The sequence below is a fragment of the Mesoplodon bidens genome (assembly GCF_964165515.1).
Source record: "Mesoplodon bidens genome assembly, chromosome: 18".
Taxonomy (NCBI): Eukaryota; Metazoa; Chordata; class Mammalia; order Artiodactyla; family Ziphiidae; genus Mesoplodon; species Mesoplodon bidens.
Window position 1 is genome coordinate 53,502,207 of NC_138175.1, and position 62,381 is coordinate 53,564,587.

Consider the following 62,381-nt stretch of genomic DNA (forward strand, 5'->3'; position numbering starts at 1 on the left):
TCTATCAGTAAAAATGAAACATCCCACTCTTGCCTGTAGGATCGAAGTCATTTGATACATAGTAGCAGCCTTGATTTCCAACCCAGGTGCAGAGTAAAGGGTCTCTTGACCCAACACTACACATCTACATCATCTTGTAGTTTGCAAGGATACAGGACCCTGGTTCCTTTTGCAGTCCACACACTGCTTGGCTTTGAGCCTAACATACAGTCATCATCTAAACTCCACTCTTCCTCCAAATCCTATAATAACTCTACCTTTTCCTTTGTCAAGATGCTCCATGCTTTCTCTGTTGTGTGGTCTCCATCATCTCAGTGGGTCAATAAACTTTAATTTGTCAGACTATATTCCTGGTGTTGTCAGGCTGATGGATTAAGACACCTATAATCTTCAATTGCCGTGGCTCCCAGCCACGCTTGGGACATAGATTCCCTTCTCTTATATGCCCAAACCATTCATCATCTGACCCCAGCCTATTTTTCTAATCTCAGTTCTTTTTTCTTCTTACTATTTTCTTTTGAAAGGGAGATATAATCATTTCCATACAGTAAACTGCACGTCTTATGTGTACAACTCAGTGAATTTTTAAATATGTGTATGCCCAAGTAATCACCACCCAGATAAATATATAGCACATTTCGGACCCCAGGAGCCTCTCTGTCCTCACCCTGCCAATCTATCACCAATCTATTACTTTTTGAACTTCAGATTCCTTTTATTTTCACAGAAACACATATAAACATTCATAGACTTTGGTCATCTGGAACGTCCTGCCTCAAAGAATGCTATCTTTGGCCTCTGATATTCCTTCTGTCCTGGCAAGGGCTCAAGTCCCACCCGAAACTTTTGAAAATATTGCAGTAATGAATGAAAGAATAAAACTTATAGCTGCGATTGAATGCGTGCCTGGTGGAATGGCGCCACGACCAGTTCCTAAGGGGAAGTGCTGATTGGGCAGTCACGTGATAGGGGCCGAGCCTTCCCGGAGCAGGTGAGGCAGGTGCGGTCTTGTGTCCTGCTAGCCCTGCGGGGCAGCGGCTCGCGGCGGCCATTTTGCGGGGCGATCACGTGAGAGTACGCACGCTCAGCGGGGCGCTCACGTGACCAGGGGCGTGCTGAGGCCGCCCGGGCGGACCCGGCGAGAGGCGGCGGCGGGAGCGGCGGTGATGGACGGGTCCGGGGATCAACCCAGAGGCGGGGGTGAGGCGGGAGGCGGACGGGCGGGAGGAGGGCGAGCCCCTCGCCGGCCGACCCCAGGATCCCTCCTGCCGGTATGGGGCCGTGCGATCGCCAAGCACTCCGGGGCAGAAACTCCGGGATCCGGCGCTGCCAGCTTCCACCCACTCCCGGGGTCCCGGGCTCTCTGGCCTCTGCGTCCGGATCCCTTCCTGTCTGGCGCTCTCGGACCCCCGAGAAGCTGGGGAACCCCATAATCCAAGCCCCCGGGGCAGGCCCGGGCTTGTTGCCGGCACCACTTCCTGGTGGGAGGGGCGGGTCTCCCCCTCAGTCCCCTCAGGCCAGGGGTCTGGTTGCATGAAGTGTTCCCTCAGCCTCCTCCCCCGGAAGAATGAAGGATACAGGCCCAGGACTCCTGCCTCTTTCTCCATCAGGGACTCAGTTGCCTGGGCCCCCAGTCACTTTATCTACCAGGGACCCAGAAATGCAGGGTCCCCTAGCGTTGTCCTCCCTCAGGGATCATGAGCCACTCCAGTTCCCTGGATCCCCCTAGGACCCAAGAGTCCAGGCACCTCTTCCCTCCTTTCTCCTCTAGGGCCCACCAGCTCTGAGCAGATCATGAAGACAGGGGCCCTTTTGCTTCAGGGGTGAGTTTGAGGTCTGATTATTGCGGAGCAGATTTGAGGAGTGAGGCCCCATTCTGATTCTGCATTCCCTGCAACTCCATTCCCACTCTAGTTTCATCCAGGATCGAGCAGGGCGAATGGGGGGAGAGACACCCGAGCTGGGCCTGGAGCAGGCGCCCCAGGATGCATCCACGAAGAAGCTGAGCGAGTGTCTCAAGCGCATTGGAGATGAACTGGACAGTAACATGGAGCTGCAGAGGTGTGGTCCCTGGGACCCAGGAGTCCAGCCAGTGAGCCCCTTCTCCGTCAGAACCCAGGAGTCCCAGCTCCCAGCCCCCATTTTCCCTGGGAGCCTGGAGTCCAGGCCCACAGCCCCCTTTTCCGTCAGACCCAGGGGTCCAGGGCCCCACCACTCAACTCAGCACTCTGGACTCCCAGCCCTCCCCTGCCCTAGGATCTTGAAACTCTCCTTCAGGGAGTCATTTTCCCCAATTTCCTCAATGTCCACCTTGTGGCTCTCCCTCATGATGGCTTCCTGGCTCAGGCCTCAGTTTCCTTATCTTTGGTACGGGGTGGACACCAGAGTTTCCACACTCCGCCTGATCCTCCCTCCCCAGCACTGGCTCTCTTCTCTCCTGCAGGATGATCGCGGCCGTGGACACAGACTCCCCCCGAGAAGTCTTTTTCCGAGTGGCGGCCGAAATGTTTTCTGACGGCAACTTCAACTGGGGCCGGGTTGTCGCCCTTTTCTACTTTGCCAGCAAACTGGTGCTCAAGGTGGGCAGCTGCAGGGCTGTGAGCCCAGGCAGGCTCCCCTATGAGGACCTGGGAGTTGTGAGGTCAACCCCTGTGGCAGCCCAGGAACCACAGAGGGAATGGAGAGAGACAGCTATGGACCGCTTGTCTGCTTTTTCATTCATTTATTCATTCAACAAACATTTATGGGCCCTATGGTGTGTGTGACCTGTACTCGGCACCCAGGACACAGAACAGAAAAGGCTAGGTCCCTGCTCTCAGGGAGCCCACGTCGTATGATGAGTGCTGAGCGAAGTAAACTAGGGTGACGTGATTGGGCAAAGTGGTCAGGAAAGACTTCTAAGAGGAGGTGACGTGAAAGCCGAAGTTGGAATGACAAGAAAGATGCAGTGATATATTGTATAAAGATGGGGGAAAAGGCATCCCGTAGAGGGGCAGAACATGCAAAGGCCCTGAGGTAGGACCAAGCCTGGTGTGTTGTGGGCAATGAGGAGGCCCATGTGGTTAGAACAGAGTGAGGAGGGGGAGAAGGTGAGAGGTGAGGGCAGACTGCGAGGGTCTTGTGGGCCGCTGTAAAGATTAGCTTTACTCCGAGTGCGGCAGGAGCGATTGGCTGGTTTTAAACGAGAGTGAGGTGACCTGATTTATAAATAGAAAAGACTTTTCAAGCAAGGAGAGCAAAATGTTAACTGTAGAATCTAGGTTGTGTGTATATGCCTGTACACTTCAGAAATTGTTTTAACTTTTCTCTCTGAAGATTCTCATTATAAAATATTGGGGGAGGGGAAGCCCAGCAAATTATTTTGGCCCTTGTGGGTAGAAAAATGGATTATGGGGCACAAGGGCAAAAACTGGGAAGCTGACGAAGGAGTACCTGTAATAGTCCTGGCTAATGGAAGACTGACCTGGAGTCAGGGGGCAGCATTGGAGGTGGAGAAGTAGATTTTTTGATGTGTTTGCAAGAGTGAGCTAATGGGGCTTGAATGTTAGAGGTGAGGGGAACAGCAGTCAGAGTGATGGTAGGGCTGCGTGTGGAGCTGGGGACAGCAGGTGAGAAGCAGTGAGATAAAGGCTGAGTAGGGAAGCTTAGGGAGTTGAAGAGCAGGGGTCAGGCCTTACCTGGTCTGAAGGTCAGAAAGCCCTCTCTGGGGAAGTGACATTAGACCTGAGCTTTGAGGGATGAGTGAAAACTCCCTTGGTTGAGGCCCATTGAGGCAGCAGAATCAGCATGTGCAAAGGTCCTGAAGCAGGTTAAGAATGTGGTGGGAATGAAGATACGGAAGAAGGGTGGGAATTCCCTGGCCGTCTAGTGGTTAGGACTCTGCTTCCACTGCAGGGGGCACGGGTTCGATCCCGGGTCGGGGAACTAAGATCCCACAAGCTGTGTGGAGTGGCCAAAGAAAAAATAAAAATTAAAGTTTAAAATTTAAAAAAAAAAAGATATGGAAGGGCAATGAGGCACAGAAAAGAAGAGGAAAATTGGAATGTGATCAGGTCAGAGGCTTCACACAGAGCCTTGTGGGCCAAGATGTGCTTTTGATTTTTTATCCCAGAGGTACTAGGGAGCCTTAGATGGTTTGTGAGCAGGGCAGTTGACAGTGACCAGTTCCACTTTACAATTTATGAAGCTCATTCTGACTGTGAGTGGAAAAGAGATTGCAGAAGGGCAGGAGGGGAGGCAGAGAGTTGAGAAAGGAGGCTGGGGGCCACGGCCCCAGGCAGTGGGGACAAGGCTCACTCCCTAAGGCCCAGCCCACTCCCCGCAGGCCCTGTGCACCAAGGTGCCCCAGCTGATCAGGACCATCATGGGCTGGACACTGGACTTCCTTCGAGAGCGGCTGCTGGGCTGGATCCAGGACCAGGGTGGTTGGGTGAGGCCCCTAACCCCACCCAATCCCCCACTCCTCTGGGACCCCTGGGCCTTCCTGAGCCCACCACAGTGGTGCCCCCCTCCCCATTTTCGGATCATCAGATGTACTCTGTAATGCGTTTTCTTACATGTCTGATCAACCCCTGATTCATATGGCACCCACTGACCTCTCCATGACTCTTGACCTCCTGGTGACCTCTGACCTGACTAGTGCCTTCTGCCCTCCCTGGTGCCTCTACTTCCTTCGGAATCCCTCAAGTTCTATGATAATTCTTTGGCCCCCAACTCTTTAGTACCATTAATCTTAGGCCCTTGCCCCCACTCATGCCCTCTGACCTCTCTGTGACCCCTCACGTGCTGGCCCAGGGCCTGCCCCTCGGCTGAGCTGCTGAAGTGCCTCATGTCCCTATCCCCAGGACGGCCTCCTCTCCTACTTTGGGACACCCACGTGGCAGACAGTGACCATCTTCGTGGCCGGAGTACTCACTGCCTCGCTTACCATCTGGAAGAAGATGGGCTGAGGCCACCAGCGGCCTTGGACTGTGTCTTTTCTGCATAAATTATGGCATTTTTTTGGGAGGGGTGGGGACTGGGAGCCATGGGCATTTTTCTTACTTTTGTAATTATTGGGGTGGGGTGGGGAGGAGTGGCCTCGGGGGGCAATAAACCTCTTTCGGGCCACACTTGCAGAGTCTGAGTCACTGGGCCCACTTCCTGGCTGTCGCAGGAGACCAGGCTTCACGCGCTGACACACCTTTTTCTGAGGTTGCCTGGCGCCCTCTATGGGTAGGTGGTGAGTTAAGTCTTGGCCCTGCCCTTAAGGAGCCCACAGTCCTGAGGGGAACCGAGGTGACTTGAGATCACATGAGTCCTGTGTCACAGCCTAGGGTATTGTGTTAGAGGCAGTACTGTGCCAGGCCCAAGCCCGGCAGAGGGGGCTGGGGCTGGGGCGGGGGTGGGGGGTGGATATCAGGGTAGCAGGGTGCAAAGCAGCCTCCTGGACCCTGGGAACTAGGGCCTGGAAGCTTCCACCAAATGGGACCACAGGAATTTGCACATTTACTGAGGTGGAGAAATGGGGAAGAAGCTGGAGGGGGGCAGACCTCGGGAGGGCTCTGGAGCCTTTTGGGGAAGCCCTTGGAGGCTGGAAGGCTGAGGAGGCTGGAGAGAGGGTCCAAGGTGGGGACTCCAGGGGAGGCCTGAGCTTGAGCTGTGTGGCTGCAGAGGAGACACACAGGCTGGAGACTGACAGGTTGTGGAGGGAGGGGCTGGAGGAGGAGGAGGAGGCTAGGATCTGGCCCCGTAAATGGGAAGGGCCCTCCAGGAGAGGGGCGGCCCCCTGGGAAGATGCTGCGCTCACAAAGAGGCACAGTAGATTGAGCCACAGAAGGAGAATCAGAAAAGGGAATTACAGAGAATAAGGTCACTCGGAGAGTCACAGTTGGTTGTCACCTCTCTGGCTCTCTTTCTTTGGCCGAGTTGGGTCTTCGTTGCTAGGCGCAGGTTTTTTCCTCTCTAGTAGTGGTGAGCAGGGGCTACTCTTCATTGCAGTGCCTGGGCTTCTCCTGTTGCGGAGCATGGGCTCTAGGCGCGCAGGCTTCAGTAGTTGAGGCACGCAGGCCCAAGAGCAGGCGGGCTCAGTAGTTGTGGCTCGTGGGCTTAGTTGCCCCGCAGCATGTGGGATATTCCCGGACCAGGGCTCAAACCCATGTCCCCTGCACTGGCAGGCAGATTCTTAACCACTGCGCCACCAGGGAAGTCCCACCCCTCTGGCTCTCCGTCCCCCTCTCTCTGGGTCCTTCTGTCCCCTTCTCTGTCCCTGTTCCTGTTTCTTTGTCCCTCTCTGGGTCTTTCTGTCCCCCTGTCTCTCTGTCCCTGTTCTCCTGGGTCACTTGTCTTCTCCCATCCCCCCTGATTCCCCCCACCTTCTTCAGATCATCTTTATCTCACCGCTTCCTCTCCCTCCACCTGTGAGCACTTTCCAGGTCACCTCTCCTTTCCCAGGCTAAAGGTCTTTGGGCTGAGGTATGAAATTTGGTGAATGAGTAACTCAGACCCCACTGTGACTGTGTGCCTGGGGCAACTGCCCCTCCCCCAGAGGCTTGCCCCAGAGACTGCAAGTCAGGGGAGAGATGTCAGATAAGACAGAAGTGAGGGGAGACTGAGTCACCACCCAGAGAGGGGGGACAATATGGCCACAGGCGGGAGCCCAGGGAAACCATCAAGGGAACTAAAAAGACAGTGCCTTGAGACAAAGCACTCAAGGTGGCACCTTGGGGGAGGGGGCCAGACTTGGGCCCCAGCCACGCCTAGTTCCCCCGGGGCCCAGCCAGACTGCTGTCCACCCAAAGTAGCTGAGGTCAGCGAGCGGGCTCCACCCCGCCCCTCTGCGGGAGCCCCTTCCAGAGCTGAGTTCAGCATGACTCAGCACAGCTGCTCTCCTGGCCACTGGCCCAGACACCCCTTGAGGACCCCAGACACCAGCCTGACTGGCGTCCCCTTGATCAGGGAGTACCCTGCCCGGGCTGCTTGGAGAGGCTTCTCTGCAAGGTGAGCCCTGACCTCTAACCCCCAACGCCCCAGCGGCTTCAGCTTTCCTGCCCCAGCCGGACAGCTTCCTCCATTGGGGCACTGAAATAGGGTCAAAGTCCTGTCTTTGTTTCTCCTTCCCCCCAAACAACCACAATGGGAGCTCCTGGAGGGCTCCTTCAGCCAGCTCTGCTACCCAGGCACCAGCCTGGACCAGACACACTTTTAAAATGTCCATTGGTTAAAGACAGACATCCCATCCATAGGTCCCCAGACCCTCCTTGTTTCACCAGGACCCAGTACTTCTCCGTGATCTTGAAGGAGCACGTGTCAGGCAAGACAGGGACAATTTCAGCGAGGCTGCTTCAGAGTCAGAAAGAATTCCCAGTCTCTGGCTGCCTTCAAAGTCATCTCCACGAAGTGCAGCCTCAGAGGGACCCCCAAAACTCAGTGTCATTTCACCCCTCCCCATCTCAGCTTCCAGAAAAAGTGAGCCCCTAAAATAGCCCCTAGGTATTCCAAGGGGCTCAATCTTTCGAGGGCTCCAAAAGGCTCTCCAAGACCCCTGACCTCTTTAAAAAGCCCCTACTAGGCTTCTGGAAACATCCTTCTCCCCGACTCCTGGGCTGAACACCAGGGCTCTACAACTGGCCTTTTAATCTCGCAGATCACTTCAAGGGTCTAAAGACCGCCCTACCCCCCCGGGGAAGTTTCCAGAAAAATATGGACTTCTGTGAACTCTAAAGCTACAGAAACTCCCCCCACCTTCGAACCCCAAGGCTCCAGGTCCTCCCAGAGAGAGACCCAAGGTTCCAGAAATATCATCTCACAGCCTTCCAAACTTCTCAATGATCCGGGTACCCCCTTATCTGCAAGCGCAAACCCCAGTCATCTGGAGGTTTCCGCACTTCTGAGGAACCCCCCCCCCGCCAGGGTTCCAGTAAAGTCCGTGCCCTGACACAGCACCAGAATCCGATCTACTTTCCTGAGACACCCCCAGGACCCAGGGATCATTATTTTCCAGGGTTCCCAGTGTCCTCATTAATCTTTCACCTACCAGAGAGTCTCCCTCCCCACCCCCACCCCCAGAATCCCTTGACTTCCCAGAATTAGCCCCAGAGCCGTGGCATCCCGCGAAAACCCCCAACCCCCCATTCCCCATTTCACAACAGCCCTCGCCTACAGGCGCGTGACTTCCCCACCTCCGGGGCGGTGGGGTGGGGGGGGTGTCTAGGAGTCCTATATGCTCCTGATTGGTCACGCGTGGGCTCCAGGCCCCGCCTCCCGCCACCGCAGATTGGCCGATTGCTCTCCCTGACCGTCCCACTTCCGAGGGCCCGCGCGCTATAAAAGAAGCCGCCTTGGCCACACCCGCCTCATTGCGCTCGGCGGTTCCCCGGATCTGTCTCTTGCTTCAACAGTGTTTGGACGGAACAGACCCAGGGTCGCCCTTTCTTCCAGCCTCCGACCACCCTCCAACCTTCGGAGTCAGCCACTCATCTATCCACCGTCCAACCTTCGGAGTCAGCCACTCAGCTGTCCTCGGTCACCAGGACCAGCCAACACCATTTTTTGAGCCGAACTCCTTATTACCGATCAACCATGAGCTCCCAGATTCGTCAGAATTATTCCACCGAGGTGGAGGCCGCCGTCAACCGCCTGGTCAACATGCATCTGCGGGCCTCCTACACCTACCTCTCTCTGGTGAGGGTCCCCAGGACGCCCCCAGCCCAAGTTTCCCTCAGCTGCGCACCTCCGGCCCTCTGCGCACGCGCTGGCCTTCTTTGTCCTGTTGGATAGTCAGAAGGCGGAGTCCGCATGACTGGTCTCGCCTCCTGCTAACCGTTATTCCCGCCATCTCTTCCCGCAGGGCTTCTATTTCGACCGCGACGATGTGGCTCTGGCGGGCGTGGGCCATTTTTTCCGCGAATTGGCCGAAGAAAAGCACGAGAGCGCCGAGCGTCTCTTGAAAATGCAAAACCAACGTGGCGGCCGCGCCCTCTTCCAGGACGTGCAGGTAAATAGTGTGTGGGTAGCGGACTACATCTCCCAACAGTCCCTGCACTAGAGGCCCCTTGACTGTAGCGGTTTAGGCACCGCGTAGGCTTCTCGGAGATTGAGTTCAGTCTTTTGCGGGTTATTACAGCTGGAGATCGAGGCGCACCCAGTTCTCCCAAGACGTGGCGGTCCAGAGCGCAGCGTGTAGTATCCTGGGACGTGTAGTTATAGGACACTAGGGAATGACAGATACAAACTCTTAGACGTTTTTTTCCGGTTAAGCCCTATACTCTCGCAACTACTGGAAAATTAGTGTTTAGTCTTTTCCAGAGTATGTGGCTAGTACTGAGCCGTTTCTGTTTTCGGTATAGAAGCCAGCTCAAGATGAGTGGGGTAAAACTCAGGACGCTATGGAAGCTGCCATTAACATGGAGAAGAACCTGAACCAGGCCCTTCTGGATCTGCATGCCCTGGCTTGTGCCCGCGCAGACCCCCACGTAAGTATCTCCAGTCACGTCTGTAAGACCTTCCCTGGAACGATGCTTACATACTAAGCATTGGCCTCATTTGATTGGGCAGATTTCCTTCTGAGCCTCCTTCCCCCATCAGTCACATTGTTAGATCTGTACGTGGCAACATTTTCTTCTCTTTTATCACTCAGCTCTGCGACTTCCTGGAGAGCCACTTCCTAGATGAGGAGGTGAAACTCATCAAGAAGATGGGTGACCATCTGACCAACCTCCGCAGGCTGGCTGGTCCCCAGGCTGGGCTGGGCGAGTATCTCTTCGAAAGGCTCACCCTCAAGCACGACTAGGAGCCTCCGGAGCCCAGTGGCCTTTGAGGAGCCCCTCTGGTGTCAGGGCTTCTGCCTGAAGCCCCTCTCTGCAGCCAGTAAACCATACTGGAGCCCTCTCCCAAGCCTTGGACCAAATGGAAACAATAAAGCTTTTTGCAGCAGCTAGTGGTTTTGTGTGTGTATCCTGGGAAAAAAGGTGGGATCTGTTTTCACAAAGCTTCTGGCTGCACTGGGCTGGCAGGGAGAGAGGAGTTTGGCGCTCTAATTCTAAGACATAACACCTGTGGGGTGTTGCTGTAGTGGGTTTTCTGCTTTGCCAGGCTGTTAACTGCCCCCCCTAAGATGGTAGAGCCCAGACTCCAGGGAGTCTAGTAAAACCTGGGGTTGCTAGCTGGAAGCAGACAGCTGTTAAGGAGATCAGTAAGGAGAAGCCGGTTCACATGCGTTACGTTGCTGGGCACTTGCCAAGCTCTGAAGGTACTCTGCCTCAGTTCTGGGAGGCGAAGTAGAAATGTGAGCTCCTTTATATGGGTAAGTTGAGACAAACTGTAAATTACCCATGGTAACCAGGAGGCACACCCAGGTCTGACCTCCAAAGGCTGTTTGTTACAGGGGTGGAATTCAAGGCACATAATAGGTAGAACCTGGCTAGTGGGTCTGAGCACCTGAGGGCACGTGGTGTGAAAGAGGTGCTGAGCTAGGGGTTCAGGGCTCAGCACAGACAGAAATGGGATGTGAAATTATCCAAATGGGAACTGAAGAAGCTTGAAGATGACTTAAGCAGCTGCTGGGTCCAAGCAATAAAACGATGTCAACTCTGACCCCCTACCCCATCCTATTTTTGCTAGATGAATCTAAGAGGAAATGGCTGCTAGACAGCTGTTCTTTTGTCTGCTCAGCACCATGCCCTTCCTGCTGGTAATTCTGGTGGGGGAGGGGACACTCGGATGTCACAAACACTGCGGCTAACAGAAAGATGATCACACATCCAAATTCAAACAAATTCAAACAATCAGAGCTTTCTACTACCCTGAAGAGCGACTGATTCAGAGATGCACGTGTAGCCTAGGGACGATTAGAACTAAAAGGAGAAAGATTTTTTTCCAAAAGTAGAGTCATCCAGGGGACAGTAGGGCCAAAGCCCAGAGGCCAGAGTCCTAGAAACATGCTCTAAGCCAGTGCTGTCCAATAGCACTTTTTGCAGTGATGGAAATGTTCTGTACCTGCGCTGTCCAATAGGGTAGCCATGGGCCACATGTGGCCACAGTGGCTATTGAGCCCTTGCAAGTGGCTAGTGCTACTGAGGAATTTAAGAGCCTGAGCCAACTTTGCCACTTGCAAGTCGAGTCAAAAACAAGAGAGTTGCCTTCCTTTGAAATAACACGAACCCAGTGGCAATCCAAGTCTCTAAGACAGTAGAATGAGACAAGAGAACCGGGACCCGGCAGTGGGCAAGGGGAGGAATCAAGAGGTGAAGAGGAGGGAAGGAAGAGGAGGGCAGGGCCGGGATTGAGGCCCACCAAGCCCTCCGGTCAGACTAGACCTGAGATTCTTAAATATAGATGTATTTTTTCATCTCTGGACACACTTCAATCACACTGCTTCTGCCCTCCCCCCTCCCAATTGCAAACCAAGGGCAGCAGACACAGCACAGCACACGTGAGGGGTCCCTCCCTTTCACCAAAGCTGGGGGCAGGGCACAGTTTAGGGATGGAAGAGCCTCGAGGTAAATATGGAAGTTCTAGAATCCAGTGGGCTGAGTTCTAGACCAGAGGGAAGGGACCAGGATGCAGCAGTGGCGAGGTTCTAGATTTGGCAGCTGGGACCTAGAACCCAGTGGTTTCATGGTGGGTCTAGCGGTTGGGGGTTATGTGTGCAGGTACTGGGGAAGACAGCCAGTTGTCCTCAGCAGAGGGATTCCCTGTAGGGCGCAGGAGTTTAGAGATATGGGGAAGAGTTCAGACTCAGGGAAGGAGGAGTAGGGTCTGGTCCAGAAAAGGCCAGAAAGGCATCTAGACCAAGACAGCTTGTTCTCCAGTAGGAATGAGAAGCCAAGTGGTTCTGCCCCCACTTGCTTGGCCAAAGTGCAGAGGAAGAAGGGAGCAGGGGTGGAGGGATCCTCCAGGCAGAGCCGGACACCCCAGGGAGGGCTAAATCAGAGTAAACACGAGTGCACTGGCCTGGAGCCCAAGTTCTGGAGTTAAACCTGCATTAAGTCCCTGAAAGTGCCCAGCTCTGGACTTGATTGTCTCATTAGCAGGGACTCCACGTGGTTTCCAGTGCTTGGTGGCCCCGGGCCAGGGCTGAGCATGGCAGGCTCTGTATGCTGTAAAATTAGCCAGCTGCAAGGGGCTCAAGGAGCCCCAGCATAGAAGGCAACAGAGCAGGTTTCTGAAAACCTCTGGCACCACGGCAGGATAATGGCAGATTCCTGGCCTCTGGGATGGACTGGGGGACTCCAGGGCACAGATTATGCATTCTGGAACCCAAGAAAGGCACGGCGTTGTGGATTCTGGAGTGTTTGGGATTCCGAGAGTGGATCTAGAGGGGCTGGAGTGTATGGCGGAGCGGGTAGGGCTGTGGACCCCACAGAGGGCTGGGGATCTGGAGTGGAGTTTAGGGACAGCGCCATTCTGCATCCACCCTCCAGATAAGGGAGGCAGGGCTGGCAGGGGAGTGCGGGGCAGGGGACTTAGTTGCGCTCCTCGCCCAGGGAGCTGGCGGGGCTGAGGGGCTCGCTGGGGGTGCTGACTGAGCTGGAGGGAGCTGTGTCCACCGAGCCGCGCTTGCTCCCGCCGGTTGAAGACGTGTAGGAGGCGCGGCGCGGCCACTCCGGGGCGCGGATATTGCGCCGGTCCTTGGCAGCCTCCTCGTCCTCGTCGTAGCGCTCGCCATCTTCATCGGGTGGTCCGTCCCGGGGCTCCTCCTCATCCTCGCTCTGGTGCGGGCTGGAGTGTCTCGACAGTGAGGGCGATGGTGGCACTGAGGCTGGCCGCGGGTAGCGGTAGCCCTGGGTCTGGGTACGGAGGTGTGGGCACAAACCGCATAGTGAGCAGAGGCCTCTACAGCCTGCCTGGGAGTCCAGCGTCCTGGAGGCCTTGCAACTCCAGGAGGGACACCCCACTTCACCCCACCCTTCTAGCCCCTGGCCCCCTAGAGAGACCCCGGATCCACTTACCGCCTCAGCCTCGTGGGGCTCGTAGGTGAACTGTTCTGGAAAGGCCTTGGCCAGCGCCATGTGACGCGCGGACATGTAGTACTTGTTGGGGGGAAAGAAGAGGAGTGGGCATCAGGGGGCAGGAGCCTGACCCCGCCCCCAGCAGGTTTGGAGGTGGGGTGAACCCTGGTTACACGTTTTATGCAGATGAGCACACCCTGCGGTGGTTTCCAGTTGGCCCCTCTGCCAATCCGTCTTTCAGGCTCCACCCCTTATGTAGATAAGTAGAGCTGTGACTGGACAGTCTCTGAGTCACACCCCTTTAACAGGGGCGGAATTCTCCAGTGAGGTACCTCTTTGGCCGCACCCTTATGCAAATAGAGAACTTCCCACCTCGGTGGTCTTCCAGTCTGAAAGTTGATTCTTTTCTTAAAGGGACAGCAAGCGTCACAAATAGGAAGAGACCATGCCCTTTGCGCCAGCTTTCGAGGCACGGGGGATCAGAGACCCAGAGCCGTAAGTGACTGATTCACCAGCAAAGGACAGGGAGGGGAATTATACCCGGCCTAGGTATTTCCAGTCCAGAAGGTCGGAGAGGCGCTCCGTGCGGTTCCGCTGGATAATGCGCTGCCGCCGGCTCTGCTGGCAGAAACTGTAGAGGAAGGAGGTGAGCTGCGAGCAAGAATCATCCAGGCCTCGGAAACGCCGGTCCAGAATGTAGATGCCTGTCGGGGCCAGGACGAGTCTCAGAAAACAGATTGGGGAAACCTTCATTGTCTCTGGGACTCTGCGGACACCAGGACGCCTCCTCCCACTGGGACTCAGGAGTCCACCCCCTCCTCTCTTAGTGACCCAAGAGACCACGCCCCTCCTTCCCAGGATCCAAGAGTCCCAGCTCTCATTTCGGGCGCTCACCGTAAGCTGAGGGGTCTGCGATGTGTTCCTCCATGAAGCAGCCGAAACCAGAAAGGTTGGTGGAGACACTGGGGATACCCATAACCGTGCACTCAGCTGCGGGAAGGCGTGAGAAAGGTCCGCTTAGCTTGCCCCTCTTTATTGCCTTAAATCCCAGTGAAGGCCCCAATGGCGCCCTCTATTGGCGCCTTTAATAAGAGCCGGGCGCTGTGCCGCGCAAGTCAGGAACCAGACAAATAAGGCTGTGCATTAAAGTATGATAGTCCCTATTCCTTAGAAGGGAAGCTACTAGGCCCAGAAAAGGGAATTCATTTGCCCCAAGGCCTCAGGGTAAGGAAGAGTCCATAACTGGGTAATAAGGATGCTAATTTATTGAGCACGGTACTCTGGGCCAACGTTTACCGTTTTAATTTATCCTCATGACCTGTAAGACAACTTTTTGTGCCAGACTGCACTGTTTTGGTTGTCATAGCTTTATAGTCTGTTTTGACAAGAGGTAAGACAAGGTCTCTCATTACTATCACTGTGCACAGAGCACCTACTACACCTTGCTTACTCCCTTAAATAACGCTGAGAAATGCTTCAAGGAGTTTACTATAATTTTTATATAAGTGTTTCTAAAAACCTCTGTAAGCTGCAAAAGTAGGCACTACATATAACAAGGCTTATGGGAAAAATAGGGTTGGAGCTGGTCACAAAACCTATGCACCATTTTAACCGTGGATGAAACTGGCAAATTTCCTAATCATCACACAAGCACAGTTTAAAAGACTTGTCAAATTACTCATCATTTAAGAAATATTACAGCAAATGTGGTATTTATTTTGCCTTAAAAACATATGAAAGTAGCTTGATTGTTAGAGAACCGTGCATTTAGCTGTTGTTGTTTTGGGGAACCAAACAGTAGCAAATTGGGAGAAATCATGTGTGAACTCTGACATCAGCCCTCTAGTTACTTACATGAGCTACTGTGTCACAAAAACACATGAACAGATTGTTTTCATTGTTCCTGTTTTGCAAAGGAGGAGTCTGGAGCTCAGGGAGGGCCAGTCCCTTGTCCTGGGATCACGCCAGACGCTGAACTCACCTGGTGTGTAGCCCCAAGGCTCATAGTAGGAGGGGAAGACGCCCAGGTGGCAGCCGCGGACAAACTCCTCATAGTCCACAGGGAGCAGGGGGCTCGTGGAGGAGAGGAACTCCGGATGAAAAATCACCTGGCAGTGGAAAACAAGGGCTCAGCCCGAGCACCTTATTTAGCTACTCCATGGGGATCCCAGAGAGGATGAAAAAGTTGTCTAAAGCCACACAAGACAGTGTCAGGACAAAGAATGGAATCCAAGTCTGTCTGCCTCAGAAGCAAAGGTTCTTTCTAAACATTGCAATCCTTTAATATACCAGGGGAGATGGGGAATGTGAGGCTCAGGCTCCAGCCCCCATATCACCCCCCTCCCCAGCACCACCACCCCCACCCATGCCCAACCCACCCTGGCCAGTGCCCTCACCTTGACCCTGTCGGCACTACTATTGAAGAGGCCAATTCGGCGGATGGTGGTCAAAATAGGATCTGAGGAGTCGTCCAGCATATTGTGGGTGCACACAGGAGGGAAAGACTGCCGCTGTAGGGGCCACAAGTGGGGTGGGGGGGTCAGCAAGGGACAGAGGGCTTCCTACTTCCCCATGAGCCATGCTCATCCTGGGGATCTAAGGAGACAATTCCCATCAGGTTGTGGAGCAACAAACCCAAGAGCTTACCAGGAGTTGTAGATTTCCTACTTGGCTCTATCGGTAAAGGTTCTCTTTTCCCTTTAACCACCATAAGCCGAAAAGAAACTACAATTCCAGCTGTCTTAGAGGCAGAGCCAGTGTTAACATGCCTCACAGACTAGAGGGAGTTGTAGCTATCCTGTTCTGTACTCTGGGCTCTCAACAAAGAAACCCGAAGGGACTGTAACTCCCAGCAGTTGATGGGGGCTGTGCCTTTAAGGGGCTGCTTGCTGGAAGTTATAGTTTTCTTATGAAAATCCTGGATCTCTTTCTCTCCAAGTTCCTTTTACTCTCCATCCTGTATTCTCTCCACCTCCATCCTCAGAAGAGGCCCAAAGAAACCACAATTCCCAAGAGCCACTGGAGGAAGACAGAGCTAGTGCGATAGCAGTCCCAGGGGCTGCTGGGATATATAGTTCTCTGCAGCTGTCCCATCATTCCTCTCATTAAAAGATCTACTCATCTTCAGTTTACTGATTCCAGGAGCCCAGGAAACTACAACTCCCAGCAGCCCCATGGCAGAAACATCCTCAGTGAGGCCGACTGCCTTAGAAACTACTGGAAATTATAGTTTGACCAAAAACAATTCACACCTTGTTGTGCAACTTGGCTGTCTTGGTTTCCATTCCCCAGGACTGGGGGAAATCACCAACCCTGACCACAGGTACCAAAAACCCTTGACTCCAGAGAATAAAAGAACTCTAATTCCCAGAAGTTTCTGGGGCAAGGGAAGAGTCAAGGTAGCAGAAAGCCCTGGGGGCTGCTGGGAGTTATGGTTCTCATTTTGTGACTGCCAATTTTCTCTAAGGTTTCCCACCCATCTAATTAACGCCAGGTATCTAAAGAAGCTACAACTCCCAGGCGTTTTTGGAGACAAGACACAACCAGTGGGATAAGAAACAGTAGCTGCTGAAAGTTTTCAATGTTCTTCAGTGAATAACTGTTGTTTTTTGTTGTTTTTATTGTTGTTTTTTCTTCTTCTTTGATCGCACCATGCAGCACGTGGGATCTTAGTCCCCAACCAGGGATCGAACCCACACCCCCTGTGTTTAAAGTAGAGAGTCTTAACCCCTGGACTGCCAGGGAAGTCCCGAAATAATTTTTTTAGCTGACCTGGCTCTATCCCTAGAGGCCCAACAAAACTACCACTCCCAGCGGTCTCTGGGGGAAGAGGTGGAGGTAGCTTGCAGCAAGGCCCAGGGTTAGCTGGGAGTTGCAGTTCTCCTTTTGTGGCTCTCTTGACTTTAGTTTAAGGTCCCTTCCACCTTTTGTTCATGGATCCCCAAGGACTCAAAGAAACTACAACTCCCAGCAGCCTCTGTGGCAGAATAAGCTGTGGGAAAGCAGGCTGCCCTAAAGCCTTCTGGGAATTGAAGTTCTACCAGTCAACTCACACACACCCTTCTGACTTCAGAATTGATTCCTTGAATAAGGGCTGCCAACAAAGCAGAACTCCCAGCCATCTCTGGGGTCAGAGCTAACACGGCAAGCTGCCTCCAGGGCTGCTGGGAATCGCCATCTTTCGACTCAGAAGTCCAAACCATACCTGCGTGGCAAAGATGGCTCTCTTCATCATAGTGAAGTCCTCCTTGTCCAGCATCTTGTTCATGTCTGGGAGGCTCCCCCTGTAAGGCGAGCAGGGGGATGCATCTGGGAATGGGTGATGAGAGGGTTTAGAGCCCAGGAGGATGCAGGGCTGAGGGCGGGACACTCACACCAGCAAGGATTCATAAAGCTTCCTCCCAAACTTCTCCTTCACTGTGTTGGCCGTATCCCTGGAAGGAGCAGAGTGACAACATCACTTATAGACCAGCTGCCGTTTCTTGTTAGGCTTCTGGGGCAGCTGGGAAGTTGAGGTCTGAGCAGAGAAGCTCTGGGAATTTCTGGCTGGAGGATGGGGACTCAGGGAATAGGCCCTGGAAGGCTCGGATCCCTTGTGCTTTGCATCAGCTCTGTGGCCAGGGACAGGTGGCCTTCCCTCTCTGACTTCAATGCCTCATCTGTCAGATGGGGATAAAAATAGAAGCAACCTCAAAGGTTTGCAGTAGAATTCGATGAGGTCATGACAAAAAGTGCACAGTGCCCATCATACAGTGAGCCTTCCAAAAATGTCAGCTATTATTAGGACTTGGGCTAGTCCTGGTAGTAGTGATGCTAAGCCCCATTTTATAAAAAGGGAAAAAAAAATTCTGAGAGAGAAAAATGTATGGACACAAGTAAAGCTAGCAAAGAGTGCCACCCTACAACTTCATTGACATTCCTCTGTTCGTGGTCCTCTCCTAGCTGGCCTCATTTTCTACCCCATCTCCCTAGGGTACTCTGCTTCAGCCCCGCTGGCTTCCTTGCTGTTTCTCAAACATGCCTCAGGGCCTTTGCACTTGCCATTCCCTCTGCCTGAAATGCTGTTCCCCAGATACACACAGGGCTTCCTCCCTTGTTTCCACTCTTGGTCTCTACTTGCTGGCACTTACTCAGTGTGGCCTGTCCCGACAGCCCTGCCTCATATTCCAGTCCTGCTTTTTTTTGCCAGAGCACTTTCTATAGAACTTTCTAGAATGTGAACACAATGAGGGCAGGAATTTTGTCTTCTCTGCCTCACAGCTGTGTTCCCAGTGCCTAGAACAGCACCTGGCACACAGTAGGAGCTCAAGAAATAGCTGATGGCTAATGGGTGTTTTTTACAGATGAGGAAACTGAGGCTTGAAGATGGGGAGTCGTCTGCCTAAAGTCACAAAGCCAGAGCAGGACAGGGGCATGAGTGGGATCTCGCCAGCTTGATACCAGAGCCCTGGTCATGCTGTCACACTTGTCCTGCCTGCGACTGCGACTTCGTACTGCCCCCAAGTTGCAGGCATCTGGAGCAAGTAACTTTGCTGGGAATCAGGTGGGGGATGGGCTGATCATGTCACAGATGACAAAACTGAGACTCCAGGAGAAACAGGGGACCCAAAGCACACAGCTGGGAGTGGGAGCGGCAGGGATGCCAGGCCAAGGGCTGCTGACCAAAGCTGCTTGCGCACGGCTTGGCCCTTAAGGGTTTCCACGTTGAAATTGTTGGTCCGAGCTGGCATGATGAAGAAGGCAACCACTGTCTGCTCGCTGCCATTCACCTGGGGCAGAGGAAAGGGAGGGTGTGTGTGTGTGTGTGTGCATGTGAGTGTGTGAGGATCACATGGGAGAAGGCTGAGACCACCCACCCTTTTCCAGCCCCCAAGACCACGAGGACCCTGCCATGCCCCTTACTGTCAAGGAGAATTATAGGACAGAGCTACCATTCCCACAGGGACTCTGATCTTCTTTCTGGGTCCCTACACTCCTGTTTTACACATGGGTTTCCCTGCCCCCACCTCCCCAGGTCTCTGTTCTCCCCAGTCATGTACTGATTTTCTCATCCTCCTTGTCCCCTTGCAGACCAGGCCTTACTCTGAGCAGATAGTTGAGCCGGGCCAAGGCCTCTAGGAAGACATCGGCCCCCTTGTTGGAGAATTCGTAGCGGCCAGCGATAAAGAAGTACAAGGTTTTGTCCAAGTTGAAGTCCAGGTGCCTAAAGAAGCCACAAGACAGGGTGAAGCCAAGACCCTCACCCACTGGCCCCAGCCTTGAAACTACAAACCCCAGAAGCCACAGGGGCAAAGAACATCTTAGGACAGAGGCATCATGGGAACTCCTGGGAATTGTTCTTTTCTCCTTAGATGGGGATTTCCTTAAATACTCAGCCATTGTTCTGGTGCTCAAGAACTCAAAAGGCTGAGTCCTCAGCTGTCCCCTCTGTTGGCCCCAGGAGTCTAGGTTCCCAACCTCCCTCTCTCTCAAGACCTAGGTATCTGGCCTACATACCCATAAAAATGGCCCCGCACAAACTCCTGGATTCGAGCCTTGCTCTGAGCATGGAGGTTCTGGAACTCATGCATGGCAGAGAATTTCTTCACATTCAGTCCATTGGGGGTCACGATATCTGGGATTGGGGGAGAAGGTCCCACATTTCATTTCTTCATTTCTTCGTTCAGATCAATGTGGCTGAATGAGTAAATGAAGGAAAGACCCCTTTCCTTTCACAATGTCTTTGTTTCGACAGCTCCCCAGTGAGCTCCTGTGGTGACCCAGCTGCTCTGCCACTCAGATACCTTCTTGCCCAATATTGCATGCTTATATTCACAAGCCTGACTACAAGTCCCATCGGCCCCTGTGAATGGCTAACCAGACAGGGAACAGAGCAACATCAGGGCTTCTGGGAGTTGTAGCTCTTTTGTTTCCCCTATGCCACCCTGAGCTGGGGGAATGAGTCAATGTCCCCATCCTGCCTCTCTATCTTCAAGCCTCTTTTAGGGCCCCAACCATTTCCTATTCTCATAGAAATTAAAGCATATCAGTGAAAAACTATAACCTCCATCAGCTCCTGGGGCAAAATTCCAGGAATATAAGGAGTTGGACAGCCAAAGGTCTTCTGGGAGTTTTAGTTCTCACCTTATACCCATTGAGAATGGATGCTATAGTTTGGGAAGAATAACTGGTTCCAACACTGCTTTTCTCAAAAACAAAATCCAAGGAACCTCCTTCCTCTTTCAGAAGACCAATATCTACATTAGCCAGTAAAAGAATTTTACCATTTCTGAAATTAAAGAAACTACACTTCCCATTAGCCTCTAGGGCATGCAGCCAGGCAGCCTCATATTCAGGTCACCAACCTAGGGCATTCTAGGAGTTGTAGTTCTCTGCTCTTTACAGCAAAAACATTGGAACAGGCCTTGGCATAGACTACCTTGTTTATGTCTACGGACCCAGGCCTATTTCCTACCTGGTTTCCTTTTGAGTAGGTGCTGAGCCTCAATGGCGGTAATCTGGGACACGGTAGTGAAGACATGAGCACAGTGGGCTGCCGCCCGCTCCATGCAGTAGCGGTGATAGATTTGCCTCTCACCTGCTTCCTTGTCCACGTTGAACTGGGTAGGGAGGGAGGGCAATCAGGTTAGAAATGGGGAGAAGACAGGCGGTCCAGACTCCAGGGTCTTAGGGGAGATTGGGCCTTGAAGCTGGACTCCTGGGCCTGAGGGTGGAGGGGGTTGGGGACTTGGATTCCTGGGTCCTGGGGGAAGAAGGAACTTGATCCCCTTGGGCTTTGCAGACAGCCTTGGGCTGTCCTGAAATATTGGCAACCCCCATCTGCCACGCTCCCAGCTCACATTCTCCAGGTTGTTGTAGAAGTCCACGGCACCGGCACACAGGTATCGCCCCAGCAGCGTGGCATGGGTCGTGAAGATGGTAGCCACGGGCAGCCGCCGGGCACGGCATAGGCAGAGCCCGATGCCCGCCAACCATTCATGGAAGTGTGCAACCACATATGGTTTCTCCTCGCTCTGGGCCAGGAACTGTGGGACAATAGGGATAGGGCCACTGTGTCTCCATGTGTGTTGTGAAGACAACCAGCAATCCCCAACGTGGATGAGGAAGCAGGGGAGAGGTCAATCTATCCCCACAACCGCACGGTGGGTGGTGACCCATTGCAATCCCCATGGGACAAGGAGCTCTAAATCCTTAAGGCAGCCAGACTAGCTGACCTCATTCCCAGAGGTTGATGGGAGCTGTGTTTTTTTGACCAACCTTCTAAGTCCCAAAAGGGCCGAATTGGAAAGACCAAAGTTTTAGTGTCCCCAAGTCCTGAACACAATTCCTGGACACCTTTTATGTCAATCAAGAGTAGACCCGGGCTTCCCTGGTGGCGCAGTGGTTGAGAGTCCACCTGCCGATGCAGGGGACACGGATTCGTGCCCTGGTCCGGGAAGATCCCACATGCCGCGGAGCGGCTGGGCCCGTGAGCCATGGCCGCTGAGCCTGCGCGTCCAGAGCCTGTGCTCCGCAACGGGAGAGGCCACAACAGTGACAGGCCCGCGTACCGCAAAATAAATAAATAAATAAAATTAAAAAAAATAAAGAGTAGACCTGTACCGGATACTGGTTGAAGGACTACAACTCCCAGAATGCCCCAGGAGCAGCCAATTCATAAACTGTCCCAGGATATGGGAAACAGTTCCTTGAGCCTTTTAAAATCTAAGAGAGGGTCCGAATTGGGGTTCCTGGTTCTCAGATAGGCTGGGGATTCCCAAACATCCGGGGACCCATCTGAGAGCCAAGTCCCGCCCATATTAGAGAACTACAACTCCCAGAACTCCTTGGGGGTAAGCCCTCCCGTCAAGCCAGCCTCCCCGAGAGCAATTGGCTTAGAATTCCTATATTTGGAAGACTGGAGTGAATGAAGCTGGGGTTGGGAGACTGGGTCTTTGAGGAAAGAAGAGTCTGGGCCCCTGGATGTCCATATTGCCAGAGATCAGAGCTAATCCTCGGTTTAAAGGACTACAACTCCCAGAATGCTCTGGGAGACACTAGCCACCCTCTGGCCTCGGATGGCCACTGTAATTTGGGGCCTGGGGTCGAAAGGAGTGACACGGGGATTGGCAGTGGGGCCTACCTCACCCAGGAACCAGGTGGTGAGGAAGCCAAAAAGGACGGCGTCGTTGCCTTCCCGGTCATACCAGGGCACCCCGATGTTGCACGTGTCCCATAGCTCCCCCTTCCAGCGCTCCAGGGCCCAGGCTGAGGCCCCCACGTCGAGGAGCACCACCAGGGGGCCCCCCTCGATCAGCCAGCGCCCGAAATACACCTGCAGGGGGACACAGGGAGGCTTAGGGTTTTGGCCACCTGTCTCTGGGCACAACAACTGCGTTTCTCCCATCCCCAGGGAGACGTCTGGGCTCATGGCCTCAGTGCTTCTACCTTCTGTTTCTGTATCTGCTGCTAATTTCTCACCTGCTGCCTTATTTCTCTATTTGCCATTAGTTATTCCCTCCACAATATTTTCCCATCTCGGCTGCAGCATCTCCCTCTCCCTTGCTTAGTTTCTCTAACAGTTGCCTCTCTTCTCTACTTATAAACCCACATTGCACATGTCCTGTCTCTGTGCCCCCACTGCGTTATTTTTCCACCCTGCTAATCATTTCTCCAGCCCGCTGCCTTGCTTCTGTGTTCGCTACCACATTTCTCTCACCAACCATAATGCTGCTTTCTCCCATTATCTTTCCTTTCTGCCGCTCACTCCTTGTACTGGATCCTTCTTCTTCCACTCGCTCCCTTGTTTCTGATCCTTTCGCCATATATTTGTCACCTGCTTCCTCTTTTCTCTGCCCATAGGCCCATCTTGTACTTCGCAGCCTCATTTCTAACACTGCCCACCCACTTTCCATGCACGGGGGCTACATTTTTCTACCCACCGCCGTGTTTCTAAGCCTCTCGGTCCCATTTCCGGCCCTGCCACGTTTCATTGAGCTGTTGCTTTCCTCCTGAGACCGTGGCCCGGATTCTGGGCCTGCTGCCACGGCTCTATGCGGCCGACAAGCCGTCCTACTCCTCCCCAACCTGGCTTTTCCCGGCTTTGGGCGCCTGACCCCCTATGCTCCTCCCCCTCCCAGCTGTTGTCTGCCCTTTTGCTGGGGGGGCTATTCTTAGGCCCCCAGCACATGGACAGCAGCTGCCATGGGGGAGGAAATGGGCTGCCCTAGGGTTCCTTAGGGACACAGTCCCATCTAACTGGACTCCAGACCCCACCCCAAATCAGAGGCTGTGAACGAATGAAGGCAGCATTGTACTTCTCCCTCCCAGACCCCAATGTCTGTACCTCAGCCCTGCTGCCTGATGACCCTCTCCCTGGGGGACAGCCACTTCTCTGTCCTCATCCTTCAATTCTCATTGGGTGCCTGGGACTCTCCCTTCCTCTTTTTTATTTTTCCCCTCCTCCTTTTAATTCCTGGCTGCGCATCCAAAACTGTCCCCTGGGTTTGCCTGCCTACCTCTCCTCTCTTCCTCAATACTCCATCTTCCTCTCTCCTTCGAGATCCTTCTCTCTAAAACATCAGGCTACCTCTTTTCTGTATCTGGACTCTGTCTATTTCCCTATTGCTCTAACCACTGGGGCCACCATCACTTTTTGGAACACTCAGCCTCTCTCCATCTGGCTTTCTCCTTTGCCTGCCTGTCCACCTCACTCTGCAAGTGTGGCTGCTTTCAGTAATCATGATGATGATAATAACCGCGACGATAACAGCTCACAGACAGTACTAACTGCATGCCAGGGCCTGGGCTGAAGGCTTTTTATGACCTAGTTCATCCTCCCAGGAAACCTATAAAGAGGAAGCTATCAGCATGTTCATTCGCCAAGGTCACAAGGCAGGAAGCAGAGAAGGCGAATTTGAACTTCAGGCTCCAGAACTCCTGCTCTGGCCTCCTGCCTCACCCCCAAGTCCACCTCCCCTGGCTTTTGTCTGGCTGTCCATCTAGCTCTTTTCCTCTCTCTGGATCTGAGGATCTTGGCCTCTTGGGACCATCTTTCAGTCTGTCTCATACCTGCTGTCTGTCTGTCCATTCACCAATGTCTTCGAGCTGGGGGTGCACCCACTCACTTCACGGGCTCCTGCATCTGTCTGAGTGTCTGTCCGATGTCTGCCCGGGAAAGTGCTGGGCCATCCTGAGTTTCTGTCCACGCCTCCCTCTCTCCCTGGGGCTGTCCATCCCCTGCTCCTTCTCTTTCTGCTGCCCCCACCCTGCCCTCGGCCAGGCCATGTCCCACCTTGCAGCCCTTGCTGTTCATGGAGTCCAGCGTCCTCTTCAGGGCTGGGGTCGGGGGCTCGAGCAGTTCCACCTGGGTCCTCACGCCCTGCTCCGTGTACGGTCCCACCAGGTAGTAGTTGTCGCCCCACTCATCCCCTGTCACCTTCGCCTTCGTCTGCAGCACCGTGTAGATGCCACCCACTGTGGGCAGAGGTCCACAGATCTGGGGCCTGGGGCAGGGTTGGGGGGGGGGGTGTGCCGCGGGAGTCCCAGACCTCTGGCTCAGAGGGAAAAGGGGCCTGGGAGCCCACACTTCAGAGTCAGAGCAAGGAGGGAGAGGGCGGTGATGGACAGTACTCCTGGGTCTATGGGAGAAGGGGGCTGGGGTCGGGACTTGAAGGGTGGAGGGTGCTGAGTCTGAGAGAAGGGGCTGGGGGCCTAGGCTTCTAGGTGTGAGGGAATTAGGGGCTGGGGCTGAGGAGGACAGAAGCTGACAAGGGTTATTAGGGCCTAGCTTCTTGAGTTCCCAGCTTACAGGAGCTGGATTTAATTCCCAGTCAGGCTCCAGGACACAGTAAGGGAGAATCCCTCTTTGTGGCCTCATTTAGGTTCTCGGAGTTGCCCAAAAGAAGCCAGAGCTGTTATTCCTCACCCCCCAGGGACTCTGCCGACCTGTGCCTCAGTTCCCTCTCCCCACATGGGGACACAGGCATGCAGGGCCCTGCCCCTCCCATGACTCCATTCCAGACCCAGGAGTCTGGGCCTCCAGCCTCCTTACCTCCTGAAGCCTGGGCCCTGGAGATCCCTGTCTCCATGTTCACAGACCTCCCCTTTCTCTCCCAGGACTCAGCAAAGCAAAATCCCAGCTCCCTTTCTTCTAGATTGCCTAGCTCTTGGGATTCCAGCCTCAGCCTTCTCCACACCCAGAACCTCAGAACCTTTGGAGCCCAGAACCCAGAAATCCAGGCCCCCAGCCACCCCCATCCCAGGGCCCAGCCCTTGACCAGCTTAGGACTTTCCAGCCTTTCCCCATTTCTGCGCGCATGTGTCTGAGGCTACAGGCTCCTCTATTCCTAAGAACCCAGAGCTCAGGCCCTCAGAACCCAGGCATCCAGGTCCTAACTCTCTCTCACCCTAGGACCTAAGCATTAGGGTCTCCAGCCCCTTCATATCTTTACTCTCAAATGACCAGTTTCCCAAATTCTCCCACCACGATTCATGCATCGTATCTCCAAGTGGGCTCTCTCCCAAATCCGGAGTTACATCCCAAGACCCTTCCGCCTAGGGCCACAGTTCTGAAGTGCAAAACCCCTCCCCCCATCTCCTTCCCTACTGAGGACCCAGGTCTCTGGTCTTTTTTCATGTTAGCCCCCTCACCCCTAGGACCCAGGACCTGGGTTTCCAACCTCCTTTCATCTTAGGCGACTCATCCCCTCCCTCCAGGGCCCAGGGGACAAACTCCAGTCCCTCCCCAAGGACACAGGAGTCACAGGCTCCTTGCCCAGGACCGAAGAGTCGTGCCATGCAGACTCGTTCCTCCGTTACTCTACAGTTCCGGGCCCCCATGCCCGACTGCCCTTCTCGTCCGGGTCCCTCCGCCCGGCATGCTCACCCTTGTTGGCCACCTCCCAGGCCACCTCAAAGAGCACTGTGTTCTCCAGGTCGAATTCATCCTCCCAGTCCTCCAGTCCTGGCAGTGAGGACATGGACAAAGTGCGGTTTAGAGGCATGGCCGACGCGGTTAGAGGGCTCCGGGGGCCACAGGTGGGGGCCCCAGAGGTGTCTGAGGAATGTACTGGGCAGGGCGCTGGGCCAGGTAGCTGGTGCCCGACGGGAAGCTTGCACCACCCTCGGCTTCCTATTGCACGACCGCACTACCGCCGGGAGCGCTCGGACCGGGGCCCGAGGCGGCCGCAGCGTCACTGAGCCCAGTGGGGGTTCCTGCAGTGAAACCTTGCGGCCACCAGGAGGCGGTGCCCGCCCCCCGGCCAGCGCCATTGGTCTGCGCCCGGGGGCGGGGCTCCCGCGTCTCTCATTGGTGAACAGTGCAGGGTTCGCTCAGCCCCGCCCCCGCCTTGGCTGTTCGTGCGAGCTCCAGTGGGCGGGGCTCGTCGCTGCGCTAGATGATTGGCCTTCAGCTCTGTCAATCCGAAGCTAGAGGCCCCAAAATTGGCGGGGGAGGGAAGACGGTGGATAAGGAGGAAAGGAAGCGTGAGGGACGTGTGGTTTCGCGAAGGAGTGTTCAGAATTTTGCAATCGGCCTTAGTAAGGAGGCCTGGGTAAAAGGAGGAGGAGCCACGAGGCGTGGGGAATGGACTCAGGAGCTCTGGGAACTCATCTTCCTGAGCAGCCTGGAGGGGCGGGGCCTGAAAAGTGACGTCGCGCCCCACCAGGAGAACCACCGAGATATTTGGAGGACCTGGCAGCCTAGAGGGGCCAGAACGCCTCGTTCCTAGCGCGTTTCCGTTTCCGCTAGGATATTGGCGGTTGGTGAGCATCATGGCAACCGTGGTGAGTGTCGGCGTGCGGAGGGCTAAGGAGTCTCAAGGAGGAGGGGGCTGGACGGGGACTCTTGGATCTTAGCGGAGAGGAGGCTGGCGCCCTGGACTCCTGGTTCTGAGGAAGGAGGGAGCTGGGGGCCCAGGCTTCTGGATCTGAGGGAGGAAAAAAGAAGGGACTAGTATACCGGCATCCTGGGTTCAAGTGAATATTTACGGTCTCAGTGGTCAAATCTGACTCCATCATCTTACTACAACTTCCAATCCTCTGGGCGCAACTAGTGGCCAGTTCTCCAGTCCTTTGCCTTAAAGTCTGATGAGGGTTGTAGTGTCTTGGGCTCCAAGCCATCCAGCAGTCTTGGGTTGTTGATGGTGTGAATAGTACCTGAGTACAAGGGAGAAACACAGGCGGGGACCTGCCCTATGCGCTTCAGATCGTGGAGTTGCTTATTGAGTCTTGAGCCAAAAGAGAGAGTGTTGAGAACCCAGAGGGTGTCAGTAGAGAGCGGAAAGGGCCGGGAGCACAGAGGCTTAGGAACTTGTCATGGGATTGTTTTAGCCATTTTCATATTCCCAGCATTTCATCAGGACATGCCCAAAGTGGGTGCTCACTTGAATGTATGCATGTGAACTCCATAAAGGAGAGACCAGGTACACTGGGCCAGGCACCTAGTACTTTTCTGAGAAAAATCTGAATGAAGAAGGGATGTAGCCTTAGCTTGGGGGTTGGACATGGCTTCCAGATGCCTCGGTTCCCATGGTGACCCCAGTCAAGATGGGGCTAGGATCGGGATGAGAGTTAACTGGTGCCTGAGGGGCGACATGTGAGTCTGTTTCTGTTGTCATGGCAAAGGGGGTGGATGGGGAAGCGGAAGAGGAAAGGGCAGTGGCCACACTCCTGAGACCCAGTTTGCATGGGTGTGGATGAAGTATTGGGAGTATGAGGGGATGGTAGGAGCTGAGTTTTGTTTCCATGGGATCAGGAGGCAGCACGGGGTTGGAAAGGCTTATGGTGAAGGGAAAGGTTTTGTAGGACGCAGGTCTGTTTATGTTGGGATTGCTGAGGGTTGGGATTCCTGGACCAATGTCTATTTTTTGTCTCGAGTAGAGTCTGATAGGCTGTATAGGGGTGGGTGAGAGTATGTTCCCAATCTTCTGATAGGGGTTTTGGGGCAGTGACCAACCTCCTATGAGGAAGAGTAAGTGGGAGAGGTCACAAACAGCAAGGGAGGGGGCTTGTGACCATGCCATGGTCAGGAAGTCTGAACTCTTGGTTCCAGAGAGAGGAGGGTTTTCCTGGATTTGGATGCCTGCATCTCCTCTCATTCTGGTTAGGAGACCTGTGAGGAGGAAGAGGGTTGAGGGCAGGTGGCCAAGGAGCTGGGTCAGCGTGCTGGCTTCTTAGGCCTCCCTTTCTTTATTCACCCCAGGCAACCTCTAATCTACTTTGTGTCTCTAGATATATCTACTCTGGACATTTCATGTAAACGGAATCATACAACATGTGACCTTTTGTGTCTGGCTTCTTTCACTCAGCATAATGTTTTCAAGGTTCATCCATGTTGTAGCGTGGATCAGAACTTCATCCCTTTTTTTTAAAAAAATTATTTACTTATTTATATAAATTTATTTATTTATTTTTGGCTGCGTTGGGTCTTTTTTTTTTTTTTAAGAATTGTATGCTGCATTGGGTCTTCATTGCTGTGCGTGGGCTTTCTTTAGTTGCGGTGAGCGGGGGCTACTCTTCGTTGCGGTCCATGGGCTTCTCATTGCGGTGGCTTCTCTTGTTGCAGAGCACGGGCTCTAGGCGCACGGGCTTCAGTAGTTGTGGCACGCGGGCTCAGTAGTTGTGGCTCGCAGGCTCTAGAGCACAGGCTCAGTAGTTGTGGCGCACAGGCTTAGTTGCTCCGCGACATGTGGGATCTTCCTGGACCATGGCTCGAACGTATGTCTCCTGCATTGGCGGGCATATCCTTAACCACTGCGCCACCAGGGAAGGCCCTTCATCCCTTTTTATGGCTAAATAATATTCCTTCTTATGGCTACCCCATATTTTGTTTATCTATCCATTGATGGATGTTTTGGGTTTTTTCCACCTCTTGGTTATATATAGCACTGCCATGAATATCTGAGTGGATCTCCATTCGGTTCTTGAATTGTCCCAGGCGGTGTTTACTCATCTCTCTTCCCCACGTGAGAAGGGATAATGTCTGACTTTGCTCTTTGGAAAGCTGGGGACACAGGAGACCTCAGTACCTGCTTGTTGAGTAGCTCAGCACTTCAGGGCATCATTCATTCAAACTCCAAACATTGAGCCCCAAGGGAGACCAGTGAGATGTGGGCTGTGCCCTTCATGGGACTCACATCCACTGGAGCCAAGAACATTGATCCAACAGTCTACCTTGTGAATTTGAGATCAGACTCCCAAAAGAGGCCCTTCCTTCTGTCTGGACATCCAGAGACCCTAGAACTAGCCGGGCAGGGGCTGAGGTCAGGGAGGGCCTCCCTTTTTTTTTATTTTTTAATTTTTTTTACTACTTTTTTTTTTTGCGGTACGCGGGCCTCTCACTGTTGTGGCCTCTCCCGTTGCGGAGCACAGGCTCCGGACGTGCAGGCTCAGCGGCCATGGCTCACGTGACCAGCTGCTCCGCAGCACGTGGGATCTTCCCGGACCGGGGCACGAACCCATGTCCCCTGCATCGGCAGGCGGACTCTCAACCACTGCGCCACCAGGGAAGCCCTGGGGAGGGCCTCCCTTAATGAGTAACGCTTGATCTGATTCAGTGAGGTGGGTGGGGAGAGCAGGCCAGACCAGGGACCTGCACATGCAAAGGCCTAGTGACAGAGAGCTGGGGCAGCGAGGCGCAAGGGGGGCTGGGAGATCAGCAGGGGCCAGAAGACGTCCAAGTTAATGCCCACTCTGCATCTGTCCTCGCAGCTCTGGGGGACGGGGAGGACTTCTTCCTTCAGCAAATAACTCCTGGGCACCAAACATGGGCCTGGCCCTGGGGACGGGGCTGTGAATGAGACAGACACAGTCCTTGGCTTCCTGGGACTGACAGCGTAATGGGGTCAACCCACCAGCCCTAGTGGGTGACAACTGAGGAGGATCTGGTGTTTGGGACGCCAGCCTGCCTGTGGGGAGGAGTGGAAAGGACTGTCTTGTGGGAGGCGGGCAGGAGGGACAGAGGAGGGGTTGTTGAAAGCTGGGACCGCAAAGGCTCTTACTGATGCATCTTCCTCCAACCCCAGACAGCCACAACCAAGGTCCCAGAGATCCGCGACGTGACGAGGATTGAGCGTATCGGTGAGTGAGCGTGGATCAGGAATAGGACCTAGCCCCTGCCTGCCCCCTGCACCCCTGACAGAGCCAGCTTACCCAGGACCCCCAAGAGGGAGTCGGCCTGCACACCATCCCACCACCCCCATCCCCCCTGTCTAAGGAGGGAGGATCCTGAGTTCCAGAGCAGGTCAGATGGCTGGGGGCGGGGGTGGGGTGGACCATGCCAGGCCTCAACCCCAGGCAGTACTGCTGCTGGCTTGGCTTCCCTGGTGGGGCTCCCTGATGCCCCAGCATCCTGCTTGGAAATCGTGAAAGTGGATATTTGCTGGGTGCTGACTGGGGTTGGCCCTGCACTGACTGTCCCAAACCCCAAGCACACGCACCATCTCTGTGCGGGCAGGGACCTGGTCTGTCTCCTTCCTAGCGGTGTCCCCAGCACAGGCCCTGGCAGACCAGACGCTCCACAGATAACCATTGAATATGAGTTTGCATCCCTTGAATCCGTACAGTAGCTCCACAAGGCGCCTCTTGTGACTGTCATCCCATTTTTAGCTGAGGTGACCAAGACTCAGAGCAGTCAAGCCCCTGGTCCCAGCTCACCCGGGACCAGGAAGTTGGGGTGTAGTGGCAACAGCAGGGTGCAGCCTTTGCAAAGAGCCTTACTTGCAAGGAGGAGACTACACTTATTTGTTCACATTCATTCATTCAGAGCTTCCAGAAGAAGCAGTAAAGGGCTCCTGGCTATGAACCTGGGCTCTGGAAGCACGCTGCTGGGTGCCACTTCTGAGCCACGTAGTGAGGGGCTAGTTGCTTTCTGTGCCTCAGTTTCCTTACCTGCAAAATGGTGGGAGAGTAGTTCACCTCCTCAGTTGACATAAGATACAATAAGGTAAAGCACTTAGCTATCAAGGGCCAGCTGTGCTGGGAGCTGAGGACCCAGGAGACTCTAGCTGCACCCAGTCCCTGCCCTCAGCGTGCCTACTGTCCAGCACAGGGGTTGGCACATCTTTCCTTAAAGTGCCAGATGGTAAATCTTCTCTGTTGAAAGTAATCAATTCTGCTGCAGCAGTGCGAGAGCACCCCCAGATGGTATGTGAGCGAATGGACATGGCTGTGTGCCAATAAAACTTTATTTACAAAAACAAGTGCCCACCCACAGGCTGTAGTTTGCCCAGCCCTGGTCTAGTGTAAAGCGTTGGAATCCTGCATCTTCACCTCTCACTGGCCGTGTGGTCTTAGGCAAGGGACCTAACCTCTCTGAACTCCTCCCCGCCTCCATGTCAGTGAGGGCCTGGGGGCGATTATTGAGCCCTGGCCATGATCCAGGGTGATAATAGCTGAGACTCTTATTCTCAGAGTTTCATGGAATGAGATTAGAACCTGGGAGGTCACTCAGGCCACCATGTAGCCTAAGAGCCACTCTTATTTACTGAGCATTTACCATGTCCGGCCATCCTCCCAGTGAGGTGGGGAATCCTGGTGCCCTTGTGACTGAGGAGGAAACCAGGGCTCGGCGGGGAAGCCCCTCAGGCCACACATCGACAGGAGCTGGCTGGTAACCGTGTCTTCTGGTTCTTTCCCCGCCCACAGGCGCTCACTCACATATCCGGGGGCTGGGGCTAGACGATGCCTTGGAGCCACGGCAGGTAGAGCCCAGGGGGCCGGGGTGGGAAGGCTGCTCCATGGGGGGGCCTCGGGCATAGGGGACCCAGGGCTGTGGGGAGTATGGGGACTGCATGGTGATCTTCCAGACCTTTGTCTGCGCTGTATTTATAAAATTCAGCCGCATGTGCAGTTTTATCGGTCTTTAAAAAATGGGAGTGGAAAAGGCTTTTTTGGCTTTTTTCTGAAGTCCCAGCCAACACGTCCTGTTTGATCTCATCAGCCTGGAGGTGGTAGAAATGCAGTAGTAGCCCAGGAGGAAGTCACCTTGTGTGCTCTGTTACCTCCCACCCCCAGGCGTCCCAGGGCATGGTGGGCCAGCTGGCGGCCCGGAGGGCAGCTGGCGTGGTGCTGGAGATGATCCGGGAAGGGAAGATCGCCGGCCGGGCGGTCCTCATCGCCGGCCAGCCGGGTACTGGGAAGACGGCCATCGCCATGGGTAAGACACCTCTCAGGGCAGGATCTCTTCTGGCCTTGCCAGATGATCCTTCCCGTGTAAGTCAGGGTCAGGGTCAGCCACGTCTAACAGACAGCTCAAAATGGCAGTGCCTTAAACACTATGGGTTTATTCTCTCCCATAGAATAATCTGAATGTAGGCCAATTCAGCCTTGTTGAACGGTGAAGGCTCCTACCTTCCTGCCTCCACATCACTTGCTTCCATGTCAGGGTCACCTCATGTTGCAAGAAGATGGCCTACGCTCCAGCCATCCCACCCATACTCCATATGGGAAGGAGAAAGAGGAATTGCAATGAGGGTGTACCTCCTAGAGGTAGCTCCCTTTAAGCAGCCGTCTTGGGACTCCCACACACTCTTGCTTATATTTTATTGACTAGAACTTAATGGCTACACTCTGCTGCACAAGAGAGTGAGACATTAAAACTTATTTTAACATTTTAATGGGGATCACTGCTACCCTAATAAAATGGCGGTTCTGGAACGAAGGAAGATGGGAAGGATGGGCATTGCATAGACAGCCAGCATTCTCTTTTGCAATGCATTAGTGATTTAAGATCTTTTTACTCACAACTGTCCCTCATCCTTGTTGAGCTCCGATTCATCCTTCAAAACCCTACCCAGGCATCTTTTCCTCATTGAAGCTTTCCTGGACTCTCCTTTCTTCCCACTCATTCCCACCTTTGTGCCTTGACTGTGGGGCCTGGCAGTGAGAATCAAGGTAACAGCTAGGTCTGCAGTTAAGATAAAGTAGCACTCATTCGGGAACCCTGGTGTGCCAGGCCCTGGACCAGACACTGCGGACACTAAGATGATTAAGACCAAAGTCCTGACTTTAAGAAGCTTCCGGCCTGGGGGAGGTGTTCGTGGACACAGTCCCATCCAGGGTGATGAACAGAGGAGGCTTCTACCTCCGATGAGGGGTGGTGGGGAGAGAAAACGGGGTGGCGGTTGTCAGGAGAGACTTCCCAGGTGAGTCAGAGCCTGAACTAAGACTTATAGGATGTCTGGGAGTCTCCTGGACAGACGGTAGGGAGCAGGACACCCAGGCACAGAGTGTGACACACATCTGTAAAGGGGACCAAGGAGAGTTCCCAGCTCACACTGCTCAGGAGGGTTCGGTGACTTCCTGTCCGGGGGACTTGGCTCAGAGCTGGGCAGAGCCCTCAGGAAGGGGAGCTGGCAGAGGGGCTCAGCGCTTGGAGTGATGCCAGGAATGGCCCCGCTGTCCACCAGTCAGCTCCAGGCCCCAAGCCATGGAGGAGGCCCGTCCCTGTGCTGGTTCCAGACCATGTGACGGAGTCATGGCTGAGCACCAGTGTATCCCTGCCTGCCCTCGTAATCGCTCCTATGCAGGGTGCCATCCCGTGCCAGTGCTTGTCATGTTATCGGTCCTATTACACAGAGGGGCAAACTGGCTTGGGGAGCAGACTTCTCAAGGTCACCCGGTGCTAAGCACTGAAGCCGGGATTCAAACCTACGCAGTCTGACTCTCTTACCTTCAATTTCAGCCCCTTGCCTCTACCCCTGCTCATCAGCCCCAAGCCCTGAGGCTAAACAGCTCTTAGAGGTTGGGAGGCAGGCTTGGCAAGATTACAGAGTCATAAGGTTTGCCCTCTGGGCAGCGCAGGGTTCTGATCCAGGACCTCCCCATGCGGCCTTCCGTCCCCTGCCTTCGCTGCGTCTCCTTGTCTGCCCCTCAGCACCCTGCCCCTCTCTCCTGCTCTCCTGCCTGAGGAGGGAGAAGAGCTGGTTTGCCTCAGAGCGGGTGTTGGGGACCTGGTGCCAGGGCTGCCCCCACCTAGCCAGGCTGCCTCCCCTCCTTCCCAGGCATGGCACAGGCCCTGGGCCCCGACACCCCGTTCACAGCCATCGCCGGCAGTGAGATCTTCTCCCTGGAGATGAGCAAAACAGAGGCGCTGACACAGGCCTTCCGGCGCTCCATCGGTGTGCGCATCAAGTAAGCAGGGGGTGATGCCTTGTCCCAGAGGCCTTGGGACGTCCCCCCCCCCCGGCCCTGCCAGCTCATCCTGCACCCAAGGGCTCACGGGAGTTGGCAATTCCTGAGGGCCCAGGCCTCGGGCTGTCTCCTTAGATCTGTTCTCTGCCCAGGGAGGAGACCGAGATTATCGAAGGGGAGGTGGTGGAGATCCAGATTGATCGCCCAGCAACAGGGACGGTGAGTCTGCTGCCAAGTCTAGGCTCCCCCCAGGGCTGGAGGGTGGAGGTCAACTTGCACCTTTAACACCTGTAAACAGCCTCCTAAATTAGTCTCATCTATTGCAATTAAATTTTGAATTTTAAAAACATGGTAGGAGAATCTTTAAATATAGGGAAAGCTATTCCCCAGATAGTTCTTTAAATTAGATTTTGATTACAGAAGAAATCCGTGGATACATCCTCCCTTTAAAAATGAACAACCGGGCTTCCCTGGTGGCGCAGTGGTTGAGAGTCCGCCTGCCGATGCAGGGGACACGGGTCCGTGCCCCGGTCCGGGAAGATCCCACATGCTGTGGAGCGGCTGGGCCCGTGAGCCATGGCCGCTGAGCCTGCGAGTCCAGAGCCTGTGCTCCACAACAGGAGAGGCCACAACAGTGAGAGGTCCACGTACCGCAAAAAGAAAAAAGAAAAAGAAAAATAAAATAAAATAAAAGAACAACCAAAACTCTCTTTAACTCCCTCCCCAATCCCAGTCCTCTTATGCTGCCACCTGTCCCTACAAAGGGAGCACCTCACTGTGGAAACAATTCCAGGAAACAGGAGAGACTCCAATATGCTGGGAAAAGCCCAGGCTTGGTGACTGTTTATCTTGTGAGGAGTGGCGTGGCATTTTGTTTTCTTAGCTTATCTCGTGGGGAGGGGTGTGGCATTTTTTGTTTTCTTAGTTGTGTTTAGCTGAGTTCTTCTGGGTTTGTGATCGACAAAAACCCCCTTTCATTTGGGTATAAAAAAGGAAAAAAAAAAGAGTGTTACAGTGGGGCCCCTTTGGCCATTCTGTGAGACCTCAGGTCCCTGTTGTTTTTACAGATTTTGTCTTTTAGGTTTTTGTTTGTTTCTTTACTGAATTTTTTATTTTATTTTATTTTTATTTTTTTGCGGTACGCAGCCCTCTCACTGCTGTGGCCTCTCCTGTTGCGGAGCACAGGCTCCGGACGCGCAGGCTCAGCGGCCATGGCTCACAGGTCCAGCCGCTCCGCAGCATGTGGGATCCTCCCAGACCGGGGCGCGAACCCGTGTCCCCTGCATCGGCAGGCGGACTCTCAACCACTGCGCCACCAGGGAAGCCCTTTACTGGATTTTTAATAATAGCTTTATTAATGTGCAATTGACAACCAATAAGCCACGCCCTTGAAGGTTTACAGGATGTTAGGCTTTGACACACATGCACCCAAGAAGCTGTCACCGCAGTTGTGACAGTGGATATCTTTGTCAAGCCCCCAAAGCTGCCCCATGTCGTGCTTGTTCTGAAGCTGTGTTAGGGAGACATCCGGCCCGTCTCTGAGCCCCTTGCCTGGCATGTCACCCCTCAGGGCTCCAAGGTGGGCAAGCTGACCCTCAAGACCACAGAGATGGAGACCATATACGACCTGGGCACTAAGATGATCGAGTCCCTGACCAAGGACAAGGTCCAGGCAGGGTGAGCAGTGGGGGCCGCACCAGGCGGTCAGGGTAGGGGACCTCTGGCCCTTCCTTTCCTCACCCGCACCCTTCATCCCCTGCAGGGATGTGATCACCATTGACAAGGCCACGGGCAAGATCTCCAAGCTGGGACGCTCGTTCACACGCGCTCGAGACTATGACGCCATGGGCTCCCAGGTGGGCCAGGGCTCCAGGTCCCCTCAGTCAGGCCCCAGGATGTTTCTCTCTCCTCCATCACCCCAGGGCCCACAGGGTCTGGATCCTCCTGTCACCGCAACCCCATGTCCCTGGTACTCCTGGTTCTTCCCTGTACCCTCTAGGACAGCTGGGGCCTCTCCGCTTGGCACTTGGCTCATGGTTCCTCCAGGAACCCCCATATCCTTCAGTGCTGTTGACTGCCCTGGTCTTGACTACCCCTTGGGCCTGGGGTTTCTGGGTGACCCCCATCTGGATTCTTAGTGCCATTCCAAGGAGCCCCAGTCTCCCCCAGACGGCCCCTCGGGCCCCCCCTTCATGCTCTTTTCTGCCCTTGTCCACACCGAACCCCACCCCGGCCCCATAGACCAAGTTCGTGCAGTGCCCAGACGGGGAGCTCCAGAAACGCAAGGAGGTGGTGCACACGGTGTCTCTGCACGAGATTGACGTCATCAACTCCCGCACCCAGGGCTTCCTGGCCCTCTTCTCAGGTGAGGCCCAGCCGCCGTCTCCCCCCGCCCGCCCCCCAGCCCCAGGGGCCCTGGCAGCTCCCCTCTCCCTCTCCCGTCCACCAGTACGGCCCCCCCGTGACCATGGCTTTTCCTCTCCTCCTCCATCCCTGTTCGCCAACTCCTGTTCTCCATCTGTGACTGTGCTTCGTCTCTCCCCGTGTTGCCTCCCTGGGACATCTCCGACTCCCCGGCCCCCCCGCCGTGCTGCCACTCCAGGGGCTTGGTCTCTCTTCCCTCTGTCCCCGGCGTCCCATCCTTCTGCATCTTGGTCCACCCTCCGGCCCTGGATCCCTGTCTTGTCTCTGACACCCCGCCTCCCGCAGGTGACACAGGGGAGATCAAGTCAGAAGTCCGCGAGCAGATCAATGCCAAGGTGGCCGAGTGGCGGGAGGAGGGCAAGGCGGAGATCATCCCCGGCGTGAGTACCAGGACGGCCAGGGCAGGTGACGTTGCAGAGGGGGAGAAGAGGGGGCACAGGAGGAGGGTTTGACACCCGCCCCCCTGGCCCCCAGGTGCTATTTATCGACGAGGTCCACATGCTGGACATTGAGAGCTTCTCCTTCCTCAACCGGGCCCTGGAGAGTGACATGGCGCCTGTCCTCATCATGGCCACCAACCGCGGCATCACCCGGTGAGCCACTGCCGGCCCCTCAGAGGCCCCTGGGGAGAACGGGGACCTCTGGGTGGTGGAAACGGCCACTGGGTAATCAGGGCACGTTTGGTGAGCACCTCGCTAGGGAGGGGTGGGCTTGGCTATCCCCAAGCTTTGTGGCCCAGACAAGACAGTGTACTTTCCCCTCAAACAAAAGTAGGCGGCTCGTCGGGGCTGGTGGGCAGCACTGCTCCCCAAGGAAGTCCAGGTGCCACGTTCTTTCTGTTTTCTTGTTCCGGTAGCCCTTAGAGCTCCAGTTCCCAAACTGTGTGCCAAGGCACCCCAGGGTACTGCAGAGAACACAGGAGTGCTGTGGGATGTTTTTTTGTTTTTGTGTTTGTTTTTTTTTATTTTTGGCTGCACTGGGTCCTTGTTGCTGTGCACAGGCTTTCTCTAGTTGCGGCGAGCAGGAGTAACTCTTAGTTGCGGTGCGCGGGCTTTTCATTATGGTGGCTTCTCTTGTTGCAGAGCATGGGCTCTAGGCATGCAGGCTCAGTAGTTGTGGAGCCAGGCTCTAGAACACAGGCTCAGTAGTTGTGGTGCATGGGCTTAGTTGCTCCGCAGCATGCGGGATCTTCCCGGACCAGGGCTCGAACCCATGTCCACTGCATTGGCAGGCGGATTCTTAACCACTGCGCCACCAGGAAAGCCCCTGTGGGGTGTTTTAAGGTTTTAAGGGATGCACAGTGATATGTTTTGGACGCTGCAGAAACTACTACAATTAAGTTGCTTACACCTAACTGCTTAATAGAAATAAAGGGAACGAAGCTTAGTATTTCTCTTGACCTAAGGATACCATGGAAAAATTCCTGAGACATGAAGGGTACCAGACGCCATAAAGCTTGGGAACCTCTGCCCTAGGGTGTTGCTGTGCCATGTCCTCCTTGCTGGCTCTTCCCCACCTCATCTACATTTCAAGAGTCCACAGGAAGGGAGAAGGAAGTGGAGGGCAGAGAGCTTGCAAGAGGCTGGGGCCCAAAGGCTGCACCCAGCATGGCCACCTGGACCCATTACCCAGGGCTGCTCAGGTGTATGGCAGCACCTGGCTGAACGGTAGCCCAGGGACCAGCACCTCCAGGGCAGCAGCCATGTGCCAGCTGTAGTGCAGGGAAGACAGGGGCATGGCTACCAGGGGCAGCAGGCAGGTTGTCCTTGGCTCTGTGCTTGGCCCTTTTCCAGGATGAACTGCTTGCCCCCCTCAAAAGAAGCTCGGGAGGTAATGTTGTCTCAGCCCTGCTTTGTGTTTTTTTAATTTTTTTTTTGGCCATGCATCACAGCTTGCGGGATCTTAGTGCCCCAATCAAGGATCAAACCCGTGCCCCCTGCAATGGAAGCACGGAGTCCTAACCACCCGGACTACCAGGGAATTCCCTCAGCCCCATTTTAAAGATGGGGACAGCAAGGCCTGGTAACTTGTCCAAGGTCACACGTAGAAGGTGGCAGGGCCAGAATTTGGTATCCAGATGACAGGGTTGGACGAGACCAGCTGAGAGCATGTTCGTAGCAGCTGCAGGTCAGGCTGTGGGAACAGGGGTGTCTCCTGTGAGGGGCAGCAAACGCAGTCACTCGTCTGCAGATTCCGTATTTGTGGGTGTGCTTCCTCGCTACAGTTGATTTGTAGCCCCCAGATTGGTATCCATCACACTTTGGCGGTCATTCACAAACGTGTGCAGAGCAGGAAAAAATGGAATCGCCCATGGCAGACAGTCCAGACGAGGGTCAAAACAGGCAGTGCTTTGCCTCCTAGTTTCAGTTCACATGCTGTAAATAAGTGTCCTTTTCGTGATCTGTTTACTGCCACATTTGTCACATTGTATGCTTTTTGTTCCTGGTAATTTTGCTGTTTAAAATGGCCCCCAGCTGTCCAGCGTCGCTAAGCGCAAGAAGGCAGGGATGTGCCGTACGGAGAAAACACATGTGTTAGATGAGCTTCCTTCAGGCACGAGTTCAAGCACTATTGGCTATGAGTTCAGCATGAATAAGTCAATGATATATATTGAATAAGGTGTCTTTAATCTGAAACCAGGCTGTCTGTTGGTTGGTTGCCAAAACTGGTGACCAGAGGCTCCCCAGAGGCTAACCCTGTATTTGCTGAGTGTTTGCCTCCACTTGGTAGAACGCAGCTACCAGGAATAATGGGAATCTGCTGTTTCCTAGCACCACGTGCCAGGCCTTGTGCTGGGCCGGGTGCCGCCGGGGTCAGGACCGGCACAGTTGCTTCCCTTGTGGAGCTCTGTATCAAGCAGAGGAGTGGGACCTTGATCCAGTAATCCCGGACACAGATATCTAGCTAAAACCAGCTCAGCTGCAGGGGGATTGATGCAGTCAGGGGGTGGCTGCGCCGTCGGGCAGTGACACCAGCCCGGAGCTGAAGGCTAACCCGTATTTGGTCCGGTGAGCGGGCTGTGGCTGAGGGGGTTGGTAGGGGTGGGGTGTTCTGAGTTGAGGGAATGGAGAGCCAGGTTCTAAGGGCATCACCCTGACAGCCTCCCTTCCCCCTCCTCCCCAGGATCCGGGGCACCAGCTACCAGAGCCCCCACGGCATCCCCATTGACCTGCTGGACCGCCTGCTTATCGTCTCAACCTCTCCCTACAGCGAGAAAGACACAAAGCAGATCCTCCGCATCCGGTGCGGGTGGGGGGCCCCCCTGGCCTTCCGGGGCAGGACCAGGCTGCAGGCCTGAGAGGCAGGGCTGGTGTCCACCCTGTTTGACACGTGGCAACACTGAGGTCTGAGGGGGAGGTCACTGGGCCTGCCAGAAGCAGGACTGGGCTGGGCATCCAAGCAGTGGCCTATGATGGGGCGTGCTCTTTGGAGAAGGGAGGGGCTGTGCCGGTGACTGACCTTGTGGAAAGAGCCCTGGAAGGGGGAGCCTCAGGAGGCCCAAGGTTTGGGCCCAGCCTGTGCCTCGGTGGCTCTTCTGTGCTTCTGAGGACGTGGACTCCACGTGTACCCCGGGAGGTCCAGCAGCACCAGGGCCCTGGCTGAATGCCACCTACGCCCCCTGCCCGCAGGTGTGAGGAGGAAGACGTGGAGATGAGTGAGGACGCCTACACAGTGCTGACCCGCATTGGGCTGGAGACCTCGCTGCGCTACGCCATCCAGCTCATCACGGCCGCCAGCCTGGTGTGCCGGAAACGCAAGGTCAGCGGCTGCGTCTGCCCAGGGGTCAGATGAGCAGGTGGAGGACATGCTACCCCCAGGGCTTTCCCTGGGCAGTTGCATTTAGTCCCAGAACCCAATTTTTCAAAGGCAGGGGACTTTGGTCTCTCGAGTTAATTTCTGTGGCTCCCAGCCTGACACACAGGAGGTGCTGAGTAAATATTGGCTGCAAGTTGATGCCGTTAAGTCCATTTTACAGATGAAGAAACTGAGGGGTGGGGAGGTGGGGCCCACAGCCACGAGGTGGCCACGGCAGGATTTGAATCCAGGTGACCTGGCCCCAGAGTCCTCACCCTGACCCGCCTCCTGGGAGGGGCCCCACTGAGGTCTCACGTCCCCTATCAGGGCACCGAGGTGCAGGTGGATGACATCAAGCGGGTCTACTCGCTCTTCCTGGATGAGTCGCGCTCCACGCAGTACATGAAGGAGTACCAGGACGCCTTCCTCTTCAATGAGCTCAGTGAGTGTCCCCCTCCCTGCCTGCCCCAGAGAGGGAGGAGGGAGCCCGGCCTGGAGAGCTCAGGCCCTGCCCTCGGGGCCACACTGACCACGTGGCCTTCCTTCTCCCAACAGAAGGTGAAACCATGGACACCTCCTGAGCTGATATCACCTTCACCCCCGCTTCCTCATTTTCTACCAGAGTTCTGACACTGTGACTTTGTATTAAATCGTTCTGAAACTGGACCTATTGTGTGTGTTGTGTGTGTGTGTGCGTGTGCGCGTACACAGGCACACACACCCTGAGACCCCAGAAAGACACCCCCAGAGTGCAGTTTGAGAAGTCTTTATTAGGAGGCATGGGGAGGAGCGTCTGCTGGCTCCAGGAGTTGAGGTGGGCATGGGAGGTTGAGGTGGGCATGGGAGGTTGGGGTGAGCATGGGAGGTTGGGGTGGGCATGGGAGGCTGAGGTGGGCATGGGAGGCTGGGGTGGGCATGGGAGGCTGAGGTGGGCATGGGAGGCTGGGGTGGGCATGGGAGGTTGGGGTGGGCATGGGAGGTTGGGGTGGGCATGGGAGGCTGAGGTGGAGATCCTTAGAGGAAGAGGAGGCCTGGACGAGGGGAGCGGCCACAGGCCAAGGGCTGGGCTCTGGGACCCCCACAGTCAGAGCTGCTGAGGCGGCAGGGCCCGCAGTGACAGCTGAGGGCCACGGGGAAGGAGACCATTGGGTCCACACCAGCCGGGCAGCCGGGGAGCCGGATGGAGGCAAAGCGCAGCTCGCGGTAGGTGCACACTGGCTGGGGCACAGGCGGCAGGGCAGCCGGCAGCACCCGAACCTGGAGGTGGGGGGGTGCTTGGGTGTCTACTTGGGGCCAAGCCCTCCCCCGAGCTCCCTCACTGCACCCTGCAGATCCCAGACTCGGGTGTCCACAGGACCGTCTGTGCTCTCCCTCCCACACGCCCAGCCCCTGCCCCGGGTGGCGGGCCACCCTTCTACCCCCGGGGCCACTTCCTGTCTTCTGTGGGCCTGGCCCCGAGTGATCCGCCTGGAGCTGAGGTGTTAGCACCCACCCACCCCGGGCAGCTCACCATGCTGGGGCAGTAGCCGGCACAGATGCTGGTGGTGAAGGTGATGCAGACAGGGCAGGCCTCGTTCTCAGCGGCCAGGGTGGCGTTGATGGGCCGGCACAGCGGCCGCAGCGGCCCCCTGGGTGCCCACACCCCGGCCACGCTCAGCAGCAGCCACAGCAGCAGCCCCTGGGACAAGGCCAGTGCCTCAGGGCCAGCCTGAGCCCTCCGCCCCGGGTCCTTACCACCCACCCCCCGGCCCCGCATACACACGTTCGGGGACCCAGCTCCTCTGCCTGACGTCTTCCATTCAAGAATCTCCCATCCCCATACCCAGGGACCCCAGACACCCCAGCACCTCAGATACCCACCCTCAGGCCCTGCACCAGCTGCTTCCCTCCTCCTGCCAGGAAGCTTGCTGGCTCTCCACACCCTTCTAGAAAGAGGCCTCCTTTGCCAGGTCACAGGACTCTCCCTCTTCCTTCCAGCCGTGGCCTGGATGTAGTCACAAGGGGCCCAGGGGCCCTGCGGTCTTACCTGGAGCATCTCCATCCTCGGTGTCTCCCCTGCCGCGTTTACCTGGTCTTATAGCTGCGGGCTGTGGGGGCGGCAAGGCCACTGGGGGCGGCAGCATGGTGGGGTAACCTGGACACTAATCTCCCCGGGGGCGAGAGGCAGACAAGGTCAGGGAGATGCAGGAATGGCCCAGTGGCGCCCCCCTCCCCCCACTCCCTGAGTGGCTTCCGCGCCAAGAAGCAGAAGACGCCCAAGGTGAAGCGGACTTCACAGACTCAGTCCCCAGGCGCTAGGGAGGCCGTGGTGGGAGCACAAGAAATAGGGTATAGGAGGCCGCAGCTGTGCCCCTTGCCTTGTGGGCCCCCCTCTACCCATCCTGAGGGGAGCCCGCCAGAGGCTGGAGCACCGCCCCTCTGACAATCCTCCAGTGGTGATAGGCTGAAGCCTCAACCCTGCTCCACCTGCAGTAGACTGAGTCCGACTTCTTAGGAGGGGGGTGGCTTCGATGTTGGATTCTGTCACCAGAGGTGGGGGGGTCCACCCAGACGCGCCGCCCCTCCACCAGGGATTCAGCGGGAATCCCACCTGCCCCACACTCAGGCCCCCAGAAACCAGGATGCCGGAGCTGAACCCAGCAAAGAGCGTGGTTTAGGCTATTTAACTCTGTCGTCGACTGAGAAGGTGTGTCCCACCCTCTAGCCCACAGCCCCAAGGTACATTTTCCAGGCTCAGTCCCGCCCCCGTGATCGAGTGGACGTGTTAGATTCGCCCCGCCCACGGTCCAAGCTCTGCCCGTCTTAGCCCCACCCAGTGTACCCCTAGTCCCAGTCTTCCAGGCTCGGCACCGCCCCCGCTTGGGGGGCGTGTCCAGGGCGGGGCTGGCCCGTCTGGCTCAGACCAGCGCGGGCTTTAAGCTGCCGTAGTTGAGGTTCTCGGTGCAGTAGGCTTGCGGCACGCTGTAGATGCCTGACTCGGGTTTCCAGTGGGGGCCGCCCCACGGCAGCTCCAGCGGGCAGAAACGGTCGAGCCGGCGGAATGGGTGCAGCGGGGGGCTGTAGGATTCTTGAGCCAGAGACAGCGCCCCGCGGTGCGGCACGACTGGCATCACCGGACGGGCGCGGGGCACGCGGATTTTCGGCGGCCGGAGTGGCCGAGAGGAGCACGGACCGGGCGGCTGCTTCGGGCCGGGGCCCCAGGCCTGGGGCGTCTCCCCGAAGCTCCAGGAGGTCATCGAGTCCTTGCGAGGGTAGCCTGACAACTGCTTCCTGTCGGGGATTGGGGTGGAGGCACGATGGGAAGGGCACAGCTTGATAGATCCTCGAGGACACATTTGTAGGAGTCAGGGACGCTTTAGGAAGCATGGGACTGGGGAGTCCTAGCCTGGATTCCTGGGTCCTCGAGGTATTTAAGGGCCTGGAACCTGGGACTTTTCGCATCCTCGGAAAAGAGTTATCTGGGGGACTCAAATACCAAAGGAGCCCGCCCTAGACCCTCAGGGCCACGTCCCCAGATCCAGAACTCCTTCTTGGGCCGTTTTCAGGCTTCCTGTTCCTGAGAGTTGACACTAAGTATACCAGGGCGCTAAAAAAGGTAGGGGCTGGATCTGAACTTCTGATTATTGCGCGTGCAGGAGCTGAAGGCCGAGACTACTGAGTCAGAGACAGGGAGCCAACACCGGGGGGCTCGGCGTCCCACCAGCCTATGCGGGGGCTGTGCAGAGGGGCGGTGCCAAGGGAGGATCCAGGCTCACTTCGAATAGGCCTGGAAGTCCCGGGCCGAAGTGGTCAGATAGAGCTGATGGCGGTCCAGGATGCCCTGGTCAGAAATAGTGAAAGGCCGGCCGGCCAGCTCGGGGTTCTTCGTCCGGGGGATCAGAGCCTGAGGAGGATCGCGGGAGGAGGGATGAGCAAGAAAGGTTTCAGACCCTTTTTCATGCCCTGTGTCCCAGACGGAATTCCTCTTCCTTCGGCCTCAACAGCGCCTCTGAACCAGGCCGACACCCGCCCCCAGAATCAGAATCCTTCCTGGCCAGTTGCACGCCAGTGCACTTCAGCTTCGCTCCCCAAATCAGAACCCTTACTAGCCTCACCTCCAAAATCCAAATACTTTCTGCCCGTCATCGGACACAAAGCCAAGCACCCAGTCACTAAAAAACCTTCCCTGCTCCTCCCCTAGATTCAGACCTTCTCGGTCCCGCCCCTGGAATTCAGCGGCGCCTCGGGCGACTATTACTCCTTACACCACCCTACCACGGGAAGCCAGCCCCGCCTTCCGCCCCAGACCGGCCTCAGAATATTCAAGCTCCGCCCACACGTACATTAGGCTACCTAGCTCCGCCCGCAGCCTCAGAACCGCCTCCTAGGCCCGCCCCAGGATGTACTAGCTGTGGCCCCAGCCTCAGAGCTGGGATTTCGGGCTTCCAGTCCCCTCCTCCTCCTGGCTCCGCCCCAAAAGGCCTAAGCCCCTTCCCCACTCAATGTAACCTCCAGATTCTGTCCCACTCTTTAGACCCCAGACGCAAAATTCCCTCAGACCCCGCCCCAGGGTCTCAAAGCTCTGCCAGATCCTGCCACTGCGGTTTTCTCCGCTACCTGGGAAGGGCCCCCTCGGTTGTGGTCCGCAAGCTCCAGGGGCTGGGGCCCGATGAAGGAGGTGGCGCCCCGGTCCAGGCTGGGCCAGCCGGTGTACTGCGCCCTCGTCTCACTGCACTGGTGCTTTGTGATCAGAGGGAGGCGCCCGCCGCGGTGTCTGAGCTGCAAGAAGACGACGCGGGGAAACAACATGAGGGCGCACGGGACTCCAGTGCGGTCCCCAGCCCTGTCTCCCGCGGACCTGGGCATCCCAGAACCTTACTTTTTCCGCTACATCCTTGATCCCCACAATCCGCGTGCGGTCCGCAGGTTCTGGGGCTTTGGGCTGCGCGTAGGGCTCGCCGTGGGTCTTGGGCACGTGAGCTGAGCCCGAGGTTGTCTCCCATCTGCTGGTGACCTCGTCGAAAGCCCAAATATGCAAATCCTGCTTTGCGGCCGGGGGCAGGGGCTCCGCGACCGTGGACTGAGGAGAAGGTGCAGGACGTCAGCTAAAGGGACTCAGGAGTCTCGTCCGCAAGCCCTGATCCTTCCCAGTCAGTCCCCAGCCCCTTCCTACCGCCCGTTCCAGGCATCCAGGTTCCCTGACCCCTCCTCTCTCAGACCGAGTCCCCGGAACCCTCCTCCTTCTGTCAGACAGGACTCTAAGCCCGGAATCCCCTTTTCTCTCAGCAGGTGTCTGGATCCCCAGGCCCCTCCTTCAGTCTGGGCCCCCAGTCTCCTCTTGGCTAAGATCCTAGGGTCCTCTCACCTGCACAGTGGGCGGGGGAAAGGGCACGGGCGGGATAAAGTGGTGGGCGACGCCACTGCTGGTGAGATGCCAGCTGGGCTGGGATCCAGGCACCTCGGTCCCAGAGATGGGGGACCGTGGGGGACCGTAGCGCCGAGCTAGGGTCCGACCCGCCATGGTCCCACCCCCGCCCTGTAGCCTAGCAGGAACCGGCTTGTTGTTGCTGTTGCCCCGGGTGACAGAACCCTCCCACCCTAAACCCAGCCAATGAAGGGCCTGCGGGCGTGCAGATGGATGGAGTGAGAAAGACTCCAGGAGGCAGGAGGGAGGGGATATTGAGAGGGGAGTACAGAGACACCAAGAGGGGCACAAAAACTCAGAGAAATGGGGGTGGGGTGGGGACGGAGACCCAGAGGGAGAGGAGGGCAGAAAGTGCGGGGGAGAGCAATAGAAGTCCAGAGTTCAGAGAGTTTGAGACCCAGAGAGGGGGCAGCAGAGAGAGGGGGACAGAGACCTGGGGTGGGGGGTGGTCAGATACCCAAAAATAGAGGAACAGAGGGAGAGGAGGGCAGAGCTACCCAGCGCATCAGGGTATCCATGAGAAACATCCCCCTTTCCTATAGGGTCCCGGGCCTCTTGGCCACCTCCTCCTTCTGCCAGGACAGCCCACCTCGGCAGCAGAGGGCAGGGGTGAGGGGCTGGGTAACGACTTCCAGACTTCCCCAGGGCTCTCCCTCCCTCCTTATGTGTGCTGAAGGACTCAGCATCAGCTTTGGCTTCTCCTGTCCTGCCTGCCTTTGATTTGGTTGAAAACTTCCACCTGGGTATGGGGGTAGGAGAAGAGGGAGGGACCCACGGGGAAATACTTAGCAATAAAGAGGGGGGTGTGGAAAGAGCTTTGCTGAATGAGAAAGAAACACACACAGGAATGGGTGAGACAGTGAGTGAGAAACAGGGACAGAAAGAGAGCTACTGACCCAGAGATGATGGGACAGGAATTTAGACACAGAGACAGCAAAGAAGGCGGCAGAAAAGAGAGCGGGAACCACAGACCCAGAACACAGAGATGTAGAAACAAGGGCAAAAGTGTGTGTCTGTGTTTGCATGCGGCTATGGAATGGTAATATATGAAGGGGTGTCCTGAGGGTGTGGAGTCTATCCCTGACTTCTCTTGTCACTTCCTCACTTTAAAGCCCTTTTGGTCAAAGCCTCTGCCTCCTCAGCCCCCATTATCTCATCCCACCAACCCGTTCTTCAGACAGGGAAAACTGAGGCTGCCTTCTGCAGCCTGGCCCAGGGTGCCACCGACCCCCTCATTCAGGCTTCTGGTGCCGCTTCTCCTGTTGGATTTTCCAGGCTCACTCTAGGCTGATCAGGGTCCAAATCACCCCTGATCCCAGCCAGGGGGCAGGCCAGTTGGTCAAAACCTCATGCTCTACTCAAACTGGACAATGGTAAGGTCTATTTCTTTACTAGTATAGGGTAAAGGTTGGGACAGGGAAGAGGGGTAGAAACCTGATTCCAACTCCCCACCAAGGCCAAACCCTTAAGCATCCTGACCTCCTGTCATTCAACCTTGCTTGTGCTCCTGCTGTGGTAGGTAGCTCACTACCTCAAAACAGAATATCTAAGCCAACACTTGCCCTATCTGACTAAGTAAGTTTTCTCATTCGAACCCCAGCTCCCAACTAGTTGCCTACATGTTCCAGTTTTTATGCTCCCACACACACTTCTTGACACATCCCCTCCTTGTCACTCTCTCCAGGGTGGGCAAGGTGATGTCCTCTGAGATCGCATGGTCAGCAACTTAGAAGCTGAGGGCCTCCAATGGTCAAATCCACCAGAGTTGATCTGACAAGTTGTGTATTAGAGCTCATAAACAGTAGGCACTCAGAAAATATTGGCTATCATCATCATCATCATTACCCTCAAGTTCATCCAAGAGAACTCCTATTCATCCTTCAAAACCCCATTTGGTTTCACCATCTGTCTTTCTTGCCCAGATTGAGCTCCCAAAATCAGAGAGCTGTGATTTTTGTGACCATTTGACGAGTTCCCAAACTGAGGCCTAGAGCAGCCAGGCCACCCCTGAGGTCTTTCAGCATCCAGCTCTCTTCTTCCTCTACCTGCCCAGTTCCCGGTCATGGGCCTCAGGCCCGGCCAGTCCGGCTGAGGAGCGTGCAGACACAGGCAGTGTCAATTCGAATCCATCGCCAGCCCACACGGCCCTGGGCATCGGTAGTCAATGCCCGCACGTAGGACTGCTTGGCCTTACACTCAGACACCCAGTGCCTCCAGTCCACACCCCGGCAGCCTCCTCCACCCCCACCGGGGCCACCTTCCCCAGCGCTGTCAGCCTTGCAGCGGGTTTCAAAGAAGTACTGGCGAAGGGGATTGCCGCCAGCCGCAGGCACCTCGCCCAGCACCTCCACCTCGCGCCCACGCAGGTCCACAGCAGTCCGGCGGTCTGTCACCCAGCCGCTGACTGCATCACACACAGCCAGCTCTCCGCGGCGACTCGCTGGTGTTGTCTCACTCACCCCCCGCCGACTGCGGTTGGCCGGGCTGCCAGCTGGCTCCCCAAAGGCTCCAGCCTCCAGCAGGAAGAGCAGAGGGGGCCCAGCGGGGGTACCCCTGGACAGGGCTACGCGGGGGGACAAGAGGTCCCACTCGGGGACTGGAAATGGGGGCAGGGGTGAGGATGAGGCGTGGGGCTCCATTGGGACACTGGGGAGGAGGAAAAGTAGGAGGATGGGGAGGGAGCCTGAGGGGTGGGGGAGCATCTCGCTGAGCACCTGAGGATAGAGAGAGGGAAGCTGGAATTAGAGAGAAGGATAATAACTTAGTGGGGGGGGGCGATGGGAACTTCTGTGTGCCAGAACCACAGGGAGGCGGTTCTGGCACTTGTTCTAGAACTTTGGGGGACCCTATATTCTAGGACTTCGATAATGCCCAACTTCTAGATTAATCATAATTAGTCTACTATTATTACTATTAATAGCCAACAAATGGGGAAATACAGGCAAATGGGGAAATACAGGCTCAGAGAGGTTAGTGACTTGCACCAGGTCACACAGCCAGCAAATGCCGGAAGTGGAACTTGAACCCTGTCCCATCAACTCCACTGTGCCATCCTGCCTCTACAACCCCAAGGAACCCTAAGCCCTGCAGCCTGGAGGAGGTTTGAGTTTCCAAAATTCTGAGAAAGGTCATGTTCTGGAATCCTAGGGAGACCCCAGTTCAGCTTAAAACTGCCACTGTGAAGGCAAGACACTTCCTCTCAGGTGGGGCTTCAGTTTCCCTGTCCATGAAATTGGCCCAGGGCTGGGAGACACTGGCAGGGTTGTGCATATTGCAGTTTCTCTAGAACATTCTGGAAGCCTGCGGATTCTGGGACAGGATGGCCTGGAGAGGACTGAGAAGAAGTGGGTGGTTACCAGACCTGTCAGCACCTCCTCCGCCTCCGAGCTCCGGGGTTGGGGGCCCCCAGGCTCCGGGGGGCCCCTGTGGGGGATGCAGGTGGCCCCCTCCTTCCTGACATCTCAGGAGAGGGAGGGGGCAACCACCTAGCAGAGGAAGGGAACAGGTAGGTTATAGAGGCAGGTGGAGGAGGGGGCCTGAACACTCCCCTTCTCAGTGTTCCTTTTAAAGTGTAAGGGACCAAGAGTCAAGGCTGCATCCCCCTGCTAGAGGCCCCTGCCCTGCCCAGGTGATGGCTCCTGGGTGGAAAGCAGATGGGGCGAGGAGAGGGGAGGGGAGACGCTGAGGATGAAGGAGGCTGGAAAAGATCACATCCTCCTCAGCCCATTCATCTCTCAGACAGGGCGGGCGCAGGGCTGGCCTGGACACCCGGGTGTCTGAGGGCCCACACTTAAGAAGCCCTGGGTCCCGGAGGCTGCTTCCTGGAATGTTCTCTCCTCACAGGACAGGCCAGGGCCCGTCCAAGACTTCTATTGCACATACCTGGCGTGGCCGCCTGCCCTGGCTGGGAGATGGGGAAATGGGAAGGGGGAATTGTGAAGAGGGGCACATGCTGACCCAACCAGAACCCGGAGTGTAGGTTTCCAGCTGCCTCCTGCCTCAGATCTGGAGTCTTGGGCCCTAGCTGCCCCCTCCCTTAGGAGAACAGGCTCTCGCCCCCTCCTCACTCAGACCCAAGAGCCCCGGCCCCAGCTGCCTCCTCTTTCAGGAACTCAGGTCCCCAGCTCCCTCCCTCAGATGCGGGAGTCCAGGTCCCCAAATCCCTCTTCCTTCAAACCCAGGAGTCCGGACCCCCGGTGCCCTCCTCCTTCAGACCCTGGAGTTTTGGAGTTCAAGCTCCTTCCCAGGTACTCAGATATACGGACTCCCCGGCCCTCCCTCCCCCAGAAGGTTTAGCCAGGGGGTCCGGACTCCTGAGACCCCGCTGGGGGTCACGGGCTCTCCCTCTGGGACACTGCCCTCCTGCCTCAGTTTCCTCCGCCAGGCCCCGCCCCCGCCGGTCCCGCCCCCGTCCCTCCCTACCCGGGGGCAGGGCGACCCGGACGCCGGAATCCCGGGGGAGGAGGCGCGGAGGCTCTTACCTGGGGCGCACTCCTCGGCTCCCCCGGCTGCCCCTGGCGCGGCGGCGGCTCCTCCTCCTGCTCGCTGGCTGCAGGGACGCCCGCTCGCCCACCGGCTCCTCGCGGCACCAGCTCCCGAGGGCCCGGGTCGGGGGCGGGGGCGGGGCGGCGCCCGACGGCGGAGGAGGGGCCGGGGGATCCCGCCTTCCACACGCGTGCCGAGACCTTGGAAGCCCGGCCTGGCTAGCTCAGCCCTCTGCCCGCCTCAGTCCCAGGAGGCCAGGCGCCAGCACCCCCCCTCCCTCCCTCAGACCCAGGAGTCCGGGTCCCCAGCCCCCTCCTCCCCCAGATCCAGGAGTCCTGGTCCCCCAGACCCCTCCTCCCGCAGACTCCGGAGTCTGGGCCCGCGCAGCTCCCTCCTCCTTCAGACTCAGGAGTCTGGACCCCCAGCCCCTTCTTCCTCAGCTCCAGCCCCCTCCTCCCTCAGACCCAGGAGTCTGGGCCTGAGATTCCTTTGCGTTCTTTTGCCAGTGAAGTGTCAATCCCCGGGCAGATTCCCACCCTCTGCTCTCATCCCCAACTCTCCCGGGAGCCCCAGGCCAGACATTAACCAGCTGGGCTCGGGGAGTGATAAGGCCCGAGGCCCCGGGGAGACGCTGGGTGAGGGGGGTCTCTCCCACATAAGTCCTCTCTGCTGGAATTTCCTGGATGGGGAGTGGGGAGAGGGTCTTGTCCTGAGTTCAGATAAGAGCAACTCAAGGTATTCCAGGACCCGGAGATAGACAAAGATGTGATTTGGCAACAGAATGACCTGCTTAGAGAAAGAAAGTGAATAGTGACAGATGAAGGGAGGTGGGGGAAAGGCACAAAAATGGAGAGTAAAAGGGGACAGGCTCCCAGAGAAAGAGGGAGACAGAAACCCGGAGAGAGAGAGAAGACACAGATGCAGAGAGAGGAGACAGACATGCTGAGAAAAGGGGACAGAACCCCACAAGGGGGACAGAGACCCAGAGAAAGAGAGACCTTAAGACAGACGGAGATCAGACAGGAGTTGGAGTCCTGGGACAGACTTAACGCCTCACCCCCACCCCTGGAGCTATTTTCAGGAGGAAAGCCGACACCTGCCTTCGTGGAGGAGGGGGGGTCATCCCGTACCCCTCCCTCAGCCTAAATATAGCATGGCAAGGTGGCGGGAAGGGTGTCCCCGGATTAGGGTGTTCCCCTCACCTCTCCCCATCCGAGCCAAGGCCACATAGAAGGCTGCTGCGGTTGTTTATTGGGGTGGAGGAGGGGCGCTTCCCAGTCTTTTGAGTGTCCACTCAGGTCACTTCCCTGACCTCACCATGCTTCCCATACCCCTAAGCACCCAACATGCCCCACCCCCTACCAGAGGAACTTTATGCAACTTTCAGTCTCTGACGGGGTAGTAGGGGTGAGTTTTCAAAGAGTAATGGGAGACAGTTTCCGTCTCCCCCTCTCTCCTTGGGTCTCCCTCCCCCTCTCTCTGTATCCCTCTCCTCTCTGTCTGGGTCCCTGTCCCTCTCTCTTCTCTGGATCTCTGGCCCCTCCTCTCTGGTCTGTTCCCCCTTCTATGGGTCTTTGTCCTCCCTCCTGTCTCTGACCCCCTCCCAGACCGCTGCCCTCTTCGCTCCTGCTTTCCCTCCTCCCCTTGGGTATCTCTGTCCTCTCTGCACGTATCTCTTCCTCTTTGGGTCCCCGTGCTGGGCTCTGTGCCTGCCTCCCAGACTCTGCCCTGTGTCTGCCACTGTGAGGGGGTCTGTCTGTCTCCGTTTCTTTTCCAAAGTGCCTTTCTCTCCATTTCGGAGAGAAGTGTTATATTATTTAAAGGTTACATTATTTTCAACCTTTATCAAACACTTCTCACAATCTGTACCTTCTTCTATCTCTCTGTGTAAAAAGGTGGTTGGATTAAATCAGGGGTTTCCAAACGGAATTTGTTACCCACATTGTGAGTTGTCAAGAGAGACCCCTCAAACCAGTTCACACCCTCTGATGAATCACACTGGTGCTCCTAAGTGAGATTTCATTTGACCAAAAAAGAAAGGGGGGTGGTTTCCTAGCTAAAAATAACAACAACTCTCTGTAAACCACTGGATGGATTTTAATAAATTAATACAAGTACTTTGAAAGTTACCTGGCACATAGGCAGCCCTATACATGTTAGTGACGTAACCATCCTCCTCTTCTTCCTCCTCCAAATTCCCTTTTAGTACTAAAAGACCTCTGACCTTGGGTAACCCCCTCCCCTCTGAGCCTTAGTTTCCTCATTTGTGAGAAATGAGGCTGTTAGACTCGGGAAGTCCTGTGCAGACCAGCAGGCTGATGGGGACATGTAGGGTCAAGCAGCAGGCCACAAGTCCAGCCCCGCATCCCTCGCCGGGGACAAGCCATGAGACCTTGGGAAGCCACTCCCATGCTCTGAGACACTGCTTTCTCCCCAGGAAGATAGAGTGGGCCCTGCAGTTTGTCTGACACACTTCTTGAGCTGCGGGAGGATAGGTTGGTGCATCCTGATTTGGGATCCCTTTGTGATTCCATGAAATACACCGTGCATCTCTCTCAGGTTTAGGGGCACTGACTTTTTCTGACTTTTTCTTCTTTGGTTCTCTTTCTCTGGGGTGCTCTGGTCTCTTTCCAACTCTGGGTCTCTGTCCCTTTCTCTCTGGGTGCCTGATACCTGCCCCCTCTGGGTCTCTGTCTCCCCCTCTCTCTGGGTCTTTTTCCCCTCTTGGGGTTTCTTTCTCTTTCTTTCTCTGGGTCTCTATCCCTCCCCAGCTCTCTGTCCCCCTCCTCTGGGTTTCTATCCCCCCATCATGTCTGAACAGAGTACAGTTTCTCCCCCTTTCTCCTTCCCTTGTGGCTCTGATCTCCATGTCTGGAAGGAAAACTCTATGGGAAGACAGATAGAGAAGGGGTTTGAATGGCAAAACAAAGCAGGTGTGGGGTAAACGGAAGGGGCATCTACATCTTCCAAGTTCACCCAGAAGCCTTCTGTGTGACCAACTGAATCTACAAATACAGAACCTAGCCCTGCCCCTTATAGGGATGACACGGGGCAAGCCAGTTCAGCTGGTCTCCTAGAGTCCACATAACATATTCACTCCTTGACACATGATTTCTTCCCGGTGCTGTTATTTTTGGGTCCTTGCGCTACCACTAAATGCAGAACAAACCAGCATGGCCCTGTGGTGCTCATACATACAGTCCAGCTCAACCCAACGTTCCTATAGGACTCCAGGATGCAATTTGATGTAACCCAAATCAAACAGTTGTATGACCCAACTGAACTGGTCCTACGAGGTTCACATGATTATACAACTCATTACGACTCAACTCAGCCCCGACAAACTAGCCACATAACTCTACACAATTCAACACAACAGAACCCTGAAAGACTCCTATGCTCATACATTCCAACCCAACTTAACCTCATACGACCTAGAAAGCTCACATTCTATCACATGACTCTTCATATTTCTACATGACTCACAAGTTCACAGAACTTAAAATAACATGGCCCTAGAAGAATCACAAAGCCACGCAGTTTCCAGTGTCTCAACCCAACTCTACAGCACCATGCATGAACACACAATCAGTCCCAACAGTGCCGTGGTGACCACCTTACTTGATCCAACATGGCCCTAGGGGACTCATAAAACCACAGAATCCTGCATAATGCACTTGGACAAGACTCACCTACACTTGTAACCCAACCCAACGCAACCTGGAACTAAGAAACTCACAGAATTATGTGACAAAACCTATCGCAATACTACCCCAAGCTATACACAACCCAGTACAATACAAACCGATGGAGCCCCCCCTCAAATCAGCATAATCCATTGCCATTCGCTGTCAACTAAGGAGGTACCCACAGGAGCTACCAATCCACAACTCAAGACCCAATAAGACTTAGTATTGCCCAACTCATTACCACTTAACTTAGTTCTTCCTAAACCCAACACCCTCCCCCCAACTTTCCTTCCTCCCTTCCCTCCCTCCCTCCCTCCAAGGAAATGTGAGGTTCTGCAGACCTCAACTGTCCCTCACACTTCGGTGACCATGTGTTTCCCAGGGGGAGCCCAGAGGAGTGGAGGTGGGAGCTCAGGAACCTCTTGATCCACAAACCCCCCATTGACCTTGCCCTCCAGTGGGCAACAGGGCTGTGTGTCCACATGGCTGTACATCCCAGCCTCTTCGTCATCTGTCTCCCGGTGGTAAAAGTAGCTGAAGTTGGAGACAATGACTGGCACAGGTAGGGAAATGGTCAGCACGCCGGCAATGGCACACAGAGAGCCCACTATCTTGCCGCCCACAGTGACGGGCGCCATGTCTCCATAGCCAACTGTGGTCATAGTGACCACCGCCCACCAGAAGGACTCAGGGATGCTGGTGAAATGGGAGTCTGCCCGCTCGGCCTCAGCAAAGTAGACTGCGCTGGAGAAGAGGACCACACCAATGAAAAGGAAGAAGATGAGGAGGCCCAGCTCTCGCATGGAGGCTCTTAAGGTCTGGCCCAAGATCTGCAGGCCCTTTGAGTGCCGGGACAGCTTGAAGATGCGGAAGACGCGTACCAGTCGGATGACTCGCAGGATGGCCAGTGACATGGCTGGCTGGCCCACCCCCCGCTGCTGGGCCAGCTCGGTACCCAGTGCCACAAAGTAAGGCAGGATGGCCACAAAATCAATGAGGTTCATCACATTCTTGAAGAAGGCTGTCTTGCTTGGGCAGGCCGCCAGGCGCACCAGCAGCTCAAAGGAGAACCAACAGATGCACAATGTCTCCACCACAAAGAACGGGTCATCGAAGGGCAAGCGAGGTGGGGGTCCAGGCACTGGGCTGGAGCCGTTCAGCCGAGCCAGAAACTGCGGAGAGGAAGGGGTTCAGGGAGGACCATGCCAGGGCTGGGACGCACTGGAATGGCCATATTTCCTGTTTAAATATTCAACTACTTCTTTACAAATTGGTCAATAGCTGCTGCCCCCAGAACCCCGGTGACCTAGCTGTAGTACACTCCTTCTCGGGACCCCCAGGGAAGGCTGACTTTAGGGTCCCTGATCCTTCATTGGCAGGGCCTCCTGAAATAATGCTTGAGTAGGGCTCAATCTCTTCCCTCCCAAAATCCCGCCCCCAGAGTTGAATTTCCAGATGGGGACGGTCCCCATCCTAGCCCCACTCCCTTGTGCCCTGCCCTCCCCAAACCCAGCCTGGACCATAATGGTTAAAGACCTTATCTTTATGCCAAAACCCGGGCCCCTCCCCTCACGGCCCTCAGCTCAACTTTCTTTATGATGGATTCCTTTTGCCCCAATCCTCAGGCCCCACCCCTCGATCTGCAGCTCCCTCGGTGGCTTTCTTCAGGTCCCAGATCTCACTACCTCCAGCCCATCCTTCCCATTGGTTACTGCCAGCCGTATAGACCCCCGATTTTTCAGTCTCTCCTTATTCCTCAGTTTTGATTTCTTAATACACCTGTCCTCCTGTGCTCCTGCCCTCCAAAAGTTGGGTTTCTCACCTACCTCAGCGCACGCCTTCTGAAAAGGCAGGTTCTCCTATTTAGATCCTCAGGCCCCGCCCCATTAAGCTACACCTTTCCCGCCCCCAGCCCAGGATTTAATGTAGAGTCCCCTGGTCTGGCGCCGTCCCTGGCTTGCCCACCTCTCACAGGCCTTTGCCCACCTTTGACTGGTCAGGTCTTCCAACCAGGCCCCCAATGCCTTGCCCATCCACAGCCAGGACCCACCGTCCTGAGAGGCCCCACCTACCAGTGCCCCTTACCCCACTTTGTGATTGGCCAGGACCCCGTGGACCTCGTCCAGCTCCTCCCAAATCCCGCCTCTCCACACGCAGGCCCCGCCCCCTCACCGGGCCAGCTGCAGCCACCGCGGCGAGCCCCGAGCTGTCGCGGTCGTCGCGGAAGTCGGGCAGCGTCTCGAGGCAGAAGACGACGATGGAGACGAGGATGACGAGCACTGAGACAACGGCGAGCACGCGCGCGGCCTGCGAGCTCTCGGGGAACTCGAAGAGCAGCCAGAGCTGGCGCGCGAAGGCGCGGCGGGGCAGGGGGCGCTCCGATGGCAAGGGGCAGCCCTCCTCCTCGCGCAGGCGCGCTAGCGCCGCGGCACCCAGCCCATAGAAGGCCACCTCTTCCAGGAAGACGTCGAGCGGCACGTGCGCCGGCCGCCGCAGGCGCCCGCCCGACTGGTAGTAATAGAGTACCGCGTCGAAGCTGGGCCGGTGCCGGTCGAAGAAGTACTCGCGGCGCGCGCCGTCGTAGAAACGTCTGCGGCGCACCGGGTCCCCGAGCAGCGTGTCCGGGAAGCGGCCCAGCGTGCGCGCCCGGGTCTCGAAGCGCAGCCCAGCCACGTTGAGCACCACTCGCTCGCAGCAGGCGCACGGCGGCGGGCACCCGGGTTCCATGGCGCGCGCAGCCCCGGCGACCCGCGGACGGACGTGTGGCCCCGACGCCCGACCCGGCCCGGCCCCGCCTCGGCCGCCGCCGCCGCCCCAGCCTGGTGTCCGGTGTCCACGCGTAAAAATAGCCCGGCCGTGCGGCCAGGACGCGGGGGAGGGGGCGCCGTGACCCAGGCGGGGCAGAGGGCCGGGCGCCCTCTGCCGGGGCGCCCTCCCTTTACCCCCAGGCGACGCGGCGCTGCGCTGTCTCCGGCTCCACCTGGCCTTCGGGGTTCCTTTCCCTCTGTCTCTCCATCGCCTGAGATCTCTGTCCTGCGTCTCTCCGGGTTTCCGTGTATGTCTCTCGTCTGTGTTTTTATGAGTATCTGAGCCGCTCTGTTGGAGTCACAAATTTCCATCTCTTTGTCTCTCTCTCTCTCTCTCTCTCGTTCTTTTGTATGTCTCTGTGTCTGGCTATGTCTTCACTTTGAGTCTCTCTGTATCTCTGATCTCGGGGTTGTATCTCTGAGTGTCTCTATGGGTCATTTATCTCTGAGCTTTGCCGTTCTAGGGTCATCTGTGTCTGGGGATTCCCGTCAGTCCCTGTGTCTTGGTCTCTCCGAATCTCCGTCTTCCTTTTGATTCTTGTATCTCTATCTCTGTTTATTTCTTGTCTCTCTTGGTCTCTGTCTTTCCCCTCTGTCTGGGACTCTCTGCTTCTTGTCTCTGTGGGTCTCTTCCCTCTCATTACCTCTCAGCCCACTGTGTCTCTGTCCCTGGGATTCTCTGGGTCTCCCCTTTGGGTATCTTTCTTTCCCTGTTTCTCTGAATTACTGCAAGTCTCTGTCTCAGGGCCTCTGGAGGACCGAGCCTCTCCCGAGTCATATCTCTGAATCTCTCTCTGACATTCACCCTAGGTTGTCTCTGCCATTGTCCTGGTGGTTTCCCCATCCTGGGGATGCTCCAGCAGCTCTAAACCCTGAGCATGTGTCCCCCACACGGGGTGCCCTCGCTCGGGTTGCCCCTACCCCCACCCCCGGGTTCTCCACCTGGATTCTCTGCCAGACTTTCTTAGACCCAGCAAAGCCTGAGCTGCAGCCCTGAATAGTGCAAAAGGAGGCCAAGCCTGCTAGGAACAGGTCAGGGGTGGGCTGGGGAAATGCCGCAGGGTCACTCGAAGGGGCCAAAGGACAGATAGACGATGGCCTTCCAGCCACCGGTGTCCTATGACACGGGGTAAAAATAGCCCCATCTGATGTGCTTGGCGGGAAATCGTGGGGATTGGACACCCGGACTCCAGGGAATGAGGCCCCGGGCGCCCTCTGCTGGGGGAGTAGAGAGAGACACTAAAGGTTTTAACACCCTAGGAATTCTGGCCCTCTTTCTCTGCCTGTCTACAATTTCTTTCTGGGATGCTATGTCACCATCCATCTGGATTTCTGTTTCCCTTTCTCTGTGTCTATGTCCCTTTCTTTTATGGTCTTTGGCCCTACCCGTATCTGGGTCTCTGTCTCCCCATCTCTCTGGGCTTTTCCCTTCTTTCTGGTCTCCTCTTTTTTTTCTCATTCTCAGAGCCCACAGAGATCCCTCTTTGTGGGTTTCTGAATGCTCTGTGTGCACCGATCTCTCCTCCTGCCTGCAGCCCTATCTCTTAACACCCTCCTACCACTGAGCCTGGAGGTGGGCGCTCCTTCTTGCCACTTCCAGACAATTCTCCCTCCCTCAGCTCCTTTGAAGCTCAAGTTATCCATGGACACCTCTTCCCAGCCTTCCCTAAAGAACTCATCCCTTTCCCTTCTGCCCACTCCCACTCTTTCAGAGAAGATTTTCAATCCTGGCTCTATATCCATCACTCTAAAACGACTGTCATAATTCCTTTGTTTTTCATAATTCTTAATAATTTCAATATCCCCATATAGATGATTCTGCTGAAACCTGGCCTGTACCTGGTTGCCTTTTCCAAAAAGGACCATATTTTTTGTCTGAGCCATGTCACACCCTATCTTGTGGAGTCCATTCTCCAGCTTTTGGTGAGACCCTCAACTAACAGACCACCTTGGAAGAGACGCAGTGTGATTTCCAAGGTTGGATCATAAAAGGCAATGTTCCACCCCACTCTTTTCCTTGGGACACTTGTGCAGGCTAGATGACAAGGCCCATGTGGAGAGGACCCTAGGCTACTAAACTCACAGCTGATCCCCAGCACCAGCCTGCAGCCACATGAGTGAGCCATCTTAGAAGCACATCCTCCTGCCCCAGCCAGGAGAGATAAGCCTTCTCCCTGAGGCCCTGCCCAGCTTGCAGACTTGTGAGTGAGATAAATGATCTTTATTGTTTTCAGTCATACAGTCTTTGGGTGGTTTGTTAACACACACCATGATACTAGATAATCCACACGTGGCTTCTTGGTACTCTCAACCCATCATTTCCATCCATCTTGCCCTCTGATCTACCCCAGCTCCCTTCCTTCCTTCCTTCCTTTTTTACAGTTTTATTGAGCTACAATTCACATACCATACAGTTCACTCATTTAAAGTATACGACATGGGACTTCCCTGATGGTGCAGTGGTTAAGAATCCGCCTGCCGATGCAGGGGACACGGGTTCAATCCCTGGTCTGGGAAGATCTCACATGCCTCAGAGCAACTGAGCCCTCGAGCCACAACTACTGAGCCTGCATGCTGCAACTACTGAAGCCCACGCGCTTAGACACCACTGCAATGAGAAGCCCGCGCACCACAGGGAAGAGCAGCCCCCACTCGCCACAACTAGAGAAAGCCCACGCACAGCAATGAAGACCCAACGCAGCCAAAAATTTTTAAAAATAAAATAAATTTAAAATAAAATAATTAAAAAAAATAAAGTATACAACACAATGGTTCTTCCTATATTCATAATAGTTTTGCATGCATCACTGCAATCAATTTTAGGCAATTTTTGTTTTCCCCCCAAAGAAACTCTACACCCATATCTATCTGTCCCCCTTGATTGTGCCACCCACTTTCTTGGTCATACCCTTGTCCTTGTCATTATCAGTAACTACACGCCCTTAAAACTTTTTTTTTTTTTTTTGGCCATACGGCACGGCTTGCGGGATCTTAGTTCCCTGACTAAGGACTAAACCTGGGCCACAGCAGTGAAAGTGCCAAGTCCTAACCACTGGACCGCCAGGGAACTCCCCAAACTCTATTTTTTTCTTCCTCTTTTTTGTTTGTTTTTGTTTTTTATGGGAGTTTAGTTGATTTCCTCTTCTTTTTTTAAAAAATTATTTTATTCAAGTATAGTTGATTTACAATGTCAATTTCTGCTGCACAGGACAGTGATAAAGTTATACATAAATATACTTTTTCCTCTTCTTTTCCATTTTGGTTCATCACAGGATACTGAATATAGTTCCCTGTGCTACACAGTAGGCAAACTGTATTTTTATCATCCCATTCTCAGTCCATGCGCTCCCTTTTCCCACCAACCAAATTAAAAAAAAAAACAAAAAACTTTCAAGGGAGTTCCCTGGTGGCTTAGTGGTTAGGATTCTTGTCTTTCACTGCCATGGCCTGGGGTTCAATCCCTGGTCGGGGAACTGAGATTCTGCAAGCTGTGGGGGGGGTGCAGCAAAAAAATAAATAAATAAAAATAAAGCCAAATTTCAAGCCCACCAGCAGGTACAATGCATTGACCCCATTAGATTCTCATTATCTTTGACTCCCCCCATCTTGTCCTCCCTTCCCTCTTCCCCCCGCTTCCACCGTTCCACGGTCCCCCATAAAGTCACTCTCCTTCGGATGTCTTTCCCTTCTTTGCCTATGATCCCCTCCAGGGCACTGCTGGGGTGAAACCCTAACCCTAGTAAATCCTCTCACCCACTCTGCCTTCCCAGGGGGCTCTGAGGGGGGCTGGATCCCAAATCCCAGCCCTCCTGTGACCCTGCTCTGTGTCCTTCATCAAGGTACGCTCAGCACCCGCCCCCCCACAAGATGGCCATTCCCCATCTTCATTCTCCTCAAATCCCCACCGCACCCTCGTCCTCCTCACCTTCAAGTCAGCTGATCCCCTCGCTCGTCATTCTTCTGAAAGCGTAGAGGCTACCAGACACTTCATCTTCCCACAGCCCATTCTATCAGCTGCCCAGATGCTCTGCTTTTCATCTGTCCCTCCCAATCCAAGACCAACATCTTGCCTTGCGTCCTGGGTCCCATCTCTCTGTCCCGCCTGCAGACTCAGCTCCTATCATCACTCCTAATTCTCTTGTATCATTAATATGCGAGGCAGAATGATGTCCCCACACACACACCCCCGGAAGATGTCCACGTTCTAATTCCCAGAACCTTTGAATATGTTGGGCTGGCCAAAAAGTGCCTTTGGTTTTTAAAGACACATTTTTCATTTTCACCAAGAACTTTATTGAACAACGTATTCACCTTTTTGTTCCACTACCTTCTGCCATTTTTCAGGCAACTTCAAAATTCCATATTCCCCAAACTTCTTAACCTTTTTGAGCAAAGAATGGTTCCAGGTGCCTTTTACAGTCTTCCAGGGAACTGAAATTTTTTCCATTAAGAGAATTTTGTAAAGACGGAAATAAATGGAAATCCGAAGGTGCAGTGACTGGTGAATATGAATATGGTGGATGAATCAGAACTTCCCAGCCAAGCTGTAACCGTTTTTGCCTGGTCATCAAAGAAACATTCAGTCTTGCGTTATCCTGATGGATGATTATGCGTTTTCTGTTGACTAATTCTGGACGCTTTTCATCGAGTGCTGCTGCTTTCATTTGGTCTAATTGGGAGCAGTACTTGTTGGAATTAATCATTTGGTTTTCCAGAAGGAGCTCATAATAGAGGACTCCTTTCCAGTCCCATCATATACACAACATCACCTTCTTTGGATGAAGACCAGCCCCTGGTGTGGTTGGCAGTGGTACATTTCACTTGCTCCATGATCTCTTCCGTTCCACATGATTGTACAGTAACCACTTTTCATTGCCCGTCACAATTTGTTTTAAAAACGGAACGTTTTCGTTACGTTTAAGTGGAGAATCACATGCAGAAATACAGTCAAGCAAGTTTTTTTCGCTTAACTTATGTGGAACCCAAACATCAAAGGAATGAACATAACCAAGCTGGTGCAAATGATTTTCAACGCTTGATTTGGATATTTTGAGTGTCAGCTATCTCCCGTGTGGTATAATGTTTTGTTTTGCTTTATTTTTTAAATTTTATTTATTTATTTGTTTGCTTGTTTTGGCTGCATTGGGTCTTTGTTGCTGTGCACGGGCTTTCTCTAGTTGTGGCGAGTAGGAGCTACTCTGTTGCGGTGCGTGGGCTTCTCGTTGCGGTGGCTTCTCTTGTTGCAGAGCACGGGCTCTAGAGCACACGGGCTTCAGTAGCTGTGGCACATGGGCTCAGTAGTTGTGGTGCACGGGCTTAGTTGCTCCGCAGCACGTGGGATCTTCCTGAACCAGGGCTCAAACCCGTGTCCCTTGCATTGGCAGGTGGATTCTTAACCACTGTGCCACCAGGGAAGCCCTGCGTGGTATAATGTTGATTGTACTCAATTAATGTCTCGATTTGATCTCTATCAACTTCAACTGGTCTACCGGACTGTGGAGCATCATCCAGTGAGAAATCTCCAGGATGAAACTTAACAAACCACTTTTGACATGTTCAGTCAGTCACAGCACCCTCTCCATACACTGCACAAATCTTTTTTTTTTTGCATTTCAGTTGCATTTTTACCTTTCTTGAAATAATAAAGCATAACATGCCAAAAATGTTGCTTTTTTTCTTCCATCTTCAATATTAAAATGGCTACACAAAAATTCACCAGTTTTGATACGTCTTTTTT

At 55.1% G+C, this 62,381-nt stretch overlaps 8 protein-coding genes across 8 annotated transcripts; 3 read left to right on the forward strand and 5 right to left on the reverse strand.

Annotated features, from left to right (window-relative positions):
* The first annotated feature begins 1,096 nt into the window (after window positions 1–1,096).
* On the forward strand, window positions 1,097–5,029 carry BAX (BCL2 associated X, apoptosis regulator). Its single transcript, XM_081215539.1, has 6 exons — window positions 1,097–1,200; window positions 1,772–1,823; window positions 1,915–2,061; window positions 2,444–2,579; window positions 4,325–4,429; window positions 4,845–5,029. Exons 1-6 carry the CDS (start codon window positions 1,167–1,169, stop codon window positions 4,947–4,949), a joined length of 579 nt encoding a protein of 192 aa, XP_081071665.1. The 5' UTR covers window positions 1,097–1,166; the 3' UTR covers window positions 4,950–5,029.
* A 3,290-nt stretch (window positions 5,030–8,319) lies between these two features.
* Window positions 8,320–9,912, forward strand: FTL (ferritin light chain). Its single transcript, XM_081215956.1, has 4 exons — window positions 8,320–8,661; window positions 8,828–8,974; window positions 9,327–9,452; window positions 9,617–9,912. Exons 1-4 carry the CDS (start codon window positions 8,560–8,562, stop codon window positions 9,767–9,769), a joined length of 528 nt encoding a protein of 175 aa, XP_081072082.1. The 5' UTR covers window positions 8,320–8,559; the 3' UTR covers window positions 9,770–9,912.
* A 1,383-nt stretch (window positions 9,913–11,295) lies between these two features.
* Window positions 11,296–26,113, reverse strand: GYS1 (glycogen synthase 1). The gene is made up of 16 exons (XM_081216769.1): window positions 25,795–26,113; window positions 24,202–24,383; window positions 22,051–22,242; window positions 20,768–20,953; window positions 20,383–20,527; window positions 19,425–19,542; window positions 19,011–19,131; window positions 18,591–18,697; window positions 17,303–17,362; window positions 17,134–17,212; window positions 15,326–15,439; window positions 14,911–15,037; window positions 13,824–13,919; window positions 13,470–13,633; window positions 12,930–13,010; window positions 11,296–12,767 (listed from the first exon to the last, which is right to left on the reverse strand). Exons 1-16 carry the CDS (start codon window positions 25,910–25,912, stop codon window positions 12,444–12,446), a joined length of 2,214 nt encoding a protein of 737 aa, XP_081072895.1. The 5' UTR covers window positions 25,913–26,113; the 3' UTR covers window positions 11,296–12,443.
* Window positions 26,114–26,369: 256 nt separating this feature from the next.
* Window positions 26,370–40,925, forward strand: RUVBL2 (RuvB like AAA ATPase 2). The gene is made up of 15 exons (XM_081215540.1): window positions 26,370–26,693; window positions 29,933–29,987; window positions 31,554–31,609; window positions 31,923–32,064; window positions 33,911–34,040; window positions 34,193–34,259; window positions 35,611–35,717; window positions 35,803–35,896; window positions 36,282–36,405; window positions 36,750–36,844; window positions 36,939–37,057; window positions 39,588–39,707; window positions 40,094–40,223; window positions 40,587–40,701; window positions 40,815–40,925. Exons 1-15 carry the CDS (start codon window positions 26,682–26,684, stop codon window positions 40,838–40,840), a joined length of 1,392 nt encoding a protein of 463 aa, XP_081071666.1. The 5' UTR covers window positions 26,370–26,681; the 3' UTR covers window positions 40,841–40,925.
* A 288-nt stretch (window positions 40,926–41,213) lies between these two features.
* LHB (luteinizing hormone subunit beta) lies at window positions 41,214–42,865 on the reverse strand. Its single transcript, XM_081216850.1, has 3 exons — window positions 42,286–42,865; window positions 41,770–41,937; window positions 41,214–41,516 (listed from the first exon to the last, which is right to left on the reverse strand). The coding sequence occupies exons 1-3, from the start codon at window positions 42,298–42,300 to the stop codon at window positions 41,274–41,276; spliced, it is 426 nt and encodes a 141-aa protein (XP_081072976.1). The 5' UTR covers window positions 42,301–42,865; the 3' UTR covers window positions 41,214–41,273.
* A 234-nt stretch (window positions 42,866–43,099) lies between these two features.
* On the reverse strand, window positions 43,100–45,759 carry SAXO3 (stabilizer of axonemal microtubules 3; the record flags this gene model as incomplete). The annotated part of the gene is made up of 5 exons (XM_081216972.1): window positions 43,100–43,529; window positions 44,015–44,142; window positions 44,856–45,017; window positions 45,118–45,318; window positions 45,604–45,759. The coding sequence occupies 5 exons, from the start codon at window positions 45,757–45,759 to the stop codon at window positions 43,157–43,159; spliced, it is 1,020 nt and encodes a 339-aa protein (XP_081073098.1). The 3' UTR covers window positions 43,100–43,156.
* Window positions 45,760–47,732: 1,973 nt separating this feature from the next.
* NTF4 (neurotrophin 4) lies at window positions 47,733–49,082 on the reverse strand (the record flags this gene model as incomplete). Its single annotated transcript, XM_081216365.1, has 2 exons — window positions 49,025–49,082; window positions 47,733–48,377 (listed from the first exon to the last, which is right to left on the reverse strand). Exon 2 carries the CDS (start codon window positions 48,363–48,365, stop codon window positions 47,733–47,735), a length of 633 nt encoding a protein of 210 aa, XP_081072491.1. The 5' UTR covers window positions 48,366–48,377; window positions 49,025–49,082.
* Window positions 49,083–54,190: 5,108 nt separating this feature from the next.
* KCNA7 (potassium voltage-gated channel subfamily A member 7) lies at window positions 54,191–56,579 on the reverse strand (the record flags this gene model as incomplete). Its single annotated transcript, XM_081215976.1, has 2 exons — window positions 56,010–56,579; window positions 54,191–55,009 (listed from the first exon to the last, which is right to left on the reverse strand). Exons 1-2 carry the CDS (start codon window positions 56,562–56,564, stop codon window positions 54,191–54,193), a joined length of 1,374 nt encoding a protein of 457 aa, XP_081072102.1. The 5' UTR covers window positions 56,565–56,579.
* Window positions 56,580–62,381: the final 5,802 nt, after the last annotated feature.

What these genes read in the sequence shown, in the direction of transcription:
- BAX (XM_081215539.1), top strand. Translation starts at nt 1,167, where the DNA reads ATGGACGGGTCCGGGGATCAACCCAGAGGCGGGG. An exon ending in GGGGCCCTTTTGCTTCAGGG is followed by an intron (nt 1,824 to 1,914) that starts GTGAGTTTGAGG and finishes TTCCCACTCTAG; the next exon opens with TTTCATCCAGGATCGAGCAG. An exon ending in AGTAACATGGAGCTGCAGAG is followed by an intron (nt 2,062 to 2,443) that starts GTGTGGTCCCTG and finishes TCTCTCCTGCAG; the next exon opens with GATGATCGCGGCCGTGGACA.
- LHB (XM_081216850.1), bottom strand. An exon ending in CCGGCTACTGCCCCAGCATG is followed by an intron (nt 41,517 to 41,769) that starts GTGAGCTGCCCG and finishes CCCCACCTCCAG; the next exon opens with GTTCGGGTGCTGCCGGCTGC.
- GYS1 (XM_081216769.1), bottom strand. Translation starts at nt 25,912, where the DNA reads ATGCCTCTAAACCGCACTTTGTCCATGTCCTCACTGCCAGGACTGGAG. An exon ending in GGCTCAACTATCTGCTCAGA is followed by an intron (nt 18,698 to 19,010) that starts GTAAGGCCTGGT and finishes CCTCTGCCCCAG; the next exon opens with GTGAATGGCAGCGAGCAGAC. An exon ending in GCCTTGGGGCTACACACCAG is followed by an intron (nt 13,920 to 14,910) that starts GTGAGTTCAGCG and finishes GCCTTCCCGCAG; the next exon opens with CTGAGTGCACGGTTATGGGT.
- FTL (XM_081215956.1), top strand. Translation starts at nt 8,560, where the DNA reads ATGAGCTCCCAGATTCGTCAGAATTATTCCACCGAGGTGGAGGCCGCC. An exon ending in CCCTCTTCCAGGACGTGCAG is followed by an intron (nt 8,975 to 9,326) that starts GTAAATAGTGTG and finishes TTTTCGGTATAG; the next exon opens with AAGCCAGCTCAAGATGAGTG. An exon ending in GTGCCCGCGCAGACCCCCAC is followed by an intron (nt 9,453 to 9,616) that starts GTAAGTATCTCC and finishes TTTATCACTCAG; the next exon opens with CTCTGCGACTTCCTGGAGAG.
- RUVBL2 (XM_081215540.1), top strand. An exon ending in AAGGACAAGGTCCAGGCAGG is followed by an intron (nt 35,718 to 35,802) that starts GTGAGCAGTGGG and finishes CATCCCCTGCAG; the next exon opens with GGATGTGATCACCATTGACA. An exon ending in TGGTGTGCCGGAAACGCAAG is followed by an intron (nt 40,224 to 40,586) that starts GTCAGCGGCTGC and finishes GTCCCCTATCAG; the next exon opens with GGCACCGAGGTGCAGGTGGA.